General features: G+C 40.4%; 1 long non-coding RNA gene across 8 annotated transcripts; it reads right to left on the bottom strand.

Annotated features, from left to right (window-relative positions):
* Positions 1–12,232: 12,232 nt before the first annotated feature.
* LOC148225268 (uncharacterized) lies at positions 12,233–54,492 on the bottom strand. 8 transcript variants are annotated; one of them, XR_015805056.1, is made up of 4 exons: positions 52,161–54,492; positions 51,905–51,927; positions 36,408–36,663; positions 12,233–35,181 (listed from the first exon to the last, which is right to left on the bottom strand). It is a non-coding gene; the product is annotated as an uncharacterized LOC148225268 (long non-coding RNA). The 8 variants fall into 8 exon arrangements; XR_015805057.1 differs by lacking the exons at positions 51,905–51,927; positions 52,161–54,492 and adding an exon at positions 38,846–38,906; XR_015805060.1 differs by lacking the exons at positions 51,905–51,927; positions 52,161–54,492 and having other exon boundaries at positions 12,233–28,256; positions 28,780–35,181; positions 36,408–38,839.
* Positions 54,493–56,428: the final 1,936 nt, after the last annotated feature.

Here is a 56,428-nt window from a genome sequence, read left to right as displayed (position 1 = left end):
TCTTGGTAAATGATAAACAACAAAAATACAGAAGTAATGAACCTCATTTTAAAATGCAGATGCTGTATTCAGCAGAAAATTAAGTTAATCAATAAACTAATTAGACAATTTAAATTCTGAGTAGAGGCTATGCATTGGGCAGATTTAATACAGTTTGAAAGACAGATTAAATTACTGATAAGATAACCAGGCTGAATATCTCTATCTATTCATTCATACTGAAGGAGCAGGGTGACTATGTAACAATAGTTATGATAAGTGGCTTATGTAGGAAGAATAAGTTGGTTCATTTGTGTTAGTTTTGTGTATAGAAACTTGTTTGAGGGAATCTAACCAGGAGGAATACCTGTAAATTGGTGCTGTGGCTGTAGCTTGGTGTTAGTGCCCTTACATAACACAAGGCAAGCACAGCCTGTGTAGGCTCTGTCTGCTGCATGTGTTACATTTGGTGGTGGGTTTGTTTTTATAGTGACATACAGATGTGGGAGACCATGGCCACAGAGTGATTGTCCTTCATACAGACATTGCACAAAACATCAGTATGGAAAACCTGATTCCACTGGAGTGGTGGAGAGTAGAGAGAAGGGAGATCATAAGGTAAGTGGATGTGGTTCCTAGAGGTGTTTGGCTTCATCAAATGAGCCGATCCTAAGCAGGGAACAGCATATTTAAAACTGCCTTGAAGAGATAATGTGGTCCCACTTTCTTCCTTGTGCTTTTTCCTTTGTTCTGTTCTTCTAACCAATCAGTCTTATTTACCTGAGTAGTCTTTTACTTGGAAAATAATTGTGTATATTTCTCATATTGCAGATAATTAATGTCTCTGACTGATTGCCTTAGTCACTTCTTTTTTCTGCAGCCTTGGGATTGTCATGCAGCTGCTGTCCTCCACTTGAGTTTACTTCCTCAGACTCTCCTTTCCCCATCTTGCATGCCTGTATCTTGTTCCTTATAAATTATCCTGACTGCTGTGATATTTTGGAGTCTAATACCTTGGAAATATACACAGATCAATGGTTGAAAAAAAATTTATGTGAGTAGACCAAAGAATCTGGTAAGAGACAAGATACAACATTCAATTGAAAAGACATCCCGATGGCTCAGTATATAGCACTGAATCTTTGCTATTATGTCTAAATACAACTGTATTTTCTTCCACCATCACTTTTCTTTATATAATCCTGTTTTTCTGTCATTCATACTATATGAAGAGGATCTTTCAAGTTTACAGACTTCAAGAAAATACAAGTCCAGTTTTTCCAAGCTTCTCAGTTTCTTACATCATCATACAGGAAGCTGCTTTAGTCATAATGTTCAAGGACCCCGCAAAGCTGAAGTCATTGTATGTCATTGCAGCACTATGAAAACAGGTCCATCTTATTGGCTTCTGTCAAGTAAAAACTGTACAAAGCTTAGCTTTGGCTCTTACAGTGCTTATAGCCTGTCAGTGACCATATTACTTTCCTTCCATACACAAAATAGTTTGTGCCTCTTTAGGTGCAGAGGTCATTTTGCACACTGGGTGTAGCTTCTAAAATGAGCCAGGGAGGAGGGGATATGAGCATGGGGGAACAGCTTCAGGAACTGTAAGGGAACCACTCCCAGCTAGTTAAAAAATTATTTCCATGTGAGCTAATACAATTCCTAAATCTCTTAGTGGAAACAGAGTTCAGTATTATCTAGCTACATCTGGAAAGGCTCTTAGAGTAAAATTTTTATAATGTGGCTATTCTAGAAACAAAGTGGAAGCTTTCTTGACTTTCAGTCTAGTTCCCTGAATGCTCTCACAGCTCTCAGGGTACTTTCCCAGCTCTACTAGCACCTGAATTATAAGAACAAAGATTTAGATCCAGCTGAATACACCTTCTAGTTTTTAATGAGTTTTCTGGGTAGCCATAGGGAACATGTTTCCTGCATGGACAGTTTGTGTTTATGTGAGTGTATTATGTGCATGTGTTGTGCTAAACGTGTATTACAGAGAGCATCATAATACTGAATGCCCACACTCTTCATATAAAAGCCTTTCTCAGGTTGCTTATGATTTCACAGCAACACAGCTTGAGCTAGCACTGAAGAGTTTATGAACACCTGATGAACAAGCCAAAGAAGCTGCTGTATCTTTGTCAAAGTGGGGATGTGTGCATGTGGGTACACATTTTAGCATTAGCACAACCACAGTTTAGTGGAGGGAGCTGAGCAAAATCAGCTTTCACTAACATCATTGACCACCACAAAAATTGTTTAAGACCATGCAACTTCTCTATTCTAAAACTTGATTTTCTTATATAGCAATGTCTGAAAGAAAGGAGATGTCAGGTGGAGAAGCATGGGAGGGTTTTTGATTTTTGGAAATACTATTAATTTTAGAAAAATCAGGCAAATTAGAATCTGGTCTTTTTTTTTTTTTTTTTTTTTTAACTTTCCTGAAGGAACTTCAGAAGGTCTGAGTGAGATTTATTCTGAGTTACCCATATTCAATCTAGTTCAGATATGCACCTTTTTCTCCAAGTCCCTTAATTCAGTTCCTCTGTAGGTCACCACATACTGTGGAATTTTCCAGTGCAGACAGGGCTGTTGTTTTGAATGTAAAATAGTCTGGGAAAAACACACCCCATTTTCAGTGGCTTCTCTCCATGATGAATAAATTTATAGAGGGGAACAGGCTTGTGCTTTTCCTTTCCTTGCTTTTCTGAAGCATTTAATATAACCTTCAGTGCCAACAGGCAGCCCCTGTACTCTAGGTGAGTGGGATGCTTAGAAAAACAGGTTTTAGAAGTGATCCTTTAGTAAAGATCTACCATTTTTATTGTCTAAATAGCAGAAGATAATTTTTATTGCTCCTCTTTTACAGCTCTAGCCAATGAATCTTCCTGAGAACAGTTTATGTACTAAATATCTCATTTGCATACCTAGAGACTGTTAGAGCAGAAACTACCAAACTTGATGCTTCCAGAAACTTTGTAGGTCACTCTGTAGAAATAACAAAGGAAATACAACCTGAAGCAGAAGTGAGATGGATCATTTTGAATAGATGTTAGGCTGAAGTACCAGATGATTGACCCATAAAATAAGGCAAAGCCACTACTGCATCTGAAGTTGTGCCTTTGTGCATTTCTGCCTAAAGTAATTTCAAGCCTTCAAATGAAATAATTGATCCACTGTATGTAAAACACAGAGGAGAATTTGCTCTGTGACAAGTGTATACTTTCCAAACATATCAGTAAACCTTCCACCATTAATAAACTGGCTTTATTGGAATGTTTGGTTAGAAAATGCAGACAAACTGCATTTAGAAAGCACAGGGAAGATAGAAATATATGGCAAGTGTTTATGTTATTTTCTTTTCTAGGTATAATTTGAAGGAATTTGTAGAAAAAAATTGCAGCATATTGTCTTGCCTCCCTTTTCCTCAAAATTAGAGCAGAAGATTGGGTTTTGCTAACCAGTAGCCAGCTGTGATTCTGCAATTTTCTCTAATGCTCTGCCACGGCTGGTGCAGGGCTGGCTAGCAGCAGGAGGCAGTCATCTCCCAGGTGCTCCTAACAGAGAATTACATGTATCATGAAACTAACAAATGTGGGGGCAAGATCACTCTGCTAGCATTTTCTGGCATTTTTACCAGATTTCTGAATAGGTCAGGCTGATGAGTATTTAAAACCAAACAAACAAATAAAGAAACCCAAACCAAAAATAGCAAAAGGCAGCAAACAAAGTCCTCACAAGTGTTATGAGAGGAGAGAGTCCATGTGCCCTGATATTCAGATGACAAGACATCACAGATCATATAAAGCAATCAAAATTAAAAAAAAAAAAACAAACCCAAAGCAACAATAAAACCTTAGTATGTACCAAGACATGTCTTTTCACAGCTCTATCAATACCATCTTTGTAGTGATCTGCAAATGCAGGTAATGAAGTCAGGTAAATATACCTTTCTATTATATCCACTCCTTGTGGATCATTTACCTAAACTGCTTGTGGAGTGAATGCTCTGCAGGGTTCTGAGCTCATTTTGGTGTAATGGTTTTAGGATTTGGTTAGCATGGATTTTAAAAAGAAGAGATTACATTAAGGAAACAGCATGCATATATATATATATATATATATTTGGGGAAAATAGAAGAGTGTGAGTCTGTGTGACAGCAGACTCTTTACTGGAACTGAAATAGCCTCATCTGCACAAGCAGGTTGTTCACTAGAAGGTGTGAGCAATAGTGAGGACAGAGGTTTTTCAGGCTGGTGATGGCAGGTTCAACACATCCAGTGTTCCTGTCAATGTCAGTATTTTTCAGCCTGAGGGAAAATGCAGCCTGATGCAAACTGCATTAGGGTTGTGGCACTCAAATGGGAAGCATTTTTATAATCAGTCTATTTCGTGAAATGAAAGGAGAAGACCCACTGTGACATGCTGAGATATATGTTGTTAATTGCTCGTCATAACAATTCTGTTTCTTCAGTAAGATCTTTCTTTTCCCTTACCTCCTCTCCCTATGAAATGATCTTGTCAATATGGAAAAAGCAACCCTGAGGAATCTATAATTTAATGAAAAATTGCTGTTGCCATGGCATAGAGTTCATACGTTTATATTGAAATAATTTCTCAGTCTTCATTTGCATCCCCTGACTCTCTAAACAGCTATATCAGCTGTTAAGATTCAAACAATTAAAAATGCTCAATTATTAAGGAGAAATTAAAAGAAGTAATCAGCTTAACACAATTTTAGCTTGAAAAAGCCTTCCCAGGCAGCTCACGGGAAAAGCATATTTGTATGCTGTTAACATCCCAAATTGGCTTAAGTTAAAATACACCAGGGCAAGATTAAACCAATGCAAAGACAGTGGAAAAAGAACCAGTGTTTTCCTTTCACTGTGAACAATATGAAATTTCATCAGCTTTTGTTGTTAGGATGTCATATGAAAATACTTTGCTGAAGCCTACTGTGCAGGCTGTTACAGTTTTCTAAATGAGACTCTACTATAGATTTCCTGGCATTTACTGAATTCCTCTGCTTATTTGACTGAAATATTTGTAACCAGGGTTGTTCCATCTTCAGTGATTGAACATGAGAGAATTTTTGCTTTTCTTGTTGTTTTTTTTTTTTTTTTTTTTTTAATTCTTTGTTTCTGTTGTTGGGTGTAATAAAGTTTTTCAATCCTGATAAACTGATAGTAAATGAACTTGAAGAGAGGCAGATGGTACTTACACCTCCTTTGCTATTCCTAAGACACCTATTGCCATAGTTAGAAGCCTCTGCTGTTATCATCTTGGATGTCTGCAGGATAGATGCTGCAAACTGCACTGCAGCTCACCAGATGATTTTCTGGCACATGGGGTGGTGCAATCTGTTGTACAATCACCAAGAGCATTGGCCAGCTTGTATGCCCCAGGTTAAAAAGCCTAAAACCATAAAAGTTTGGCTCCTGCCCCTTTAGATATCCTGAGCCAGACTTTAGGAAAGTGCAGCTGAGAAGTAAGAGTTTGTGTTTCCATTTTATTTCTGTCACTAAAGATTTTAGCTCAGATTACCAGACAAAGGCGAGAGATCCAGGCCTTCTTGGGATACTCAGCTTCAAAGCTCAAAGTAATGGAAGCTCTCTGCCCTATCTTGTGTGCTTCCTTTGGTGCCCTGCTCTCCAGTATGCCAGTAGTTTTGTTTTTCTTTTCTTTTCCTCCCTCTTCCCTTCTCTTTCAAGAATATCCATTTCACTGTATATTTGACCCTCAGTCATTTACACATCTGTGGTTGAAATTCACTTCTAGAAGAAAGTTCAAACAGCACCTTGGGCACTTCCAGACACTCCTAAACTTTGAGAAGTGAGTCATGCTTGTGCTTTGTGGTCTGGGTCTGTCCTGAATGACATCACTGACCTTGGTTTGATGATTTTACTCCTGCGTGGGCGAACCTCAAACCTCTGCTTTGAAAATGAAGCTTACTTTGCTCAGCAGGAGGCTCTTCACCTTTGTGGCATTCCACACAGTGTCCATACACCAGGGTTAACATGGAAGTCCTAATGATTTTTAACTTGGTGAGTTAAAAGGCAATGATGGCCCAAGAATAGTTCACCTTTTTTCAGACTTCCCGTTCATATTCTCCGGTTTGCCTCCAGTCCAGCTGATATACAGATGGTTCTTTTACCAGATGTTTAAGAGATAGCTTTATGGTACAAGGTATAGCCTCTTTCCCAGGCCAGGATGATTCCTTAAGAATCATCTGTTTACTTGATATAAGATTATTTTTACAGCAGTTTGGAGGTTGTTTGCCTGGAGGATTGGTTGCTAATTGCTTTTTCCCCTAGCCCACTGCATGTGTGGGGCAGAGAAGGAAAAGGTGCAGGTGAAGGCCTTCTAATCTCTAGTGCTTGACGAATAGTTAGTTTTGTTATTCTAACCTCGTACATCCATCTTAGGGTTTATAAAGTATAGAAAATAATTGTGGATAAGTAATTTCTTAAACTTATCTGGCATAGCCAGGCCATCTCTGAACTCCAAAATTCATGTACTTGTTCCTAAAGTGTCCCAAAAATTTACTATTTTTGTTGTGTATTCTCAAGTGACTGAGTCACTGAATATTAATAATCAAATTATTAGTGATTGATGTGGTCAAGAAAAAATGAAGCTCCCAACAAATTCTCACCACCCACTTGGAGATACTACATTTCATTTCTATATAGAACACATCCCAAACTTTTAACTCACCTTGTAAATCAGTTGTAACTTCTTGGGCACATCAGTGCACAGTAGTAGCTGATGCTTTTTCTGTTTTGCCAAGCTGGCCCAGTATCATGCTGTGACCAAAACAGGTTCTCATCTGTCATTTAAGAAAAATATTTTTACTGCTCAGAGCCTCAAAGCAGAGGTAGCCGAATAAAATATTTATTAGGACCTGGTGAGGTACTGTCAAAATGTGTAATGAACTCTCAAGACATGGATGATGTTTAATGAAGAATCTTCTCAACATTTTGCTCTCATAAGAAATTTGTTCATTAAACATGCTCATGTTTAAGTGCTGAAGATTATATAATATCCAAGGCAGGATCCAAAGGATGCCCAATAATGGTTGTATGACATGGACTTTTCTTAGAGTCTTTGATTTACTGTTTGATCCAATAGTAACAAAAATTAATCTTGGACTGGCATACATGGATGGCTACAATTAATGAGTGCATGCATGTTTCATATATATATTTTATAGAAACATATCAGAGATGAGCATGAGCTTGGATTTTTGGTGCTAGTTAGAGGAATGAGACTTTCCTAGTGAATCAATTCCTTGGTGAAAGAAGTATTTTTGTAGAAAGCATTTTAAGTGGGATTATTGCTTTCCTTTGAAACACTGATGAAATCTTCACAGGAATTAGGTGACAATGTTTGTCAGCAAGAACACCCAAGTTGTGCCCAATATCTAAATTGACATTTGATCCCTCAGAATTATCTCCTGAGACCCTTTCTTGATTGCATCTGAAAAACCAGATTTAACTTTATATGTTCTGCCTCCAAAGTCCTTCCTATCCTCTGCACAGTGAATTAATAAAATGCTTTTAGATAGGTAAATATTACCCTTTCATAAGAACAAGAAAGAAAAAGAGATGCTGTTGTGAGCATCTGATCTTCCTTTAGTCTTTTTTCCATTTCTCAGTGAAGCAAACAAAACCATGTAAATCTCAAGCACTCATGGGAGGGAAGAAAGAGGGACAGGCCATCACTTCTCTTTTCTTGGATCAAGGAGCAGTGCCCAGGGACACTGAACAGAAAGAGGCTCCCATTGTGCACAGGCTACACAGACATATGAAAAAAGCAGCCTGCTGTTTCAATATTACTGTCATAAACATGTATATGTACTTGATAAATCCATAGTGTGCTGCTGCAAAGTTGTTTGTCTCCCAGTAGCCTCCCAGGGAATGTGTATGTTTGCATCGCTTGTTCACAGTGTTGGGACTTAGAGCTGTTGCTTCACCAAGCAGAGAAACATGAGAGTGAGTTTAGATTTGTTTGGGAAGATGACTCCAATGTGGCTTCCTCCTGTTTGCCTGGTATCAGCTCTTGCTGACAGTATGCTGCAAGGGAATTTCCCTTAGGAAGAAAGGTTTTTATCGGACAAGAGCTTCTCTGAAGGATGTAGAAAGGAAAATAGCACTGGTAGTGTCAGGAAGGAAAAAATAACTATAACAGCTCCAGAAGGCCTCCCTAAATATTAGCACATGTTCTATGATACAGGGAATAAGAAGAACAAGTAGTGACTATCGAAATGCACATTTTATATATGTTTTTGTTATCCACAAAGCCAGCATTGTATTTGAACAAAAAGCCCTCTCATACAATGTAAATTTTATATTCCTACCTTTTATAAGAGGGCATGAAATTCCATAGTTCTCTAATGCAGAAATATGATAATTAGCTGCTTAAATATTTAAATAATGAAAAGCTGCTGATAGCCTGGTCAGCCATGTCCAAATACTATATGAAAAGTAGCAGAAAATATGCAGGAACTGTGTAATTACACAATTTGTTAAGCCTTTCTATTTTGCATTGATGAGACATCATTTTGTATTTGTGTATACACACACACACACACATATATATATATATATATGTATATATGTTTGCAAATGAAATCAAACTTTCATCATTTGATGTTTCAGTTGTTAATTGTAATGTGGGATCCAATACAGGAATAAGCATCTACAGTAAATAGAAGCTGACTGTAGCTCAAGAGAAAGCTTCTCCTATATCTGAATTTCACTTCTAAGTGGACATAATCCCATTTTTCCTTATTCTCTCCACAAAGTATTTTTTTCCATGTTACAAACAGTTCCAAGTGTCAGCCCAGCAGTCATTCTTAACTCACATAGCTGAGATCTGAAAAGGAGGGCCATATTCTATCATAGCTATTGAGCCATGAAGGAAAGGTACATCAGATACCCTGCTTCAGATTTTGACTGATAGGGACAATCAATAAGAAGAGAAATCTCTCTCTTATCTTCTTCTCTGCTCAATTCAAAACCTTTGGACTCCACCTACTTCCCTGAGCTCTTTATTGCCTTTTCTCTGTGCTTCCACTGAGGGGTTGTTCCTTCTGCTGTCCTTAATGATAGGTTTGACTTCCTGAATTTAGAAAGGCCAATGACCCAGATTGTTGTTTTTTCTGTTAGCAGGGATGAAAAGAGAAGGAAATATTAATATTTTTTACATTTACTTATATCCTTAAAAGTCTATTTAAAATTCTGTTTGTAATATGGGAGTGTTACACATTTTTTGTTCTTTCCCCATGTCTCTCATTTCCTTGCTGACCTTTTAATGCAATGAGCCTGGAGATTTTTCTACTTGTTTTCAGTGGGGAAGCTCCAGTACTCCTGGAAATAGAGATACCCGTGTCAATCAGTAAGTGACTGAACAATTATCAGCACATCCAGATTACTGGACTGCTGTGGAGGATTTAGACCTTCATAAGCAAAAATACAGTTGCTTCAGCTAAACAGTCCAAGGCAAAGAGAAGACTAGAGTGCACTTTCTATTTAATTAACATTTCTCAGTTCAGGTCCTCAGGAAACCTCTGACCAGTATTTATTTGAAGATGTCCCTGTCCAGGATAATATTATGATTAGAATCAAAGGAAGCAGGAAAAAAAATGTTTTCTTACCGAAATAAAGTGAAGAAGGGCACCTTTTATTTCCCCAGCTTAAAGAACCTCTGGAAGAGTAACCCAAGATAGGACTTGGCAACTGCTTATTATGAGCTCTGCCAAATAATGTGTAGAGATCTAGCAAATCTAGTTATTAAATAAGCTAAGCAGGAAGAGCCTGTTTGAAACTGCATAGAAATACGAGCATTCTGCTCAGCAGAGGACCAAAGATGCAAGGATTATGAACTGCAGTCACTGAGGCCTCGTGCTAAGATCAGAGTCAAGAGCAGGAGAGAAGTAGGAGGGGGCAAATGAGTGTTGTCGAGGCTTGTGTGCTGCTCTTGGCACTCCACCTACTCTTGTTATTGTTACTTTGCTTTTAGCTGATAAATAAAATATGGAGTAGTGTCTAGAAACACAGACAGAAGACAGTTCATCTAGTGCTGCCTAATTGCCAGGTGCTGCAGTTGCTGCATAAGAGCTATCTTTTGAAAACAAAATGGGAACCAATGGCATTTTATGGACTGGGACTAGCCATAATGGTTTACAGTAAAATACCATGAATACGGTGGTTGAGAGAAGAATAAAGGCTTTATTCCTGGCAAATCCCAGGAATGGCATTTAGACTGTCCAGAGAGTCTGGTCTGTAGCTGAACTGAACTGGCACCAGTTGCTAGAGCAGATTGCATAAGTGCCCCAAAAGGGATGGCAGAGAATAGCTTTCCAAGTCCCAAGAGCAGAGGGATCCTATTCAGGGAAGTTGTCTCAGCTGTCAGGGCAGTTTTTCTTCCATGTCAGTGGTCTGAAAAATATCTCTATTTTCCCCTTTGCAATCAAAAGCAAAAGCTGGCTTTTGAAATGCTATTTTAAAAGTAGCAGAGCTTCAGGCTTCTGAGGCCTGATCTTCCAAAATTTTAAAAGTGGCTCACAAAAGCTAGTATTCTGCAAAGAGACACTGTGCAATTTCTGCCTTGTATCTTCCTAAAAGGTGGCTGCTGACTCAATGTGGAGGATAATTCACTTGCTATTTTAAAGCTGGGGAAGGTGCAACTTAATTTAATTTTGTATGTATACCTGTATGTTCCCTCTTTTTCAGTATTGGGAGGGAAGTGTTGCTTCTTTCTAGTGAAATCCTGCATAGGTGTGATGGAGAGAAATCTTGCCAGGAGCCCTATGGCTGTGCTTCCCTAGGTAGCTTCTGTACCCTCCCAGGAGGATATTCATTCTGCAGCAGTGTACTTGGAAAAAGGGATGAGCCCTGACTGACTGAATTGTGCTGTGCCTTGAAGAAAACGGGGGAGAGCAGCAGCCTGCATTCTTCAGGGTTTCTGGGGCAGTAGACCAGGAGAGGTCTCTCGTATCTTTTTTCAGCCTGCTTTGGCTTTCCCTTCTTGCCTGGTGAAGGAGGGCCTCCATGTGCTTGGGGCTTTACTCTGAGCTCAGGGGCTGGGTTTGCGAATGGCTTTCGAATGTTAGCCAAAAATGTTCGTCTGTGCATGTGTATGTGGAGGCGTGGGGGAGGGAGTGTTGCTCCCTTGTGCAGTCGCACAGAACAAGCCACAATCTGGCGTGCTTTTGGTTATTAATAGCTAGAATATGGAAGTAGGGCAAATATCCATCCTGATTTATCCTGACCTGAATAATCCGTATAGTCTTCAGGCCATAGACTAGCGATTCTGTCTCTAGCTGTCACATTCCTGAATTTTAGGAAGTGATATCTGTGACCATTTTGTGTCATGATGATCAATGTCACATTAAAGAGAGAAGCCTGCAGGCAGGCGTGTGAGCTGTGTGAGCGCTGCTTGATTAGGGAGGCGCTGGGGTGGGGATCCTGCTCGCTGTCACTCCTGCTCCCTGTCACTCCGCGCTGTCTGAGACCATGAGACAAAAGATCCCAAGGGAGAGGTCACCCTGGCCTGGGGCTGCTCTGCTGGGGAGGGGGGAGCGAGAAAGCTGCTCTGAGAGGCAGGTCACAGGCGGAGGAGAGGAGTCACAGAGCCGTGAAACAGCACCGAAGGGGGCAGGAGATGTTAGATTCAGGAGTGGGAGTGGGGAGTGGGGAGTGGGGAGTGGAGAGTGAAAGAGGCAGAGATATGCAAAACCTCGTATTTCTATGGTTAACCATTTCTAGGCATTATCAGGGTATTCAGTTACTAGAAGATAGGTTTTTTCTCTCCTTTTTGTTTCTTAAAATCATGAATACATTGAATCTCGTGTTTTTATTCTCCTCTCAGCTTGCAAGATGTTGTTCTTCACACCTATTTTTTAAATAGGCAACTTTTTTTGACCAAAGCTGTAGATTTCCCATTGTAGCCTAGAGGATTTCTAGCATGTGAAGAGAGATAAGAAAAAGGGCATCAGTTGTGACAAATCCAACAAAAAGATTCCTGGGACACTAATCAGAAGTCCTCATTTGGTCAGGTTTACCACTGACTTCCCCATGAACTGACATGATTCTTGAGTGAAGCATGCAAGCTGGAAGAATAGGGTGCACATTTGCATCCTGTTATTGTTCTGAGCTTTATTCTGGCAACAATTTCCTTTTTCTGGATGGGCACACAAAAAAGTAATAAATATTATTGCTGATTACATTTTAGAAACTGCAGGCACTGTTGGAACATAGGCTTATTTATTAAGGGTAGAACGAGTGTAAAGAGAAACAAGTTCTTGCCCAGAAGTATTTAAAGACTGATATTAAATCAAGACATGATATAAGAAACAAGACTAGCATGAAAAAAAAGATGGTTCTGCTAACAGTGTGCTGTTATTTAAGCCAGCTAATGAACAAATTGATAGCTTCAAATCACCTAACATTTCGCGTGTGTTGTCATATGTTTCTGCTTTAACGTAGGTAAGTAAATACAAAACTGGTTTCGACCAAGCTAATTTCTGGGGGTGCAGTGTTATACCCAGAGCAAATTATTCCGTCTGTAAATACTGTGTTTCAGTGCTAGGAGCTTAAACGCCAGTATGAAACCTCCCAGCTTTCCATGCTGCAGCTAAGCAGCCGTGGTTCCATGTGCCTCCTTCCCACAAGGCACAGCAGAGGAGGATGCACTGCAGCTGCCCCGGCTCTTCCCTGCGGATTTCACACTCTTGCCCCAACAAATGTGAGCCTCCATTCCCCTGCATCTGTGGGAGGCTCTCAGCCAGAATGGCAGGCAGGGGATGCCGCCGCCTTCCCAGAGCCCAGCCTTTGTCTGGGAGCAAAGGGCACTTAGGGCAGCATTCCCTTTCCTCTCCCAGCCGGGGAAACCACGGGGCCCCCCCGTCTGACCCAGCCAGGGAGGCTGGCATTCCCACAGGCCGGGGAGATAGAGCGAGCCGGGATTTTCCCGTTTGTTTTTGAAAGGTAGGTGCTGGCTGTCCGTGTGTCTGTCCCATGGGAAGCACGGACCGGTGCTGGGGCTCTGCGGCTTGAGCTTGTGTTTGTGAGCCTAGCTCGTCAGCGGCGAGCTATCCTTGTTGGATTTCCAAGTAAACATCAGACAGATCCTTACCGCTTTGAGCTGTCACAGTCTGCCAAGAAAACTGTCTGAACTTTGAAATTTCTCCTTTTATTTTCCGCCTTCCTGACCCTGCCGCTGCCGCCGACAGCAGGTCCCTCTTGTCAGGGGAATGTCCTCCAGGCACAACGCAGGGAAATAAACAGAGGAGGGGAGATTTCGCCTCCAGAAATCCTGTTTGGCGAGACGAGGATGACTGGGCCCACGAGGGGGACGGGGCAGGCAGCTGGGAGCAGGCAGGGCTCATGGATGAGCCTTTCCCGGAGCTCTCACAAGCTGCCTGGCCGGACAGCGGGGGCAGGCATGGGAGCAGCGGCTCGGGTGACAGGCGACAGCTCACGGAGCTGTCCCGGCGCCATGGCAACAGCGTGCATGGCGTCCGCGCCCACAGCAAACACTGCTTTGGTCGGGCCCGCTCCGGTTACAGCGGCGCAGTTCAGCCGGGCCGGGCTCCTCGGGAGCTGGGCACTCTGCCGCTTGGTGGGGAATCAGCCCTGTCTCTTCCCCTGCAGGGACTCTGCTGTTACCAAGGTTTCGTTTGGCCGTGCCCAGTTGCTGCCCAGGGCTGATGTGGAGGGGGAGCTCCGCCATCCTCGGATGCCTTCGGTCCCGCGGCTCCCTTAGTGGGGTTCTGGGGGGTCCTACTCAGCACCTGAATACGCGGTCTGTGGGAAGGGGCAGGGTTTGAAGGGCTTCTCTTACCCCTGTGACCGAGATAATAAAACTTTAAAAATTCTAAAGTATCTTCTCCTTCTGCTTGTTTTCCCTTTAGGATATGACATAAATTTCATAAAGCTAACAGTCTGAATTCTGGAATAGAGAGCATTAGCCATAGTCCAGAACAGAGCACCTTTTCGCTTTGAAAAACAAGGAGCTCTGGAAATGGTGTTTGAAGACAGTTTTGTATCACGGTCGAGGTGCTGCACGCAAAGTATTTATTAATCGCAAAATGTAGTTGTACAGTTTTGGTCCTTGGAAGTGGCGAGGCCCTTAGGGATTGCTTTGGTGAACAAATGATCCAACTCTGCTGAATCAATGGGGTTTCTTCCATTGACTTTATACATTTTGGCTAATGTCCAATCTGACCTCCCTCAGCTTCTGTCTGTGTGTTTGAACAGTTAGATCATATTTGGCAGCTAGTAATAGATTTTTGAGTCTTTTATACCAAAATGAATCTCAGTGTTCAGCAGGTTATCAAAATACAAGCTTGCCTTACTGCAAAGAAAGCATTGCTGTTTGCTTTTCAAAGCCCAGTCTAGTATTTCTTCTCATGTTGGAGAATAGCACTGTAAACGACACAAGGGAACAGAGGCATGGTTCATATACATCCTGACAGTGAGCAGGTCTGTAAATACAGATGTTTTAGAAAGAATCCTTGTGATAGATCCATTTGACATAGGTTTACCAAATGTTTTAGAGGGTTGCATCTTTTATATGCCATGCAGGTCAACTCCTTAATAAAACTCTCATTTTTCTTGTAATTCATAAAACTTACAACTTCTTCCCTAAACAAACACTTTCCTCTCTTCTTGCAACCCACTTTGTCCAGATGTGTGAGGTCTCTGTGCCACAGGATTCTTCTATTCATGGAGGAATTCCTACTGTTTCCAGCTTCAGTTCTGGTGATGCCCATCTCCTATCCTTGTCCTTTTCCTTAGAAGATGACCAAAAGCCAAAGCCAGTCTGCAGTGGAAGGTCTGCAAACAGTTGTTAGAGCTGCAGTTGCCAGCTTTAGTGCTGTTTGTCAGAGTAGGACTCAGCCAGCCTAAAGGGTGTGCAGAGCTGAACACATCCCAGTTACCTATCACAACATACAGCGTATACCATGCTGACAGTCATTTGTTTTTAGCATAGGTAATCACTGGCATGTTCTTTTAAGTGAGATTCATAGATGCTGATTACATTTACTGCATAAATTACTTCATTATTAAAATCAGGTCATTTGAGCCCCAAAACCATTAACATGCAAACTATTACCATAATTTCATAAGCTAATAAATCAAGCACAGGAAAAGAATTAAACGGTTCCTAGTGATAAGTGTTTCTTCAGAGATTAAGAAACACAATTTTCTTATGCATATATTAACATTTTAAAAGTAAATTCATGCAAAAGCAATTTTTCTGCATATATAAAACTTACGTTTAATAATCTCTATACTCAGCCTCCAGAGCTGCTTCAAAATTAATGTTTTTTCTCAAATCACTGTACAGGAATTTGGTGTTGAACCACTCAGCCCATTTCTGTATACTCTACCTGTAAAACTCTTTATGCCTTTATTAAACAGTCAGAGTTAAGAAATAAAACAAGCCGAGGTACAATTTAAAAGAAAAATAGCTTGGGTTCATCTTACGCAATGAACTGTTCATCAAAGGTAAATTTTGTATTCTTACTATAAGCAGCACCAATGAAATTGTAATTATCTCCATAATTGCAATCGAGAACTGTTAGCTCTCATTTCTTACACAATATAATATAATATTGGCCAGAATAATGCAAAGATGGACTCTTCTACTCACATTACTGTCTAGTTTTAAAGTTATACAGTAACACAACTGTTGCAGGAAAACAAAGAAAATTCCAATGTAAATGAAACTGTAATAAGCAACAGATGACAATGGCTAAGTATTTTACTATATTGCAAGATGTCCATGATTTATTTATGTTTATCTGGTTTTGTTTTCCAGGTCCTAACCTACTGTTTTCGTTTGTTTAGTTTATTTCTTTTTTGGTATGAGGCACCGAATGCAGTTGCTCCAAGGAACAAGATAATGTGTTTTCAGAATGGTGCTCACCATACTGATAATTTCGGGTCTCTTGGTTGCTACAGCAATATCACAGTCTCTCACTTTTCTAGCCCACATGTGAAAAGGCACTCAGAGAGCTCTTAGCAATGGCTTGTGCTTGCTGCTGTTTAATGGCTCTCATGACTAAGACAGCACTGTACTGAGAACTGCCTCTCTGGGGAAGGTTGGCTTGTCCTGTCCCTCTGCACCAGTTCACCCAGGGGCCAGACAAGGACCACGGCTGGTGGTAGGGAGGGGGTGACAACAGGGGACATGTGGGGACACCCCTTGTCATGGGAGCTGGTTGCTGCTTCTAATTTGCTGCTACTTGGAGCCACAGCTCCAAGCACTGTTGATGTGAAGCTTTCCATGTCTGTTGTCCTCACCGTTCTGGTTCTGTGTCCCTTCCTCACTCTTTTGCCCATCAGAAAGTACATGGATGCTGTAAATCACTCAAATTATTAGCATTCTCTTTACCTTCCCCCTGCTGCAGGATTCAGTGTTTCATTCCTCAGTTATGGTCTCTTTTACATTCTTCATTTCAAACCAGATATTGAACTACTGCTGCTCCTGGCACGTCTTCAGTTTGTTTGGAGGCTGTGTGTGCTATTGTATCTGCATAAATCATCTCTATCTGTTCAGGATTCTACTGGGCTGTGTTTCAGGTATGTCTTCAGAAGAGTTTATCAAAACTCCATTCCAGGTCATAAACTCATTTTTCAGTGTTTGTGTAATTAATTGCACAGCAGAGATGATGTATCTAGCACAGGGCAGGTGACAACACACATGTGAAATTAGAATTTTCTTATCAAAATGTGAGTAATCCCAGTAAAATGGTTATGGAGTATTTGGCAGTGTTGCTTTCCATATTGCTGAAGCTGAATATTAAAAAGGAGATTTGATATCTCGTCTGGACAGATTGGCATGATTTGGGCATTTTTACAACTCAGCAGTCCCCCTTGAAGATAAATGGAGGTGACTGCAAATGCAAAACGTGGCTTGATTGTTTTGTTCATATATAGTAGAATCCCATTGAAGTCAAAGGCAGATTACTCACCTGAATAAAATTTCTGGGTCAGGTTCCACATTTGCATGAATGAATATGTGTAAAAAACAAGAATTTGAATTTCCAGGATTCTGTAATAATTATACTCAGGTAACACTGCTATCTTCCCTTTTAAAATGCTAACGAGTCTTTTTAATGTGGAACACCCAATGTGAAGTACTTCACTTAGCCAGACAGTGTCCTAATTTTCAGCAGTGTGTGAAGGAGAAGATTTCTCCAGGCAGTGTTTAGTGCACCTACCCGAACTTCTGCTCTCACTGCCTCTCAGAGGACTGAGTTCCTCTCCACGTGCTGGAGGGGAAGCCTCAGAAGAAGTTTAGCTGGCAAAAAATGCATTTCTGCCCAGGTTCATTGAATGTTCTCCCAAGAGAACAACAGAGAACATAATTTGAACTACAGCACTTTTATTTCACTGTTAGGTTTTTTCCACTGTTGTTCATACTCCCATCCTTTCTCTTTCACCCTGTTTATCTTTTTCTCTGTAAACTCCGCCCCCCCCCCCCCCCGACAAAGAGGTAATTTCAGCGTGGATGTAATTTCTAGCATAAACTAGTTTCTGGTACACCTGTTTATCAAGGCTTATTAAGCAATGGAAAAGGATATTTTAAAAATCAGTCTTTGAATGACAGCTTATTCATTACCTTAAAAGCTTATTCATTCACTAATTTGACCACTTCCGAACTACTACTAGCACATCATGTGAACTTTCTGGCTCATGAAGGAGGAAAATGGAGACAAGTGGGCTATGTTTTCTGTGTCTGGCAATCACAGTGCACATTGGTGGCAGGAGGCTGAACAAAAGTTCAAATCCATCTCTAATGGATTCCTTTAAAACAAAAAACTGCTTTACATGTAATTATGTGAGGGCTGCACTGTTCACACAGAGGTCAGAGCCAGGAAGGTCAGGAAGAGTCTGGCTGAGGTGTTTGGTTTCACTGGATTGTTTTCTTCCTGCAGTGGCTGCTGTGCTACCATGTACCTATGGAACCCATCCCAGGAAACATGAATATTTCTCAAGCACCACTATCAGAAGAGAAGCAGAGTGTCATCCTACTCCTTACTCCCTATTGTGCCTGCAAGGAATATTGCTCTGGAGTATGAGGGCTTTCCTCCTTCTTTCTCAGGAAGCCAAAATACTTGTTGAAATCTTGAGAAGTTTTTCTTCCAGGGAAATGATATTGTCACAAAGATCTTTCCCAGAACAAGAATGGCTGCTGTTTGAGGGCTTTTGTTTTGGTGAGGCTTTTTTTGTTTGGTTTGGTGGGTTTTTAAAGATCTCTGCCTACAACATAAAATTAATGCTGCTTTATTTTCTTCCACAGAAAATTCTGGTGGGGATGGATGCTGTGTAAGAAGCAGTGTTATACTGCTCCTATAGGATGTTCAAAAGTAGGCCCATTCTTCACAAGTAAAAATGCAATTTGCCTCTTTTAAAAATTGTCATTCTCCCAGTTATCCAGCACATAGAGAATTTTAGTTAGAAGTAAGTAACTTTGGATGGTTGAGGTAGAAATGGGATCATCCATGAGAGGTTCTTACAGGAGAGGAGGCACAAAGACCATTGGGACATCAATGAAAGTCTCTGTGACCATTTCAGTAAGTTGCTTTCTTACCAAATCCACTCATTATTAACCTAGTTATCCAGCTCAATCATCACTCCATTTCTGAATTGGTAAATATTTCTTTAAGAACAAAACAGGTGTATAATACCTGCCACTTAAAATAAATAAATAGATCCACAAACACCAAGATACAGGAAAGTGTTTGCTGACCACCAAAGCTTTTGTGTCAGAAAAGAGTTCAGGAAAACTAGGATACACACAGTACTCCTGCTTTCTTGCAGAAACTGTGGAGTTTGTGTAAGTGTATGCTGGAGGTCTCTGATGTGGCATAAATGGCCTTGGATGATCAAAATCTGATCCTCATGCATTATGTTGACTCCATTTCCATTTTTGGGAGTATATGAACTGCATGAACCATTCAAGAATAAGAACCAATTTACTCAAATGGTTAAATGGGTCAATAAACTTTATATTTTTATGAGTGTATTTGATTTTTTTGGTGGGGAGAGGTTTTAAATCTCAAGATACCTGAAAAATTAATAGACTAAGGACACAGTGGGTTTTGTAAGTTTAATTTTATTTAAATAAAATTCAGATGCTTACTTGACATCATAAAAATTTCTGTAGAATTTTATCCAAAACAATGGAATTGAATATTCTTAAGATATTGTAACTATCTGCTTGTGCTTTATTTACTGTTCTGTGAGCCACTCACTGGAAGTGGTGAAAAACCTTTTTGGAATTTATTGCAGATGACCTGTGGTTCCAGGTTCCTCCTCGAGAAAAATGGTAAGTTCTTAATCAAATTGAAAGATTATAAAGAAAACTGCAAAGGACAAAGAAAACTGCTCCACCAAGGCCAGAAAGTGAGCCCACAGGAATTATCTGAATGGTTGTAATATATCTCCCATGAAAACTGGAGGTGTGGGTTTTTATTCATTTTTATGTGATGCACATTAGTTTACCAGTCCATCATGGACACTGTAGAAGACAGCTATGCATAATAGTAAATGTTTAGAAAAGTCTGGAAGTATGATTTGTTTTCAAAAATGAGCCTCCAAAACTTAACATAAAAATCTATCAGTGGCCTGTATTTCAAATAAACAGATCCTTTGCTCTGACACTCTACCAAAGTTTATAAATTGACTGATGCTTGCAATTAGCTCATTTGGTAGCTCATTGTTCCCTTGTTTCAACTGGCTCTCTGAGCACTGGGGACACATTTTTAAACCGGAACACTTCCTGCTCACTTTCCCAATACCCTTGGAAAGTTCCAGAAGTGTCATTCAGAGTGCAAAGACAGTCAGCTCTTGACACTGTGGTTTGGCTGGGTGCTGACTGACCCTGGCCACTGAAGTGTTTCAGTGTTCTAAGGCATCAGGAATCTGACCCAGCAGAGAGAGACCTTGTGGTTTTTTTGGTGGGCAACCATGCAGAAATGTCTCTCAGTGGTGAGTGTCAAAAGTAGTGCAAGGATAAAGGGGGGTCAGCTCTACCAGCAGGAAGAGGGAGTTGGCGTGTCACCTGAAGGGGAAATATGGAATTGCAGCCTGTACAGGTAGCTACGGTGTGGTTTGCCACACCCAGATAAGATATGTACTGCTGGTGATATGAACTTCATGCTGTCTGATGAGAAACCTATTTATCAGCATGGGGTATCAGCTTTAAAAGATTTGATGCCTAAATGAGGATATAAGATGTATGTGCATTATCATAACAGAAAAAGTCTCATCTTGCACTACAGGTAAATATTACTGCCACAGAGGCTGCATTTTAGGAAATCTGAAGAGAGGATAGAGTGACAAGCTTATTACAATTGACATGTGTATGTAGTTTTACACTTTTGATTACAGAGATTTTGCTGAAGTGAGCCAACGTCAACAAAGCTTTTTCTTTCCTTCTCTTCAAGTCTTGTGTATGGAGAACTGCAGCACTGAACATGGAACCTGTACTTCCAGGCAATGCTAAATAAAGTCAGCCAAGAAAGTTAAGGTAAATCAAGTGAATTTGGGATATGAATCCAAATTCCATAAAATAAAATTCACTAAAAGGCTTCTTCTGTGTGGTTTAGTTCCTTCAGGTGTAGTGCAGCTGTAGGGTTGCTCAAGGATTGAGCTCACATCTTGTGATTGTCTGCTCTTAAAATTAATTAACTTTAGAAAAACTCCAGGAATGAGATAAAACGAAGTTGAAATGTGTGTCTATTCTAATTAAACACTGAAAGGAAGAGAATAATGTCTTAACAAATTACTTGCCTAGGTATAGTTTGAAAGAATACAACATTGCTTAAATAAAGTCTCCTTCTCTAGTTCGTGAAAACTCCTAAATAACAATGGCACTTACCTAGAAGATTTTTTGGAAGCTGTATTCAGTGTGAAAACCATGGATAAATCAGGGCAGATATTCCTGAAGTGATTCCAAAGTAAACATATATATTTCCATATTTTATTGATGTTTTCCTAGTATTTATTAATATGTTATCCTTGAGAAGAGATGGCTTAGGTGAGATCTTACCCATGTTTATAAAAACAGGATGGTGCAAAGAAGACAGAACTATTCCCTTCTCACTGGTATCCAGGGAAGGGTAGGAGGCTGTGGGCACAAATTGAAACAAAGAGAATTCCATTAAACAGAAGAAGAAAAAGAAAATTTTGTCCTGTGAGCGTAATCAAACATTGAATCAGAGAGGAGTGAGAGAATCAGAGAGAAGTTCAAAATGCAGCTGGATATGCCCCTGAGCAACCTTTTGGACCCTGCTTTGAGAGGAGTTGGACCTGAAGATCTCCAGGTCCCTTCCCACCTTAGCCTTCTGTATTCCTGTGTAGACAAGATGCTGTTAGCAATCTTCTAGTGAAGAAATATGAGCAAAATTTCAATCTGTAGAATTTCCTCTGACATCATCTTATTTACAGAATTCAATGTCTTAAGATGAGGTTTTAAAAATTATTGAATTACTCTTTCTGTAATGCAGAGGGAAAGATGATTCAAATGTAAGTGGTTTTTTGAGTATTAAAATGAGAAATTAAAATTTAATGCCAGCATTTTTTTTTTTGGTAGAATTCATATTCAGTTGTCAATGATCTGGACATTGGTTTTTTCTCTGCTCTACAAGAAATATTCCCTTCAGATCTTCACTTATTTTTCATTTTGGATGATTTATGACAGACTCTTTTTGACAATACTCACACTCATCTTCTTTTTCTCTCCCCTTGCTAGTTCCAGGATAGTGTAATATGATAGAAATAGAGTGGAACTACGAATGACTTAGGAAATTTCAGTAGTCTTAGCATTTTGCCCAAACTGGCTTCTTTCTCTGTTCCAGTGTTCCAATTTTGCTCTCTTGCTAAGCCATCCAGCTGTTCAAACACCAGTTAAAGAGAAGCTGTATCCACTTAATGGAAGCGTGCAAAGATCTGTAACACTGGAAAGAAGTGGAACTTCCCCTAATTTAGTCTACTGTCTATATTTATCACTGTTCATTTGCTGTGTGTCTTCCCTCCCACCCCAGCTGCCACCTCACAGATGGCATTCCCAGCAAAAGAAACAGTTCAGATTCAGTGCACTGTCATCTGGAAATGTCAGCAGATGACAGGAAGAGGGGAGGAAGAGGAGGGCTAGCTCCACATTTTTTCAGGACAAAACTTGACCTCAAATTCTACTCAGTCACGACAGAGTTCTGGGGATTACTGGGGGGAAGGGGGGGTAGGGGGCACAAAAGGAGCAAGAAAGTTTGATGCAGTGCATATAGTGACCTTTGTTGTGTTCTGAACCTTGCTGGATAGAAATTTCCATACTGTGCAGTTATTTACTTCTAACTCTATAACAGCTTTAATTTATTAAAGGGCTAAGGAAAAAAAACCGGTTTTGTTTGCCCTAGAAACCAAGTGAAAACAATGAGGAAGAAGAAGGCATCCCTGCAAAGTTGACACTATTAAGCCCAGGCACAAAGTGGAACGTTTGCAGTGCCTATGAACAGATGTCTAATGACAAGCAAATAAAACAATAATTCTTAAGCAATTATTTATTTCTGGTTTAGTTTTTTAGTGCCTTTTATTCAGCCCTTTCATATTAGTCATTTCTATATGCTTCTGGTGTTGTATGCTGGCCCGAGTGTTACTGACAGAAACATGGGAGGCCTGGAACTTGATACAAGGAATGAGACAGGGCAAGTTTTTAGATTTAAGGATGATGTAGCCACAGGTGTCCAGTATTTGTCTTCAGAAATTTCAGATATCACTAGTTGTGCTAAATTTTCATTCTGAAGGCTGAAGGCTCGGAAACTTGTGTGCCTCAGAGTAAATAAAATTTCAGATACTATTTTGTTGAACAAGGCTAAGGGAAAAGGTTGCTGGGTTTGGCATCTTAAAAACATTATTGCAGCTGTTTCTCTGGGGAGCTGTGGTACCTTCCTGTGTTGCAACAAGAGCTCAATATTCAGTACATTTTAACAGCAGGAAGGGTTTTGGCTGCCTTGTGAAAATTCATTCAAAATAGCACTAAGAGCAGAGGCTTCTGAGAAATACCCGCTCATAAACACACAGAAGATGCTGCCCAGCTGCAGTGGGGTTGCTGAGGCACCCAGCCTGAGAGCAGAGGCAGATGTCCCTTTCAGTGACTCAGACTAGAGCACTCCAAGCAGGTATTGGCCCATCTGCTCGCATATCTCAGATGTCGTGGCTGATTATCTGAACACTCAAGCTCTGTTATAGTGAAAATTTAGGGAAGCAGTGCCATTCACTGACAATGACATCTTAACAGCCCCCAGCTGCTCATTCCCAGCCTATGCACTCCTTTAGCTCTTGTAAAATTGTTTATGGAGCCAAGAACCTGGATCCTGCCCTGCCACACTCCCAAAAAAGATCTGATTATTTTTAGCATGAATCGACTCTCACACCTGGTTCAGTGCAGGGATGACTGTGGTTAGATTAGCTAGAGGACAGCTGTTTGTGGCCTGCCATCAGGGAGATGGTCTTTTCCAGGCCCTGCATTTTCCTCTTGCTTTTAAAGTGCAGATGTCATGAGGAGACCCAACTGTGTTTGTGCACGTTCTGCAGTCAGGAGAGCAAGGGGAGCAGCTGAGGGCTGGCACCCTGCCCTGCCCAAGGCAGGCAGCTGCAGCTGGTAATCCCCTGGACTGCCACTGCAGGGCTTGATAAAGCTGCTCTGGCAGAGCACATCAGCCTCTTTGCTTGCTTTCCTACCGCCCTAAAAGGTAAACCAGCCTTAATAAGGCTTAAGCGCAAAGCTGAAGTATCTGCTGGTGCCGTGAGCACTTCATTATGCCCATAAAATGTAGCAACATCTCTATTTTGCACCACCAGCGCAATTCTTCATTGAGCAGGAGGAAAATTTTCTCAAAGTGGTTGGGTGAAATCCCCGGAATTGGAACCAGAAAACACAGGGCTATTGGAATAAATAATCAATCAGCTTTCTAATCATAATCCAATGATCTCCCATTGTCACTTGGACAAGTCATTTAAAAACACAGGTGTTTGTTTGTAACCATAAAGCAGCTGAACTTGAAATAGATGGATTTTTTTGAAATCAGTGTAAAGGTACTTCACAGTCTTTGAGCACTGTGAGGAGTTTCTATGTGGAAACAAGTTTGTAGCACTGTTGCTGGTGCTGCTTTCCACATGTAGTCCATGGAGGTCTGTGAGCTATTTACAAGAGATCTGTGCAAACTTACCTATGAGGAGTCAGGGAGCTTTGATTTCCTACCTAAAACTGTGCCCTTTCACTAAGAGAAAAAAATAAAAGAGGAGTCTGCTGGCAGCTGTGACTGAAAGACACTGATTTGGTGAAGTATTCATTTGTGGTATAAATGACTACATGCTAATTTCCCAGGCAGGCTAGCATGTGTGTCCATAATGGATTTACTCATCTCCTGGGTTCTCAAGGTGGTTTCTCTGTGACCTGGATTCTTGGGATGCAAATAAAATTCTCAGTGAATTTAGGTAGTGCGAGGTACAAACCGTGTGAGCAGGAGACCAATCTGTGGATTAGGTGAATATAAGGGGTTTGAATAGGCATATAAAGTTAAGAAAAAAAAAAAAAAAAAAAAAGAATGATGATTTAAAAAACAAATAAACATCCCAGGAAACCAAGCTCCAATTCTTTCTCCTGTCTAATTAAATTTTACGACCTCCCTTTTTAAACAGCATATGGGACACAGATTTCCCAGTCAGCTGGGGATCAGTTAGATACGTGTCTGCATGTTATTCATGTTCCAGCTGATTAAGCCTTTGCGTATACCAGAAGTTTCCTGTGATATTTGTACAGACCATCACGGACAGCAAAGCTAGCTTGGAGCTTTTAGACAAAATGAGTTTCATCCAAAAATGCCTGTATTTGTCTTAGCCAAAACTTTGTCAGAAATAGGTCAAATCCGATTTCAAGGCCATGAAAAATTAGTTTTTATAAAACAAAATTTTGACACATCGAATTAAAAATTTTGGTTTTCTGTAAAATGGCTTTTAGTCATAAGACATAAGTACAATTGAAATGCTTTGAAGATCACCTAAATGAAATATTTCTATTAACATTTTTTACATTATTATTATTCTTAGTTAATAAAATTTGTCAAGGTTTTGATTATTTTGCCACAGTTTAAGAAAGACAGTTTTCCACAAGATTGGAAAGAGTCCAAATCCAGTCCTAGTTCAGCCCATTATATGGTAGAGACTGGAAAGCAAAACTCGGTGGAAGAGAATGAAGGAGAACACATAAGTGTTCTCAGAAAAAAACAGAATGAGGTATTCTTGTTCTACTTGGCCTTTGCATCTGCTCCCTAGCCTTTAATCATTCATTAGCATCTTCAGTTCTGGTACAATTCTTATCAGGTATCTATTCCTACAAGTGAACCATAATAGTAATGAATAATGGGGATACATTATTTTAGCAACTGTTGCTGATTCTGTTTAATGACTGGATACAAAATGGCTTCTCTTCCTTCTAATGTGGCTATTTAATTTAGATGTACTATAGATAACAGCTTACAGAAGTCATTCCTTCAAATAACAGGAAACATTTTCATGTTTACATATATCATAAAATAAAGAAATACCTTTTGTATTTTTCTCAAGGTGTTATAGAAAGCAACCTAGTATGTTAACTATGGGTCATTAGAGAATTGCATTACAACAGAAAAATTCTCTCTCCATGTATATTCTGAAAAGAAAAATTACTGGTTAACTTCAAGTTATGGTGTTTACTAAATGACTGCAGTTCTGCTTCAGTGGTTGAAAACACAAAAATTTTGCATTTTTGTTCAAAGCAAAGCATTTCCTATGAATTATTTATTATTTATTATTTTAATTACTTGACTCAGTTATTTGACCTAGAAATTGGAGTGAAAGAAGGTTTAGGTGGGACAACTAGGGGTGAGCTATGTAAGTCTCAGAGATTTCACTGTGAAGTATTGTAGAAGATGTACCATCAGGGATATTTTCTTGGGAAAAAGGGAACAGAATGTTGCAGCTGAGCCTTCTAATGAAAACGATCCATAAAAACGAAAGCTGAAGGTCCCACTGCTTCCTGGCCTCACTTCATCACTGTATTATGTAAATCCTAGAAAAGCCCCTATGAGCAAAGGGCTGCAGAAAAGAGGGACTGCAGACTCTGTACCATTGTGTCTCTTTTCTCTTTCCCTTCTGGGAAACTGACAGTCTTGTGTGCAATGGGCTCACTGAAAACTGTGCTTTGTGGGGCTGGATTTCCAATTTTGCTGTGTCAACCAACATGGAGTGTTCTAGGTGGGTTCTCAGCAGCTGTGACTTCTTACAGATCTACAGAAGTGAATGAATCCTGAGTAGTTCACACCATGTGAGGATTTCTTTTATAGAAGAAATATGAAAGAACATTTTATATTTAATTATTTTCCAGCACAGGCTGAAAAAGATCCATCTAGCCTAGTATTCTGGCTCCAAAAGTGATGAAAAGTGGTCAAAAATGGAGGGCGATTACTAAAGATCATTATAAAACAACAATCATGTAGTGATAGCTATCTGCATTATATTCTGAACTTTTAGCAATCTGACTTCCAAAGTCAGAGGTAGAGTCTTTCTGTTTAACAAGTACCAATGGATGAGTTGTCCAGGAGATCTTTAACTCATGTCAAATTCTGTAAGCCATAGTTTTTTGTGGCAAGGGGGTTCAAAGTTACCACCATGCTGTATAAAGAAGTACTTTTGCTTTCCTTTGTTTTCAAACAGAAAATGATTTGAGATGCATCCTTGTTCATTGCCTCCCATGCTACAAAAAACTTCCATTCCCTATCAGACCTGTCTTTGTTACTCATGATTTTAGAGTTGGTTTGTCTTCTCTTTGCCATGCACACCAATCCTAGTTTTTGTTATCCTTTGAAATTGTTACAGTTTAGTTTTCTATTTCTTCTATCTTCTCTTTCTTAGAAACAACCTGATATCTAATTTTCAGTGATCTCTCCAATGTATGCTGTATAAAGGGAACTTCCTGGAGTTTATAGCAAACAGGGATGCAAATAATTCCTGCAGCTCACTGGCATGACCTCTCTCCTGTGTGCTCCTTTATCTCTTAGCCATATACTACAGCATTCTTTGACAGGTGTCTGGTTTGCCATAGGAAAATATGCTAATTACAAGTTTTCGATGCCTGTCAGTGTCTTTTTGGGCATATGATCACTTTATGGTTTATGTCTTATTTTCACCTTAAAAGGGATGTAATCTTTGGTAATAAACTACCTCTGTAACCACAGCAGCTTTTTCTGAAGAGCTTACTCTGAGACTTAGAGCTGATGGGAAATATCTTCCTCTTGGGCTTATCACTTTTGATACATCTTTTACAAGCTTCCACTTTCTCTACATCAAGTGCTACCATGGTAGATTTTTGGAGGGTTTTATTGTTCATGCATGCATAATAAATCTAATTTCATTACAGTTGTTGTTAACATAGGTCTTTGATAGAGGATTCAAATGACAGGTCAGATGGCTTTCATGGTCTGCTTCATATACTGTGGCTGTGGATTCTTTTTTCCCTAATTACTTTTGATTTAAGATGGTGTGACCATCTACCTTTTTCAAGCTGTTCTGAAAGAAGTTAAAAAATGGAAGATGCTTATTTTTCTCTCAGTGCACTACCTTTATTTATTGGCTCAATAGCATTATTTACAATACCTGTATTTGTAAGGCCAGAGGAAGGTGTTGAAGTTCTCCCACACAAGGAGCAGCTGGTGAGTGTCAGTAACCCGACCCGGAGGGCTGAGCCTGGCGTGTTTCCTGGCCATGCTCTGCCAGCTGCCCTGGTGCTGTGCTGCAGGGACAATGCTGCCTGGGGTGCTCAGCCACCCACTGCAGGGCTTGGGGCAGCAGCATAGGAGCACTGCCCTTCCAGAGAGGCCAGGGTTTACAGTTTCCCTCCGACCAAGGTCTCTGGGCCAAGTTCCACCCAGAACACCTTTGTGGAACTGCAGTACACATTAATAATAACACAGAGACATATGGGGAGTGGGCAGGCTGGTGCACGAGGCATGCTAACTGCAAAAAGCCAAATTCGGGGAAGTAATCTGAGAGAGTGCTACCAAAAAGTATTTGTCAATTAAATATTAAAATACTTTTCCCTAGTGCTTTTGCATTTGATTGATGGATTTACCTTACCTGAAATGTACCCTGAAAAGCAGTTCAGCAAGCAAGAAAACTTCAAATAAGTACTTGTAGCTGTATGTGCAGTGATGAAAGCTAACCTGAAGGAGAGGAAAAAGCATTGAATGATTTTATGCTTCTGGAGGAAATTTAAACTTTAAACAATACCCCCCCCCCCAAAAAAAAAAATCACATATTGGAAATGCCAGGGGAAATGTACTTAATTGCATTATCATTAGCATGGTTGTTGGGCTGGGCCCTGCTAACAAAATGCACTATCTATTTTGCTATTAACTTTTACACCAAGGTGTTACAAAAGCAGTGGGTAAGCAGGACACAGGAACTATCCTCATTTTCTTTGGAATGTGCCCTGCGCTGTCAAATACAAGTAGTAGGCTATAAAGTAGCCCAGTAGGGTTCAGGGACAGCTCAGTTCTGTTTCAGATTGTGCAAGATTGCACTGTCACAAGCACCATTAATCTGAGAGCATTTAAGACAGTAGTATAATTACAGTAATGCACAAATGAATGAAATTCTTGTTTTAAGAGACTCTCTTGTCTTCCCGCATCCTTAATTTTAGGGACAGAGGCTTTATGTCTAAACAGGCAAAGACTTGAGACCTACTTTTATACCAATCAATTTGCTTGTGCTCATTGAGGACTTCAAGAAGTCTTTGAAACCTTCAAGGGATCCAAGCAAATTTTTGAAGGATCATATTTTTTTTTCCCTCCCCATTTAAGTCTTTAGTGCTGAGCTGTCCTGAAAGGTACAGAAATAATCCTCTGCCAAAGTGTGGGATCCAATATGCCTGGAACCACCCTGGCTTCAGGTTACCTGTAAACTGAGAAAGACATTCTTAAATATTCTTAAACATGATGAGAACACCTTTATGTTCGAGCAGAAATTAAGCCTTGCTGTCAAAGAAGGATCTGGAGAGAGAGCATTCCCTATGCACATGTTGATTCAGATATTCTCCATGTGGGAAGTATATCTGTCTAGGCCTAGAGCTTTAGGTGACCCCTTTGTGTCTCCTTGAAATGCCAGTGTTTCTGTCTGGCCATCCCTCCTCATTTGCTAGGAACTGGATCTTAGTGACCAAGCTGATTCTAGTCCAGTTTGCTTCAAGAGATGAGGAGCAAAGGCACATGAGTAGGAGCCCAGACTTTTGAGGTGTTTTGCGCCTTTAGCTCCTGGTGACATCAGATTAAAATGCAACTTTAAATCTCTTTCAGTGTCTTCTTGAGGCCTTTCAAAGCAGTTCTTCAGCAGCACAGCCCAGAATGCCTGCAGGAGTCCATAGGCAGTGAATGATTTAAGCTGCATGTGGTAGTCTGGAGCAGCTTTATTGCAACATTGCGGTGATACCATCCAAACTGAGGTCTTTTTATAAGTGCAGCATTGTTTGCCAGACCGATGTTAACATGCATGATTTAAATGATGGCACAAGCAGAACTTCAGCTCAAAATGGAGATATTAAAGATACCAAAATATTATCTTTCCTCTTGCCAGTGGGAACAGCTGGCAGGAGGGGTTTACTGAACAAAAACTTTGGCCAGCAGACAAAGGTTATCGTTTTCACAGACTTTCCTTCTGAAGTAAAGGATTAACAAAACATGCTATTTTTTTATTTCAAAATTGGAGGGTTTGTGTCTTTCATCTGGTCAAATTTAGCTTAAAAGTGGAAATAATATCAAAGTTACATGCACCATAGGGAGACTGTTAATGTGGTAACAAAGGGCATTTGGCCAGTTAAAATAATAAAAGACTATACAGCTTTCCCAGTGATGGCTGGAGCCCAATTAGTACTTTCCAAGTAGAGCCACAATATTCTTTTCCAAATTATGTGGTTTGGCACGATTCAGAGTGAGTAAACTTACTTTCCTACAAGGGAAAAATATAATTAAGAGAAAAAACAAGGTCATGCAGTGTTATGCTTCAAGTAAGCAATAAGACACCATGGGGTGTGCATTAGTCAATATTCATACACCCTGGACAGGCTGAGACAGAGACAAAGCAATGGTTCAGCATACAAAAAGACACATATATTATCTTATTAAACCTATGTGCAAAAGTAAAATGCAAATGGATGTTTTATTTCCTTACTAGATTATCTAAGGGAATAGATGTTCAATGTTCATGTGTATAACATTCAAAAATGTTATTTTAAAAATATCTTTTCTGTTAACATTTTATACTTTTTAGCAATAAGTGAAATTGCTGTTTTCATTTTGTCAGGGTATGAGTTTTATTGGGGGGGTTTTCTGCCATTAAAGCCAAAATGGTTTCTCCTTTATAATCATTAACAGATTAAGTTTGTTAAAAGGACTTTCAACCTGGATAATCCCACTGGAAGCCTCCAAGAGTCTCTTCTTACTTTACAGTAACACACCTTCTAGGATCCTGCAAGTGACACAAAGCCTGCAAAGACTCAATAAAGTTGAGGATAAAGTCACAGGATTGGGAAAAAAAAGAAAGAGCAGTTTAAAATTTGGAAGTGTATTTGCAGGGGCTTAGTGAGGGTAATTTTTGATGATTTTTGGGGGAGTTGATAGTGGTTTTTAAATTAACAAACTGTTTAACTGAAGCTCAGACAGAGAGGGGAACATGGAAGAAGAAAGCTTGGTGATATGTAATACTGTGGTAGCAAAATGGGAGCAGCCCTGTGAGACATCTGCTCAATTTTTGCTACTGACACTGCTCATGGGAAAGGCCTGTGATATGCCAGGAGGAAGATGAAAAAAGAAGAAAAAGTAAAACTTCAAAAAACATGGAACCACTCCCATCACCTGAAGCTTAGACCACACACCTGAAAGGGAGTAACTCACATCCAGCTCAGGTGGATGCACAGTGTGAGCAGCCTTATCTCCCTTTTCAACTCCACCGTTTTGCACATCTCATCAATAAAGTGCTTGTAAGGGAGGAATTTATTATTTATATCCTGTTTCTTTAATAATTACGGTAACCTGTAATTATTAAAGAAGCAGGAAATAAATAATAAATTTATTTAAAGAAATTGGAAATAACCTATGGTATTATAAACCTTCATGAGTTGCATCATCTCACCATTGCTGCTATTTGGCTCCCAGTTGGTACAGCTTCGTTCCCTTTTCAGATCCACTGAGGAATACCCGCTCTGCTAAGGTCCCACAGAGCCCCCTAAACCAGCCCTGCCTATTGCAGTTCTGTGTGTGAAGAAGTGGGAAATGTGTGGGCAGTGATATTGGGAGCACATTTGTGACTCCCAATTTCAACAGTCACGCAGGCTTTGCACAATACACATACTTCCTTCTCTGAAAGCACAAGTCAACAACTACTTGTATACAGCACTCTAGTCACCTACACAAAATATGCCCTGACACACTTGATTTTAAGGTGCCACTTCAAAGACAGAAATATCCTCATCAGCTATAGAGTTTCTCTCAGCATTAAACTACTCTGAAGCAGGACCAAGGTGCCAAAGCCCTTATATTGTAGAGCTTCATTGCAGACTATGTAATTTAAAGCCACTCCCACCCCAGACTGAAGGGGAAGCTGGAGTCAATGCTGGAGTGAGGCACAGGGCTCTGTCCCATCAGCTGCCATGTGCCTGCATGGCATAGCAGCATCCATGCTGATGCACGGCTCCTAATTCCCACAGTGGATTTTTGTTCCACTTTTTATCTTGAATTAACATGGCACTTCTTACAATGTGAAATTGAAAATTATCGTATCCTTCTGGTTTACATCCACCTTAACCCTCTTAAAATAGATCTATTTCACCAAAGTTACCTTACCATCCTCTTACTAAGTAATCTTCTTTCAGGAAACAACAGATCTATTCACCCTGAATCAGAGGTCCAAGAAATCTAATGGCAAGGAAGCTAACACAAGTAATAGAGAGAAAACAACCAAGGGAAAAAAAATTCTCTGTTTTACACAGAAAATATTTTCTGGATGCTTCTCCATATAGGTGCCAAGCAGTATTAACTTCCTGATGAGGCCAGCTTCTCAGAGAAGCATAAATTTTATCAGCTTGGGAAATGATTATTGATTTTCATTTCAAAATGGCACCAGAAGGTACTGCACAAGAGGAGAAACTCTTATTTTGTATTAAGTGAGTATTTCACATGTAAATAACTGCTGAAGGGTGATTCTCTGCTGTTCTTTGCCCCCCACTGTACTTAGATGCAGAAATTGTGTTTTATTTTTCTTATATATTCTTGCAATGCTTTCATCACCCCTTGGTCCTGTGTACCCTCCAGCAGTATATGAAGCAATGTGTCTGGTATCTGTCCTGTGTAGTTTAATTCTTTCTTAATTAGCCCAAAATCTCCATGAGATTAAAATCAGTACTACTACATGTTTTACTTCCTGTGATGTTTCACTTTGTCAGGCACTTTGCAAATCCCTTTCCTTTATCAACACAAAAAGTGTATCATTGTTTAAATAGGAAAGACTAATAACAAACCTTTGTCCCAGTTTGACAAATACTTTTACTAATTACAACTAGCAAAAAAGAAAGGGGTGTATTCAAGGAAAGAAATCTTGTGAAGTTGATATGATCACTTGGTTGCACCCTGCTGCAGTGAAGGCCTGCAAGTTTCTGATGTCTCAAATATTTCTAAAAATACAGTGAATTATGGGTAAAGAAAATAAACTCTTATGGTAGAAATGTTCATTAATTTACTTTTTGAAGCCACTATTTGCATATCATAGAATCCTAGAATGGTTTTGGTTGAAAGGAACCTTAAAGATCATCTAGTTCCAAACCCCCTGCCAAGTGCAGAGAAAGGTCTTTCACTGGGTCAGGTTGTTCAAAGCCTCCTCCAGCCTAGGCTTGAACACTTCCAGGGATGGGACATCCACAGCTTCTCCAGGCAACCTGTTCCAGTGCCTTACCACCCTCACAGTCAAGAAGTTTTTCCTAATACTTAATCTAAACTTATTCTTTTTCAGTTTGAAGCTGTTTCCATTTGTCCTTTCACTACATGCCCTTGTGAAAAGTTCCTCTCCAGCATTTTTTCAGGCTCCCTCCAGGTCCTGGAAGGCCACAGTTAGGTCACCGCAGAACCTTCTCTTCTCCAGGCTGAACAATCTCAATCCTCTCAGCCTTTCCTCACTGGGGACAGGCTCCATCCCTCTGGCCATCATGTTGGCCCTCACCTGGACTCACTCCAGCAGGTCCATGTCTTCCCCGTGCTGGGGACCCCAGGGCTGGATGCAGCACTGCAGGCACTCCCCTGCTTTGTACAACAGTGATTATTGCACAGCTCTCAGCTCCACAGGGGTGCTCCAAACAAAATAAAACGTATTAAACCTTACTTACAATGCATCAAAAAGTTAATGTGTTCACTTTACCACTTCAACATCAAAGAAAGTATTATGTAGAAATAGTCAAGGAAGGCATACTAAGTAAAACTACCTTTTAATAACTTAATAAAATAATCCTGAGCAGATACAGATTCCATTCCCAATAAGCAGATTCCCATCAAATTTAAAACTGACAAAAAAAGATTTTTCAAGAATTCTCTAAAGTTGCACACCCTAGCAGATAAATCTTTTAAATAATTTTTTTCTTCCAGCACTCTTATGCAAATTTTTTTAAAAAAACCAATCACACCTTAAAATAATCTTTCTCCTTCAAAAGTATCCTTCAAGAATCTAGTTTATCTTTCTAATAAAGGGCAGAGCTGCTAAGTGTGGGAATTTACCACCCTTCTACTATCTATAATTGTGCAGCTAAAGGTATTTTATAGATTGCTGGCTTTCACATCAAGATGAAGATATGTCCATAATTTTTTTAAGGATACAAAGTTCCTAAATTCCAAGCTATTTGAACTTGCAGTCCGAAATCATCAACATGCATGTGAAAGTGTCCATGTCTGTTGAAACTTAAGAGTTATATAGTCCTCATTCCAGAATGTATGGTCCTTAAATGGACCCTTTACAACCAGGCAGTATCAAAGCTTTTTTTTTTTACTCTGGAAGTAATTGATATAATAATCCTAATTATTTTGAAATGTGACATTTAAGCAGCTGTGAGTATACAAGGCCAAAGAGTCCTAATATATTGTAGGCAGTGTATCACACTCAAACATTTATGTTCTCTCATATTACACTGAAGCATTTGTGAAAACTCCTTATTCCTTAATACATCGTGCCTGGTGCTGTCAGTGTGCTGAGTACCTCTCTTTAGTCTCACAACATTTTTTCCTTTTTATTTTTCTATTATCTTTGGCATCAGCTTATCCCAAACATGTGTTACCCTTGGAAAAAGCACATCAAAAATACACACTGCTAAACTCACTCTTGAAACGCATGGTATTGGCAGTGGAGACATGCACTCAAGGATTAATTAAAAAATCTGCTTCAAACTAGGAGCATAGCAGTTGTAAATAACACAGGAGATAGATCTATGTATGCATATTAGCTGAGTGCAGGCTTACTAAGTTGCCAGTGGGATACAACCATGAAAGAGCAGATGCCACCCAAACATGAACCAGATAAATTATTTCTTATTAGATAAAAGTAAAAAATCTATGCCATTGCTTAAGGCACCTGAGAGATCTCACACAGATCTTTTTCATCACATTTGTGGAAGGTGAAACAGGTGAAAAACTGGATAGATTACTGGAGTGAAGTCCTTTTAAGACCAAGGCACAAAAATTTTTGCTTGTTTAGTCTAGCAGAAACAAAAACTGATACAGGAAATAATTATTCTCTGAAAACACAATAGAGTGGTAAACAGTAGGCAAGGAAAAGAACTATTTATCCTAGCAGACAATGTTGGCACAAGAACAAATGGGTGTAATTTGGCCATGAATAAATTTAGGCTGGAAGCTAGAAAGATTCTGGCCATAAAAGTGGTGAGGATCTAGAGTAGTTTTTCAATACAACTTGTAGGGACAAAAAAAATAACAGCTCAAGATATGTAATGATGGGGATTGTTGAGTTCATGGAAAATGCCACAAGCATAGTTGTCTTGGTAAGTAAAAGACTGCATTTTGGTCATCCAAGAAGTTGTTTCCAACATTGTTTGCCTATCTCCTGAAAACGTGGGGAAAAAAAAATTAAATTAAACTTGATTTATGCATACAGTGTTAAAAATAGTCCTTAAGCAAGTGCCATCCATATGTAAAAGGCTTCTGTAATTATATTTGTGCTTTGCAACAGGAAAACAATTTAACTTGATAAATAGGTATTGCATTGTACTTAATGGTTGGAAGTCAATTCTTTTTAACGTGAAGATGCAATTTGTCACATTCTAATTTTCCTGAGGTTTATAAATGTATCTTTCTACTACTTTTATTTTGCCTTGTTTTCTTTAAAGGTGTAGCCAACAGTATTATCACTGCGTGGACAACAATGAGAGACAGATGGAAAATAACATCTGCTTTATTTATACCAGTTGAGCCACATTTGGCCCCTGAATTCATCGGATGAGCATTTGCTGTTAGTCTAAATCAGTACTAAGGAAAAAAGCCCCTGATGGCCACCATGGAAAGATGGAATTTGAATATCAGAAAGAAAGAAGCAAACAAAAACCAAACATATTTGAGTTAGAAGAATGACTTAAAGTTCAGAAAGGGTGTCCAAAGAAAATAAGGAATATGTTATGAAGCTAATTTCCACTAAGACAGAGAGAATTTGCTGAGATTGCAGTCAGGGGTTTAGTCTAGAGACCCAACATGAAAGCATTTCTTAAGGTTTTTTTTGTGCAGATTCTGATGCCTGTTATAGTCTCAGTATTAATAGCTAATGAATATGGTTCACCCAACACTGTAGTGGCTCTTGAAATTCAGATCTGTGGTATACCACTGTGCCGTCTGAAGAACTACAGTTATTTAAAAACTAATCTGTGTTCTCTCATCAGCAAAGCCAAGCGGCAGAAAGAAAACCAAAACATTGCAAAGGCAAAATAGTGGTATTTCCCTATCAGTGTGAAAATATAAATAAGTGACAGAACCCTACTGAAAATAAAGTTAAATGACTGCATATGCATAAGGTTGTGTTAAAAATTCTTATTTGCAAGTGTATGAATGCACATATGTATGTAATTATAAATGTATTTTTATCATAAATTATTTATAATCTGTGTTCTCTGTAAACCCACTCTCAAAAGATCTACTGTGGAAGAAACTCTATTATCAACTGCATAGCTGTTAGCTTATTGTGGAAATGCCAAAACTCAATATTCAGTTCAATTTAATTCACCTTTGTATGAAAATGTTTTTTCTCTTCTTCTTTTTTTTTTTTTTTTAACCTCTTCTTACCCGTATTTAGTAGCTGCGGCATTCAGTAGCTTTTGCCATTTACATCGAACTGAAGCTCTGAGCCTGAAGGCCTCAGTAAACTTTTGGGAGGACACCACGCCTTGTCTGCTACACAGAGGAATGTGTTTCCCCTCTGTGAAGTCTGGTCTGCCCATCCCAATAGCAGCAAGCCAGCAGGTGGGACTTGGTAAAGTTTTACTGTGGCTTGTAAATGAATAGCCACTGATTGCGCTTTTGAAAGTGAAACTGCAGTTTCCTAAGAGGAGAAACAAAGACAAGCAACCATAAGTGCCCCGGGTTATTGTGTGTTTCTGAAGGCTGTAGACAATGGAAATGCAACTACAATATGGGATGGAACTTAACACGTTTGGTGTCATCAGTGCTCAGGAGAGGTCAGATAGATGAAAGCAAAGGTGTCACTCTCCATTAAGTTTTACACCTTTGCTGGTGGGGAAGAGGTCATGAGCAAAACCGAAACCACTGGTAAGAATTCAAAAGATGATTTGGCTTATACTAGGTAGCACATCCTGTCAAAGTTGATTCTTAAAATGCAATATGAAGAAGACCAGATTTTAGTCCTGTCCCTCCTAACATCTCACTCTGTCTCAATCCTGCACCCCACGCCCCACTGCTAGCAGTCTGTGTTACTATAGTTACATTCAACCTCAATTCATGATCTCCAGGTTTTACTTGAGACTCATGTCTCTGCTGTGATGCAGTGGGATGGGCAAGATCCAAAATTCTGCTTCGAGTAGTTTTCCAGCTCTAAAAGGATTCAAGTTTTAACTAGCAAACTGAACTTCAAAGAATGAAATTTGTAGAAAGGCTCTAGTGGTCATCAGCATTGGAAATACCATGAAACAGGCAGTAACCCATGGTTTGTGATTTATCTTTGTTTAGGACTGGTTTGAATTTCTGTCTCTGGAATTTAGATGTGCTGATTTTTGAAATAAGTTTCCTCAACAGACTACGTTCTAATCCAGCAGGAAAATTTAATATTTGGGAAGCTATTAAACACAGTTTCAATACCCTTGGTGGTGTCAATTATCAGAAAACGGAATAAACCAGTTTTGGAGTAAGGAAGAATATTAAATAAAAGTACTTTGCAAATGGTGGTAAATTTTAAAAGAGGGGGAGGGAAAGAGTAAATAACTTTTAAGAAACTTAGTGACAGGCATTTCTAACTAGAAACTAGAAAACATAACTAGATACTTATCTGTCATCAATGAAAATTGCATTCCTAATTGTGCAAAAGCCACCTTGTCCCTTCATATAACTTCACTCATTTAAATAATTTTTTCATGTAGATATAGCAAGATTGACTAAACCTGGATCGTGAAGGAATTCAAACAAACTCACAACCCAGATGCAGGTTAATGGCTACTTTTCTTAAAAAAACAAACTGAAAACCAAGCCCAACTTTACAGCTGCAATAATTAAAAACCAAATGCACGTAATGGGAATATTCACAAATACTTTTGGTGTAAATTGCATGTCTTATATTCCAGGATATATTAGTTTATTTTCTTGACTTTCTTATTTCAAATCTGTCTCTTAAAATTCAATATTCTGTATGTGGGTAGGGAAAATCAGCAATTTGTTGTCAATTGTTTAAATGAAAATACAGAAACTTCCCTGTTACCATGGTAGGTTGTTACATGAGCATGAAAAGATGTTTGCATTGTATTTGAGTGAGCACTGATAAATATACAAAGTATTGGCTGCCTCATGTCTAGAGTCACTCCAATCCAGGCCTGATAAGTTCTTAAGACTCTGCAGAAGACACACGAAGTGTTTTCCTTGCCAGCAAAACTGGTGCTGGCAGAGGAAAGGCTTTTCAAGACTTACACACATATTAAATTACATTCTGCTACATGTAAGTTTATGAATGCTGCAAGAATGATTGGGTAATGGTATTATTATTATTGTTATTTCTCACATCTAATCAGGTCCTGAGAGCAGTTATTCTTTGGAAGGAGTGGGAGTCACACTTTCTTTTAAATGCAATCATCAATTCAGCACTGGGAGCGCATTTCATTTTTGATAAAAATAGATAAGAAGCTTGCGATAAGGTTGTTAAAAAACTGGGTTGCTCTTATAATATGAATCTTTCAGCTATAATTTATCGCTTTATTTGTTATATGTTTTCTAAAGATTATCTTTTCTATCTGAAAATGGCACATTGTTTTCTCAAGTATTTACTGATTTTTCTTTCTTCAGATAAAAATTGACTCCAAATTATGGACCTTTTACTTTCCCTTCATACGGTGCCTTGCACAATAAAACTGTTTTTTCTTGACAGGTTAAATTTTTCTTGTGGTTAAATATATAGTAATGCAAATATTTTCCACTGTGCTGTTATGAATGCACAGAAACTAGGGAAAAAAGTGGACTACCTATCCACAAATAATGTAAAATAGCTGGGTAAAAATATGTACCTGCCAAGAGTTGCTGGGTTACTGCTGTAGTGGAAGATGAAAGGACCTCTCCAAATTTGAAACAGAAGAGAGCTTGGGAATTTTTCAGTACTACTTTAAGACAGCTGTAGAGAGCCTGGTGCAGGAATGGCTAGAAGAGAGAGGCCATAGTCAGATCAATTTAGTCAGGCTGACAAAGCAGGCCTCAGCCTCAAGGGCATAGCAAGAGGGAAAGCACGTAGACTTGTGATAAGATGAACAAAGACAGACTGTAAAAGAAGAACTAGCAGAACTCTGCTAGCCATGAAATTGCAAAAGTGTAGCTATAAAGTTAGCCGATCAGCATAGTGACGCATATGGCAAGGCAACCAATGATGAGCTTAGCTTTTGCAATATGTATAAGCTAATTAAGCACTGTATTTAATCGCCACTCTAATTATCAATAAACGAGACTTCGCAGATGACCGAATTGGTGTCCGTGTCTCCCTTCGCCGACAAATGGTGACCCCGACGCTGTCTCTCCGTCGCTAAAAAAGAAAACGGGGGAGAACACGCCACGGTCGGTGAAGTTGAGCTTGGGGCCTGCTGCAACCGGGTCGGTGTCAAACGACGTAGGAAAGACACCCTCAGGAGCTACAGAGGTGGTCCTGGGCCATACGTGCTGCCGAAGCCGGAGAGTTGCAACGGCGCCGACGGTAAAAAATGGACAGGCAAGCAGCATATGATTTATTTATAGCACATATAGATAAGTTAGGGCTAAAAGAGCTTAATCCCAGGAAGGACATACCGGGGTTGTTAGCCTGGGGTTCTGCTAAAGGCTTATTCACTAACCCTCATAGTGTACATGAGTTAAATGAGTGGCGTAAGTTAGGGGATGTACTGTGGGAGGCAGTATTAGGAGATGATAAGACGGCAAAAAAGTTAGGAAAAATCTGGCAAGTAGTTCATAACGCGCTCTTAAAGCAACAGGCAGAGAAAAGGGCAGCACAGCAGGCAGTAGAGGCATATAAAAGAAATGCTCAGTATGGCGATAATGAGCCCCTTGCACCAAGTACAAGAAGGGTTGAAATACCTATTCTTAGAGACACGGCAGGAATGGCCGATGGGGCTAGTTGCACTTGGCCCTCTGCACCCCCCTCAGAAGAACTGGGAAATAATGCTGCCAAAGCAGAGGAGGTAATTGCAGAGAGCGAAATATCCCAACCTTGCGGCGTAGAATCCCCTTGTCGGCCTGAACCTAGCACCCCTAAACCTGCCAGTGAGCCAGATCCTGTCCCTAGGGCGGAAAGCGACCTGCGGGGGGAAGTGGCAAGGCAGAGGAGGGAGGCATGGAATATGCTAGCTAGACACGGCCTGGAGACTGGGGATGACGCCGCTGTGAGTGCAGTCAAAGTCTGGACCTTTCCTGTAACATACACACAGGGAGTAAACCAACAAGGACAAGCTGTACAAGTGGGAGAGTATGAACCACTTGATTGGAAGTTGCTAGCACAGTTACGACAGACAGTAAGTCAGTTCGGGTTTCGCAGCGAGCCAGCCAAGCAAATGCTAGACTATCTATTTGACACATATTTATTACTGCCAAATGATCTAAAAAGCATAGCAAAATTAATTTTCACACCACATCAGCAGATGCTGTTTAATGCTCACTGGCAAGCTCTTGTTGCCGAGGCAGTTGCGGTACAAAGGGCTCAGGGTGATCCCTTAGCCGGAATTACAGCAGATGAGTTAATGGGAGTAGGCGCATTCCGCAGGTCAGAAACTCAGTTACTCCCGGGGGCCGACAGGGTTAGAGAAGCCATGCGTATCGTAAGAACTGCTATTGATCAGGTGAAAGATAGCTCAGGTATACCCATGTATATGGGAATAAAGCAAGGAAGGGAGGAATCCTTTGGGGACTTTGTAGATAAGGCTACCGCTGCTATTGATAGGGCAGGAGTTCCAGAGTATATGAGAGGGGCGATGTTAAAGCAATGTGCGTTACAAAATAGCAATGAGGCAACAAAGAGGGTATTGTCAACTCTAGGAGCTAATTGGACGATAGAAGAGGCATTAGAAAGAATGGCGCTGCAGCCATCAGGGTCACAGGTTTTCTTAATTAATGCACTAAAAGAAATAGGCTTAGGGCTGCAAAAACAAGCTGAGTCCACACAGTCACAGGTACTAGCTGCTCTTGCCCCGCTCCGTGCTTCCACAGCAGCATCGGCCACAGCGAACAACCGCCGACCTCCTTCAACGCGATGCTTTAGATGCGGAAACGGAGGCCATTTTCGACGAGACTGCCGAGCCTCAGGAGTGTGGTGCCAAAACTGCCAGAACAACACCCACAACACGTCAGCTTGTCGCCGCCAATCGGGAAACTCCAGGCGGAGCGCGTCCGGCAGCCGCGCCCAGACACAAGTAGCCGCCGTAGCATCAGCGCCATCTCCTGTCTGCAACCAGCCACAACAGGGAGCCTGGGACTTGACTTGGCAGCCGCAGTAAAAACATCATTATTAACAACACGCCCCGCTAAAGTCCCAACTGGAGTACAAAGTCCGGTAACTATTAAAGGACAAACTTTTGGAGGACTAATAGTGGGACGCTCATCGAGCTCCATTTTAGGATTGTTTGTACTACCAGGTGTCATCGATGCAGACTACACTGGGGAAATACAAATAATAGTCTATACTCCTTTTCCTCCTCTAACAATTGAGGCAAATCAGCGTATTGCTCAATTTATTCCACTTCCACAGTTGAGCCGGGGTGTTCAACCACAAACACAAATTCCACGCAAGGACCAAGGTTTTGGGTCCTCTGGTGTTGCTTTGCTCACAATGGATCTTAATACTAGACCCAAAAAGGAGGTGAAGTTCACCTATGCAGGACGTACAATAAAAATGATGGGACTTTTAGACACTGGAGCAGATACCAGCATTGTTTCTCCAGAAAAATGGCCCTGTGATTGGCCATCATTACAAACCACGGATACCGTGACGGGCGTCGGAGGGTTCACCCTCGCAAAGAAAACGCCCCCAATAAGGGTTACTATAGATGGACAAGACTTGGTAACTGTGTTGTCAATAGTTGCATTACCGCCCATGGTACATTGTCTAATTGGAAGGGACATTTTAGCTCAACTTGGAGTCGTTCTATCCAACGAGCACCCTTTGGGGTAATTGCCATTGCTTGGACTTTCCCAATCCCAATCACCTGGACTACCAATGAACCGGTAATGGTTAAGCAATGGCCTCTAAAAAGGGAAAGTCTAATACAAGCACATCAACTCGTGAAAGAACAATTTCAACAAAGACATTTAAAACTTTCCACAAGCCCATGGAACACGCCAATTTTTGTGATTAAAAAGAAATCAGGAAAATATCGTCTTCTACATGATTTAAGAGCAGTAAATGATCAAATGGAAGCAATGGGAGCATTACAACAGGGACTTCCCAATCCAGCCATGCTTCCACAACATTGGCCTCTTTTAATTATTGATTTAAAGGACTGCTTTTTTACTATAGCCTTACACCCCCAGGATACAAAAAGATTTGCATTTACCCTACCGGCAATTAACAGGGGGGAACCTGACAAAAGATATGAATGGACTGTTCTTCCACAAGGCATGAAAAACTCACCTACTTTGTGCCAATTATATGTTGATGCGGCTTTGCAACCCCTAAGACTAAAATGGCCCAACACAATTATTTACCATTACATGGACGATATCCTATTCGCCCAGAAAACATCATTTACAGATGTTCAAATGCAGGAAATTCGAAACACTTTAGCAAAAGCATGTCTCATGATAGCTCCAGAAAAGATACAGCAATCTACACCATGGAAGTACCTAGGATGGACTATTACAAATCAAATCGTACGGCCACAAAAACTTCAAATTGCAACAAAAATCACCAATCTCAATGAAGCACAACGCTTACTAGGAGATCTACAGTGGCTCAAACCAATTGTTGGAATACCCAACTCTCTGCTAGAATCCCTCAGGCCACTACTTAAAGGGACTGATCCAACCACACCTGTAACTATGACACCACAACAAAAAGACACTCTCAATGGCATTATTCGCTGCGTCAATGAAGGATTTGTCTCCCGCCGGGATGTATCATTACCTATAGACCTCACTATTTGGAATACTCCTGATCATCTGCTTGGAGCACTTACACAGACACAAAAGAAAACGGGGGAGATACAGGTACTAGAGTGGATAACTCCACCTTTACAAGCAAAAAGGACAATCAGTACAAAAATCGAACAAGTAGCTACCTTGATTCGTAAGGGTCGGGTAAGGATTCTGGAAATCACCGGAACAGGCCCGACTGCAATCCACCTACCCATGAAAAAGGAGGACTTAGATTGGTACCTCCTCAACTCTGAGGACTTACAAACGGCTTTGCTGGAAGCTGGAGCAGCAGTCAACACAGGATCGCTGACACCACGTCATCTTCAGTGGTTAGGAAATTGGGACTGGGTATCAAAGCCAACACGATCAGAACAACCGATAGCAGGTGCCATCACAGCATTCACGGATGCCGGAAAGAAATCGAGGAGGGCAGCCATCACCTGGAAAGAAGGCCCTCGATGGAAAAAGCAGATAATAGACGCTGCTCCAGAGGACAGTTTACAAACATTGGAATTGCTTGCTGTTGTGTGGGCACTTAGTGAACTGCAAGGGCCTTTGAATGTGGTCACTGACTCGTTTTATGTTGCAGGAGTAGCACAAAGAATTGAAGACGCCTCTGTAAAAGAGGTGCAGAACAAAAGACTCTATGAACTCTTACTGCAGCTAAAGCGAGCAGTAGGAGCAAGGTTTAAGCCTTATTGTATCATACACATCAGAAGCCACAAGTGGGATGTAGGCTTGGGTGAAGGCAATGCCAGGGCAGATAAATTGGTTATGAATGTAGCAGATGATAGGGGGATTGAGGCAAGAGAGTCACACACACGATTTCACCAAAATGCTAAAGGATTGGTGCGCGAGTTCAAAATAGGCATACAAGAAGCTAAAGCAATAGTGAGAGCTTGTCCCACCTGCAGTCATCATAATAGCGGGGTGGGTCTTGGGTGTGGGGTAAATCCTCGGGGTCTGGAAAGTAATGAAATTTGGCAAATGGATGTTACACACGTAGCAGAATTTGGTAGGCTCAAATACGTACATGTCACAATAGACACCTACAGCAAGTACATTTGGGCTACCGCACAAACAGGGGAAAAGGCAATCCATGTAATAAGGCACCTAACAAGTTGCTTTGCAGTCATGGGAATGCCTAGGGAAATAAAGACCGACAATGGACCAGCCTATGTCGGCAAGAAAGTAAGCCAGTTCATGAGACTCTGGGGAATTAAACACATCACAGGAGTACCACACTCACCCACAGGACAAGCCATAGTAGAAAGAGCCAATGGGACACTCAAACAGTACCTACTCAAGCACAAATCCATAGATGATCCACAAGAAAGGTTAGCTAAGGTTCTTTATGTTATGAATTTTTTGTGTGTGTTTGGGGAAGAGTCAGAGCCGCCTGCAATTAGGCATAGAGGGAAAAAGGAAGGTAACAAGGCAGAAAGCGAAAAAGCGTGGGTAAAGTACCGGGATCCAAAAACAGGGATATGGAATGGCCCCGCTGAGGTAATATATTGGGGCAGAGGTTATGTTTGTGTTTCTACTCCCACAGGAACAGTTTGGGTCCCTGCTAGGTGGGTGAAACCTATCCTAAATGAGCGAGTTGGTGGAAAGATTCCTGAGGACACCATTAGCTCCAGACGACCGAGAGCGGATACAACAGAAGTTGACGGTGACCTTACGGCCCTATTTACAGAAACTAGCACCATATAAACACGCTGTCCGCAAGGCACTACAACGGCCGCCACCGAACTGGGTGGAGTGGATCGAGTATCACGCCTACCACGCCTACCGGGAGGAACAACGCCTTAACGGTCGCCCTTGTTGCGCGTGTGGGAAAGCGTGGTGTGAAGCTTGGGTGGCTCTAAAGTGTGGGGGCTGTGGGGACTGCTCATGGGTAAGACAAAGAGCAGTATATAAATTGTGGTGCCAAGAGTGTCAAAGGAAAGACCAAAGACGCTCAAGCTGGGGTGCAGCATTAGAGGGGGAAGCAGGAGTACCGTTTGTACAAGTCCGGAGTGTATATGAAGCACCAGAACAGCTTATGTTAGCTTGGGCCCGGTGGGAAATAACTAATTGGCTCTGGAGGCAGAAAATCACTGCAAAATCTTGCATTGTCGCTACCCGATGCATGACTAAAGTGCCATATTTGCCTTTCCCTCGGGTAGGACCAGTTAGGCCAGGTACCGACCCTGAAGAGGTGTTGGACCAGTGCATAGAAAAGGTAAAACAGTGGCACATAGCTGCAGATAACCCAAAACGCAGAAGAAACAAGCCACGTAAGCAACAAAAATGATACTCATTACACTGCTTATGCTTACTAACTTTGCTTGCACAAATACTTTTCCAATGGAGTACACACCTAGAGAGAATGTATGGGTGACATTTGCTAACATAACAAAGCAAAAATCAATCTGCTTGAGCTTGGGGGGAGCGCAAAATCCTTTCAAAACTTGTCTTGTAGGATTGCCAGTTTGGAAACCAAAAGAGTTTGCAGGGTATCTTAATAATAGCAACCTACCTACAAAAAGGGATGACGATTTGTTGCAGGGTTGTACTGTCCTTAGTAGTAATCCCTCACAACATGATGGATGCTGGCAATGTGAATTTGTCCTGGCTTTAAGCAAAACCTTAGCCTCCCCTCCGGAAGAGATTGACCTCTTCGGAAGCACTAATGCATCAATGGGAAAAAATGCAGGAGGATGGTTTAGTTTTATGCCCTTAGAAGACAAAAACTTTGCAACCCTTAATTCGGCCCTTACTAGTCTATCAACAATTCATACTCAACTCTACCCCAAATGTAACGGTAAGTACATCACAAAGGCAAGAGCACTACCCCCAGGAATATTTTTAATTTGTGGGGATCGTGCCTGGAATGGTATTCCAGTGAGGCCACAAGGGGGACCCTGCTATCTAGGGAAACTAGCCATGTTTCACCCCAATGTAACTACTCTCATGCAACTTGCAAGCAATGCAAATAGAACAAAACGCAGTTTACATGATCTTGACTGCACCGGCATAGGGCAACCACACTTTTGGAGTGACTTTAGACAAGTAGCAACTGCTGTACTCCTCCCTCACGCAGCAGCCAGGAAAGCTATGGCCCTAGCCGAACAGTTAGGGTGCTGGGCAAAAGATGAATTTAACACCACCTCTCAGGTGTTAGACATGATGGCCAGGGATGTCTCAAGTGTTAACCATGCAGTACTGCAAAACAGAGCAGCCATTGATTTTCTACTTTTAGCGCAGGGACACGGTTGTGAGGAATTTGAGGGAATGTGCTGCATGAATTTGTCTGACCACTCTGTATCCATTCACAAAAAAATACGAGACATACAAAACAGACTACATGACCTAAAGGAGCAAAATGGTTGGGACATTGATGAATGGCTAAAGAGCCTGGGCCTTGGAGGATGGATTCGAACCATCATTAAGTATGCTATCATGATCTTAGGCGTATTCTTATGCTTAGCTTTGTTGCTTCCTTGCTTAATAACTTGCTTACAGAACTTCATTCAAAAAACTGTTAGCAAGGCTTGGCATACTAATCTTCTCGCTCAAAAAGAAAACGGGGGAAGTGTAGAGAGCCTGGTGCAGGAATGGCTAGAAGAGAGAGGCCATAGTCAGATCAATTTAGTCAGGCTGACAAAGCAGGCCTCAGCCTCAAGGGCATAGCAAGAGGGAAAGCACGTAGACTTGTGATAAGATGAACAAAGACAGACTGTAAAAGAAGAACTAGCAGAACTCTGCTAGCCATGAAATTGCAAAAGTGTAGCTATAAAGTTAGCCGATCAGCATAGTGACGCATATGGCAAGGCAACCAATGATGAGCTTAGCTTTTGCAATATGTATAAGCTAATTAAGCACTGTATTTAATCGCCACTCTAATTATCAATAAACGAGACTTCGCAGATGACCGAATTGGTGTCCGTGTCTCCCTTCGCCGACAGACAGCATTTTAATGATTTATAAATAAACAAAAAAAATGGTTAGGTATTCAGTAATTTTCACATATTCATTATACCCCTTGACAATTATATTTTATTTTTTGCCTCTAACATTCCCAAAGTACCACTGAAACTTAAAATTCTTTGTTGTAGCCGATTTTATAGCTTTTGTGTATTAGCTAGTGATTAAAATACCCCAAGTTTAATATATATATATATAACACAGCGTTAGGATGTTCTTATTGTTCTTAAAGAGCATGAACTCTGTGCTTAAGACAAACTCTCAACGAGCTAGAATTCCGCCTTTTTGTCTTCATTTCCTGAAGAGCCTGCTCCTAATTTACCACACACAGCACTAATGATGAGAGCACTACTTTCCATCAGGATTTCCCCCAACTGTTACTGATTCATTATGTGACTCACATTTGTTAAAGAAATTATTTTCATGAACTGCCCTGTAAGGTGAAAGAATTGTGTTTAGAGGTACTTATTTACAAAAGTAAAATAAAGACTCAAACATTATGGTTACAAATATTGTCTAAATTAAGGCAAACAATCAGAAGCACCAGAAAATTACTTTCTTTTTTTGTTTCTTTTCCTTCAATGAATTCCATCCTGTACATACTTCCATGGACTCCAGATTCTGCTCTTAGAGCTCAGAATTCAGCACACTCCGAGGCATTCAGAAGATGCCTCCTTAAATATTTTTAAGTAATTACCCAGCATCAAGTTCTGTGACAGAGGAAAGGGTGCACTCCAACTTCTAAATATAATAAAACAAAGACAGAATACAAAAAACACGAACTGCAAGCAATTCAAAACCATATCAAGCCCATCAGCTTGCAAAGACAGGCTGCCCCTCATGAAATGGTGGTAAATTTAGTACAAACGAGCTTTGAGGAAAACCATACCTTTTGACAAAAGGAGTTGCAACAATTCATGCTTACTTGTATGCATAACAAAAGGCATGCTGTGTCACTCAAAGGAAAAGCAAAAATACCATTACCAAAAAGGCCAGTTTAAATGGGATGTAGCTGCTTAAGCCAAATCTGAAATATACAGTCACTTTACAGACATTATGGGTGCAGTGGCATAGGCAGCTGCATTTACATGCAAATTAAAAGTAGTGCTAGCACTGTGTATATGTGTATGAATAAACATTGGTGCAGTCTCCTGGGTTATGGGCCCTTTTTCCACAATCTCAACATTGATTGAAAATTTAAATTTTCTGTGTCTCCTAGAGTTTCACCACATGATAGTCGTGCTAGGTATAAATATGACAAGTTTGCAGAAGAGCTGCCTCTGAAAACATAGAAATTAAAGATGTTCCTATTCCTCTTTAATGACCTAATAATGACATTTTCCCACTTTTGCTTTGTATAGGAGTCAGAAGTGTGTCCTGTCAATGCCCCTCCTCTGGCCCTACCAACCAGGGCATTGCCTTTAGGAACACAAGACGTGGGATCTCATCCTTTGGCCATCTCAGTGAAACTTCTTACCTGCGGGTCAGAGGGATAGCCAGTTGTTGTGACTGCTGTGCCACTAGGGGTGGGTTTTGAATGAGCATAGGCAGAAGAAACAGGTGAATAAAGCACAAGGCTTTTCTACTGAGCATTTCACTGAGTGTAACTGCAGATACTTTGGCTGTACATTCATTTCTGCATTATCTCTGTGAAATATTGAGTATAAGTGAACAGTACGGTGGTAACAGTGTAATCGATCAATTTATATTTTTTTCCATTCAAACAACGTCTCCAAATTTAGCATTTACCAAAACTGCTAATTCGCTTTGTGTGCTTCACAATGTATGATCATCTACAAATGAATTATAACATTGCAAATATTCTTTTGGACAGAGTTTCTTGGTAAACTTTGAGGCAAGACCTGTGGCAGAAATAATGTCAAATCTAGTTAGAAAAGGAAAAAAAAGCCCTTATGATTCTGGATAAAACTTTGGCCATATTATGAATTCCCGCTCTTTTTTAACTATGGGGTTTTTTTAAGAACAAGTTCTAACACAATGAGAAGTTTAACCTGACCTGGAAAACCCTCAGCAAGAATCTCTGTTGGCACGAGACCTGGGAAACCCATTGCCTCTTCTGCAATTCCCATTTAGGATTTCATTTCCCTCTTTTGATTGGTCAGAAATAATTTGATTTTCAGATCTTCTGGTTATGTTACACAGCTAAAAGCACAGAGCAGGTGTACATTTATAGTCCATAAAGAAACTGAACCAATCCTGTGAAATGCTGTGCAAATACTTTTAAAGCCAAAGGTGGTTTTTGATCCTATCTATATAATATAAACTGACAAGGCAAAACTATTTACCTCTATCACATCCTGGAGTTATGGCATTGAAGAGAAAGGGTTCAGGTATTTTAATTGTGTCAGTGAATCACTTGTATTTTCTTCTGTTTAACACTAAATTTCCTGTGTCAACAATGATTGATTTGGAAATGCTGCTGTTTTAACTTCAAGTTACTTTCTTCCTAATATTTTTCTTTGGGAATAATGGTGTAGAATTCATAGCAGCCAGAGTGCAGGGGAATCTTTCTTCATACATAATCATTAATAATGTATTTCTCTACATTCTTAAGAGATCATATTTCCATATGCAGTTGCAATTAATTCAAAACAACAGTACAGTGAAAAAAAACTGCAATGAAACCCACAACAGACCCTCCTATCCTCAGGGCTCTTGTCCAAATAGATACAACCATTACAGATCAGAACTTGTGTGTTTTATAGCAGATGATAATGCAGAATTGACAAGCAAGTGAACACAAATATTATCACCAAAACTACAGATGAGAAGGTCCCCTCAGTTGTCAAATAAACCTATTCTGAGATGTTGATTTCAGTGTATGTTTAGCTCAGGTCTTGTGTCTCGTTGAACAGAAAGGATCTTCTGTTCAGCATTGTGTCAACTGTACACAACTCTTGTAATCAAGGAGGAAAAAAACCCCAACAAAATAGCAGCAACTTTCACATAAAGGATGCAATGGAAGGAAATTAATGGATCTGTCTTCTATATTGATGGAGACTTGTTACTAAATTCTGTGGTAATAGAATGGGCTCCAATATGTTTTTCATGTGTGTGGTTGCATCATGGTTGCTGCCTAGCTACAGATAAGGGTCCATTAAATGCATGGGAGTAATTTCACTGAAGTGGATATCTGTGTTTAGTTGGGAACTCATGTAAGGAAGGGTTTTGTCATTCCTTTGCCATTACAGATTGATTTATAGACAAGTGTAAAACAGAGTAAAACAGGCATAAAAACAGAGTAATACATCTTTTGATATGATGTATGTTAACTGTTGCATCCCTATTTCTGAAATTCTAACATTAATTATGTTAGAAGTTTCATGTTGCAGTCTGCCATTTATTTTGACACGTACAATTATAAATCCTAAACACTTCAGCTGTAGCTGCCATAGCTACATATCAGAAAATAGCCATATCAGAAAATACATGGATGATACGACTTGACTACATTTTAATACTTTCTACGAAGTAATATTTCTAATATTCTCTTCACAATCCTGTGTCTGAAAAGGTTTAAATGCTTTTTTTCTCATTTGCGTGTGCAGTGAATCCTGCTGTCTTTGAAAAACACATCACCCCAAAAGGAAGAGTTCACTTTCCAAGGTTTCCAGACTTTTCCAGAGGACTTTTATCAGAGTCTCACGGATACTCTCGCCTCCTGAGTGTGCTGTCCTAACAATGTCTGGCAATTCCTGCAGGGGCTCACACTGGCAAACAGCATTAGGCCTGAGCAGCACTGCATGTTTTGGAATGTGAGGCCAGTATGGAGCAGTGGGAGAAAGCCAATGGCATGTTTGAAGTTCCATAACAGAAATACGAATTTAGAGGACCCCAGCGTGGTTCCACAGAAGGATTTGGATTTTGGGCCCTTATGGGAAGCCACCAATAGCTTGTGGACTCTCCCTTAGCTCTGCTCTGCACTTGTTAGTGAGGACACCTTGCACCCCATGGCCAGCTGATTTCTACAGGCTGTCACAGCAGATAAGAGTGATTAAAAAATTAGGGTTGTAAATACTCCATGGAATCCAATTGGTTAACGGGCCATGATTTCAATGCAGCATGTGATACTGGAGGAGTGTGGCTGTAATAATAATACTGCAAATGCTGCCAGGTACTTGTACGGTATTTTGAAAAACATTTACATTCCTGTTTGCATGGTCCTTGCAGTGTAATAATTATATCAGTATGTGTTATATTTCTGTACATAAAAGCATAAAATGCTCTTCATAAGATAGTTAAACCACAATGACTAGTTCTCTTCAGAAAAGTTTAGTCTGAATGTCTTGAAATATAATGTAGGTGTTACACTTTTACCAAAGTGTTGATATTTGCTCTCAGATTTTTCTCTGTTAAGTTTTGAATAATACATGAAAATTAAGAATATAAATACAGCACTGAATGAACTAATTATTTCCAGATTGTGTAGTAACTTGAGCAGCAACTTGTGTTGTCTAAGAAAAGCATTTTGCTAAATCACATTACTGAATCATTTAAGATTTGAGACTTTTGTATAATCATATTTTGTGCCCTTTCAAGTTCCTTTGTTATCACAGCTCAAGCTGTAAAACCTTTTGCCTTCTACGTCTAGAGAACAGTCTCCACTAATATACAGAAAATTTAGAAGTACAGTAAATTATTATTTGAAAAGACCAAATATATAAAAACCGAAGGTTTCAAGATCATTAGTACTTAAGTATAATAGGCACTTATTTAACAACAGTAAAGAGCAAAAGATGAATGCAAAAAAACCCTGTAAATTGTTTTTGCATAGCATTTCTAGAAGTGTATTTTCAGTAAAAATCCGTATTTTAAATATGCTTTCTTGCCCAGTTTTAATGTGAACAAATATTGAAACATTTAATTAGACGTCACGAGATCATGCTGTGTTATATAACGGTGCTGTAAACATGCATTTCCCTCAACAGAAATACAACACAGTCATAGAAATAAGAAGAAATACTGCTTACCTTCCTCCCTCAGAAAATATTCCCTGAAGGCAGAGTAAATCTGATTATTATAAAATGAAAAACAAGCCCGAAGTGTACAACTCACACACATACAAACAGAAATACCGTCACCTCCATGAAGAATGCTTGTTTCTAGCCTTCTGTACATATTTCTCAGTTCTTCATATTCTAGTTATGCTACAAGGACTCAAACTACTTAAAATACGATTCTGCAGCATAGCTATAGGCACCAACATATTGCATAAATGATACTTACTGTTCCAGAAGTCACGCATCATCCTATAGGAAATTTACACCTCCAAAAGAGGGATTTGTTACAACTGAGCAGATTGCGGCAAAACACAGCGCCTGGCTTGTCAGAGAAAGTTGTTACTTTCAGAGATCAGCACATATTTGTTCACAGAGCACAGTAGCTTTACATTTATGTATGTGCATGCGTACCCACACACACACACACACACACACACACACACACACACAGAAGGATTCACAGCCTGTCTCTCACAACCACATGCTAATTGCTGAACGGGGGGAAAGTCTTGTTAGTATTACACACAATCATTTTTCTTGACCATGACTTTTGCATACATTTTTCACGTAGTACAATCAAGACTGGTGATGCCACAAAGCATTTCTAACTCAGACAGGAGTAATTATTTACATAAGGCACCAGACTCGTTTTTGGCTTCCCCAGTAAGAGTGCTGCAACTGCAGCAGCAGTGCAGGGTCCCTGTGCTGGCACTCACTCGCTGCAGTCTTTGTGCATGAGTATACATTATAAACTAATTAGTAACACAAAGACATCTGATACCCAAGAACTAAAGAAAATCATAGAGAATCAATCAGATCCTACAGGAGGCATGTAGATTGGCTGTAAAAACATTTAACAGCAGGTAGAATTTTTTCCTGTGCTATCAAAGTTAAAGGTACCAAAAGGAAGCACACACTAAGGCATTTTTGTTCCACTGTGATATTGATCCAATGCCAGACGTAGTGAAACACAATGGGCACACAGTCAGCCTTGGTAAATTAGGTAGATTAGAGATCATTTGATGGTATTCTATTGTTGCTATTGTAATCACAGTAATTTTCACTGGTAATGGTGCTTCGTGATGAAGTGCGGTTCTCACAGGATAATTGTGAAAGGTATCGAAAGATTCAGGGTGTAGCATCTGGTTTTAAAAGCTCTTCAGATTCAAATTGGCATTTTACTTTATCTTGAAAATTTATTAGAGATTCAGATCATGCCGGTTTAAATGGAAAGGTGAAAGCAGGGTAATTTCAATCTATGAATTATTCAGATTCAGACTGGTGAAATTGCCATCCATGAACTGATTCTCTGACAGTCTCTTTTGCAGAGCCTCCATTACGCTTGTCATTTTTATTTCTTTATCTACAATCTCTCCCTCAGTTACTGAGCTCGTCCCTTAGGGCTGTGCTTCACAAACCAAGTATTTAAAATTGGCAATAACCTAAATGTGTTGCTGTCTCGAATCGCAGTCTCCACAGGCTGTCTTTTCCAAATCATTAAAAGCCACATTCACGATGGTGTCTGTTAGGCTCTTCGATTAGATGAATTAAATTAAAAAAAAAAAAAAAAAAAAAAAAAAAAAAGCCAGCAAAGAGAAAAGGGTGTCATATCGAAGAAGAGCTATGTTCCTGTAACAGTCCAGCAAAGAAAGTGGTGCTTTGTGCTTGTTCCTTTGTTGTCAGTGTAACCCATTCTAGTTGCATAGCATCACGCAGAAAGAAACAACTGTTAAAGCAGGCTGACTTCGTGCCCCGGTTTCCAGCAGGAGCAGATAAGGACTGCGTTATAGACAGACTAATCCACGCAAATGTACAGCCAGAGACCGACCGCAATTAACAGCTTCTCACAGGCAAGGCAAACAGAAGTAGCAGTAGTAGTAGCTGTAGTTGTAGTATTTGTAGTATTGGAAGAAGAAGCGACTGGATACCCGAAAGGGTTTCAATCTCTCAGACTCCAACTGATACAGATTGCAATCCCAGAGACTCTCCACTTGATGGCTGGTTGTGTCATTGCTAGTCGACTGCTGCCCTGTATCCAGAAGGACTGGGACTGATTTAGGTCAGAGAGTCTGGTTTCTTGTTTGAGCTTTGCCCTAACTGATGTAAGAAATTGCGGCAATCTGTATTACCAGTCTATCTGACCCTGGCATGCTGGCACAGCTTCAGCCGTGGAGTACCTGCAAAAGGCCCCAGTCGGACAGACAGTGACAAGTGCCATCTCCTTTGTCCTATTGCTGCAGGTACATCACCGTAGCATAAAGAAAAAAGCCCTCCTAGTACGCAAAGTGGGAAGTCAGGCGTTCTTCCTCAGAGGCAATTTGGGTACAGAGCTCCGAGCAGTCCCTGCTCAGCTGAAAATGCTGCCAGGCGGAAGCCAACACATCCAAGCTGTGTCTGTTCCTACGCTAACACCAGGAATATTCCCCTCATATGAAAAAGATAAGAATAAAAAAAATCTATGCTGCTTTGTGCCTGGTTCTATGCGTCTGCTTTGCCGCACTGCGACTAGAAAACTGCAGCAGTAAGAGCTCTGGCAGTTGCGATAATGTAGAAAGCAGCAGCTCTGTGACACAGCAGTCAGCTGACTCGCAGTGTTATCATTCAATGTCCTCTATAGAATAAGGCCAGTTTCTAAGGTAGCACCAGGAGGATGACCTTGCATACAGAAACCGGGTTAGAAGGAGTGGCAAGACTTGCCTACACCTGCAGGTGATTTTGTGGTGATGTATAGCATTATCTTCGGGACCGTGTCAGTCTTTAGTGGTCTCTTTTCCCTCTCTTCTTTCCTCCCTTGCCAAACAGAACTTGTCATCTGTTGAGCAGTTTTTCTTCTATCATGAAACCATCAATATGATCATGTACAGCTGATGACAACTATTAGCATTAATAGAAGTGTTTGGGTAAACTGTTTTAAAAATACTGCTTTTAAAACATGTTTCCACAAGAAATCGTGGGTTTTCATTAACTTCCCCCTCTCTGTGACTATGGACGTGCTCCAGGATACAGAAAGTTATCGGGTGAACACCCCTGAAAGGCAAATCCTAACTGGCAAGAGTTCTGAGTTCTAATTGAGGTATCCGACTCCTTAAACTGATTTTCACAGTTCTCTGTAGCTCCCAACTAAATTCACTGGAAACAGCTTGTTATTCCTGCCTCTGGGAAATCAGAGGGGAGAACTTTAAACTTACAGCTGGCAAATATGGAAACTTAGTAGAGTTCTGAGTCAACAGGAGTCAAGTGCCCCACTGCCACCTGGGGCTTTGAAAGTTCCCATGGGAAGCATCAGGCAAGATCTTGAAAACCTTCAGCATGTGTCTGCCTACTTAAATTATACCTAAAGCTAGAGCAGGTTTGTCAGAAATTGCCATAAGTCAACTTGCCAGTCACTTACTGAAAGAATTTATATTACATTGCGTTATCCTTGGCCAAGGACAGATCATCTTCCACTCATCTCAGCAGATGTGTTGTACGTGCTCAGGCCAGAGCTAAGCTGGCTCTCACAGCTACTACTGTAGACTGTGCAATCTCAGTGAGACACTTTATAAGTTGATTTTAAAGTACACAGAAAGTCTTATCCTGGAGTTTAGCAACAGCTAAATAAGGAGCAGCCATTATACACCAAACTGGTATTTCCTGTGATTTCCATACTCATGCTAAATTACATAAGCATTAAAATGGAAATAATACAGAATTCTGTTAGAACACAGCAGTTTGCACCAAAACCCAAACAAACTGTAATAAAGTCATAAAATTGGTAAAAGTCCTGCTGTGTCTTTAAGTGCAATTCTCTTGGACAACACAAAGAGCAGAGCACCCATGCAAAGGCTGTAGTCCACTGCTGGATTGCTTCAGGGGAAGGGATGTCTGATCTCATGTGCAGACAGCTAATGGATGAGTAATTCAGCCACAGTCCTGTCTCTTCCTTAATAATTTTTTATTAAATGCCCTGAAGGCCACTATTCCTGCAATCAGCAAAATCAGCACAGACGTCAAGTGGGGAAATGCCTGTGCTCTGTCCCCTGCCTTTACAGCCCCCAGGCCTTGCTCCTCGATGACAAGCAGTGCCCCCTCAGCCCCAGACATTTGATGTTCAAGACTATCTTTTTACTTGCTCTTCTGGGATCTCCTATAGAAGCCTAGGAAAGAAGCACGAGGTCTAAGCCAACTCCTGGACGCCGAGGATGCCAGTTTTGCCTCCTTACAGGATTTGCTGAGTGGCTAGTGTTGTCTTGACTGTGCTAATGAAGGCTCTTTTTCTGCTGAGCTCTGCATAGCCCCACTTTTTGGCTTCGAGATAAGCTGGATGGCTATTCCTCCAACGGAGGCTTTCGAGCCTCAGCTCTTCCTAAGCGAAGGATGGTCTGTAGATGGCAGAATTTGTGCTTCTGCCGACCATTGCAGCCTTTGGAGAGGGAAGGGCAGGAGGGAGCATTTCTCCTGCCACCAGCTCCGTGGGGCCAGCTACAGCTGTAACAATCGTAAATCTGAACTTGC

This window comes from Sturnus vulgaris, chromosome 1, assembly GCF_052056855.1.
Source record: "Sturnus vulgaris isolate bStuVul1 chromosome 1, bStuVul1.hap1, whole genome shotgun sequence".
NCBI classification, from domain to species: domain Eukaryota; kingdom Metazoa; phylum Chordata; class Aves; order Passeriformes; family Sturnidae; genus Sturnus; species Sturnus vulgaris.
Note: the sequence above shows the minus strand (reverse complement) of the source record. Positions and strands in the feature narration are given on the sequence as shown.